Genomic DNA, 72089 nt, shown 5'->3' on the forward strand with positions numbered 1-72089 from the left:
AGCGACAACCATATGGCTCCTGCTAGTTGCCGATAACTCGGTTACAAAACATGATCATCTCATACAATAAAATATAGCATCATTCCTTGACCATATCACATCACAACATGCCCTGCAAAAACAAGTTAGACGTCCTCTACTTTGTTGTTGCAAGTTTTACGTGGCTGCTATGGGCTGGGCAAGAACCGTTCTTACCTATGCATCAAAACCACAACGATAGTTTGTCAAGTTAGTGCTGTTTTAACCTTCTTAAGGACCGGCGTAGCCACACTTGGTTCAACTAAAGTTGGAGAAACTGACACCCGCCAGCCACCTATGTGCAAAGCACGTCGGTAGAACCAGTCTCGCATAAGCGTACGCGTAATGTCGGTCCAGGCCGCTTCATCCAACAATACTGCTGAACCAAAGTATGACATGCTGGTAAGCTGTATGACTTATATTGCCCACAACTCACTTGTGTTCTACTCGTGCATATAACATCTACGCATAAAACCTGGCTCGGATGCCACTGTTGGGGAACGTACTAATTTTGAAAAAAATCCTACGCACACACAGGATCATGGTGATGCATAGCAACGAGAGGGGAGAGTGTTTTCCATGTACCCTTGTAGACCAAAAGTGGAAGCGTTTGCACAACGCGATTGATGTAGTCGTACGTCTTCACGATCCGACCGATCAAGTACCGAACGTACGACATCTCCGAGTTCAGCACACATTCAACTTGATGAAGTCCCTTGAACTCCGATGCAGCCGAGCTTTGAGGGAGAGTTCCGTCAGCATGACGGCGTGGTGATGGTGATGATGTTCTACCGACGCAGGGCTTCGCCTAAGAACCAATACGATATTATTGAGGTGGACTATGGTGGAGGGGGGCACCGCACACGGCTAAGAGATCCAAGAGATCAATTGGTGTGTCTAGAGGTGCCCCCTGCCCCCGTATATAAAGGAGCAAGGGGGGAGAGGTGGCTGGCCAGGAGGAGGCTTGCTAGGGAGGAGTCCTACTCCCACCGGGAGTAGGACTCCCTCCTTTCCTAGTTGGAGTAGGAGAAGGGGGAAGGAGGAGGGAGAGAGGAAGGAAAGGGGGCCGCCGCCCCCCTCCTTGTCCAATTTGGACTAGAGGGAGAGTGGGCGAGCGGCCTGCCCTGGCCGCCCCTCCTCTTCTCCACTAAGGCCTATCTTGGCCCATTAAACCCCGGTTGGGGGGTTCCGGTAACCCTCGGTACTCCGGTAAAATCCCGATTTCACCCGGAACACTTCCGATATCCAAATATTGGCTTCCAATATATCAATCTTTATGTCTCGACTATTTCAAGACTCCTCGTCATGCCCGTGATCACATCTGGGACTCCAAACTTCCTTCGGTACATCAAAACACATAAACTCATAATATAACTGTCATCGAACTTTAAGCGTGCGGACCCTACGGGTTCGAGAACTATGAAGACATGACCGAGACATGTCTCCGGTCAATAACCAATAGTGGAACCTGGATGCTCATATTGGCTCCTACATATTCTACGAAGATCTTTATCGGTCAAACCGCATAACAACGTACGTTGTTCCCTTTGTCATTGGTATGTTACTTGCCCGAGATTCGATCGTCGGTATCTTAATACCTAGTTCATTCTCGTTACCGGCAAGACTCTTTTCTCATTCTATAATACATCATCGCGCAACTAACGAGTGAGCCCGGAGATACCTCTCTGACAATCGGAGTAACAAATCCTAATCTCGAAATACGCCAACCCAACAAGTACCTTCGGAGACACCTGTAGAGCACCTTTGTAATCACCCAATTACGTTGTGACGTTTGGTAGCTGTGACACCCCAGTGTCATGCTATAGTAACCCTCTGTGATTAAGCTAATAATTTTTCCAAACAGTGCTTAATCACCTTTGTTCGATATCCCATTTGAAATTCCAGTCAATTCAATTTGCAAGTGAGATATGGAGTTGCACCAAAGTTGCTGCAAAATAGTTCATCACTTGGCGAAAATTCCATAACATTTAATTGTTAAGGAAAACTACACCTAAGAGCTAAGATGGACTGTAGCAATTATTACAATGCAATTTCAGCATTTTAAAGTGCTATTTTATTTGTGAAAAATGCAAATGGATTTCCTTTGGCCTCGAAACCTTTTTGTAGCACCGCCTAAAGATGCAAACTATTTGATAGACTAAGTCCCACATTTTCTCAGCTCTTTTGGTTACTCTAAATAATCATTTTCAATCTCTGTTTTTCAATAAAATAAAAATAAGGAGAAAGACAGACCCCCTCCCCCGGGCCTCTTGGTCCAGCTGGCAGCCAAGCACGGCCCACCCCGGTCCAACCGGCCACCCATCTCTCTGGCCTACTAAAGCCGCTGCAACCACCCGACAGAAACCCTAACCACTACCCCTCACTCTCCCTCGTTCCCTCCCCGCGCCATCACCCACGACACACTCACTCACACACACACACACACACACACACACACACAGACGCATAGAGGAGGGGCGCCCCCTGTCCGATCTCCTCCTCCCGGCGCCCCCATGCTCGAGGACCGTCGTGCCCTCCCCTGTCGCCGCTCGACGACATTTCCACCGTCGCCCGGAGGCCTTTTCCCCCTCGTCGGACCTTGCTGGACGCCTCCCTCGACCTCTTCATCCCGACGTCGTTCGCCTCGCCATTGCGGACTCCGGCCACCCCCGCCTCGAGCCCACTACCCCCTCCCTACCGCTTCGTGATGAGCCACCGCGCCGGTTGCGCCTCCTCTCTCCTCCCCCCTCTATGCTCTTGTACTCCGCCGCGGTCGCCGCTCGCGCCGTGCGACCCGGCCGCGCCCGATGCACGTACCCGCGCACCACCATCCTCCCGATAGCAGCGTCCGCCGCGCCCCCTTGCACGCCCACCTCCAGCCGCTGTCGCCGCCGTGACCGTTGCCGCCCCCTGCAGCGCCGCCCTCGCTTCCCTCCATCGCCGGTGAGGCCCCTGGCCTCATCTCCCTTTCTCTCCGCCCCCACGCTCGCCGGCGTCGCCCTGTGCAGCTGATACGTCTCCAACGTATCTATAATTTTTGATTGCTCCATGCTATATTATCTACTATTTTGGACTATATTGGGCTTTATTTTCCACTTTCATATTATTTTTGGGACTAACCTATTAACCGGAGGCCCATCCCAGAATTGCTGTTTTTTGCCTATTTCAGTGTTTCGGATAAACAGAATATCAAACGGAGTCCAAATGGAATAAAATCTTCGGAAACGTGATTTTCTCACCGAACGTGATCTAGGAGACTTGGACCCTACTGCAAGGGATCAAAGAGGTGGTCACGAGGGTGGGGGGTGCCCCCCCTCATGGGCCCCTTGGTGCTCCACCGACGTACTCCTTCCTCCTATATATACACATGTACCCCCAAACGATCAGAACAGGAGCCAAAAACCTAATTCCACCACCGCAACTTTCTGTATCCACGAGATCCCATCTTGGGGCCTGTTCCGGAGCTCCGCCGGAAGAGGGCCGTCATCATGGAGGGCTTCTACATCATCCTAGCCCCTCCGATGAAGTGTGAGTAGTTTACCTCAGACCTTCGGGTCCATAGTTAGTAGCTAGATGGCTTCTTCTCTCTCTTTGAATCTCAATACAAAGTTCTCCCCCTCTCTTGTGGAGATCTATTCGATGTAATCTTCTTTTTGCGGTGTGTTTGTTGAGATCGATGAATTGTGGGTTTATGATCAAGTCTATCTATGAATAATATTTGAACCTTCCCTGAATTCTTTTATGCATGATTGGTTATCTTTGCAAGTCTCTTCGAATTATCCGTTTGGTTTGGCCAACTAGATTGGTAGTTCTTGCCATGGGAGAAGTGCTTAGCTTTGGGTTCGATCTTGCGGTGTCCTTACCCAGTGACAGAAGGGGCAGCAAGGCACGTATTGTATCATTTCCATCGAGGATAACAAGATGGGGTTTATTTCATATTGCATGAATTTATCTCTCTACATCATGTCATCTTGCTTAAGGCGTTACTCTGTTTTTAACTTAATACTCTAGATGCATGCTGGATAGCGGTCGATGAGTGGAGTAATAGTAGTAGATGCAGAATCGTTTCGATCTACTTGTCACGGACATGATGCCTATATACATGATCATGCCTAGATATTCTCATAATTATGCACAATTCTATCAATTGCTCAACAGTAATTTGTTCACCCACCGTAAAATACTTATGCTCTTGAGAGAAGCCACTAGTGAAACCTATGGCCCCCGAGTCTATTCTCATCATATCAATCTCCATCACTTTTATATTGTTTTGCTATTTTCTTTGATTTTACTTTTTTACTTTGCATCTTTATATCAAAAATACCAAAAATATTTTATCTATCAGATCTCACTCTCGTAAGTGACCGTGAAGGGCTTGACAACCCCTAATCGCGTTGGTTGCGAGTAGCTATCGCTTTGTGCAGGTACGAGGGACTTGAGCGTGGGCTCCTACTATTTTGATACCTTGGTTCTCAAAAACTGAGGGAAATACTTACGCTACGCTGCTGCATCATCCCTTCCTCTTCGGGGAAAACCAACGCAAGCTCAAGAAGTAGCAAGAAGGATTTCTGGCGCCGTTGCCGGGGAGTCTACGCAAAAAGTCAATATACAATGTACCCATCACAATCCCTATCTCTCGCATTACATTATTTGCCATTTGCCTCTCGCCCCCCCCAATTCACCCTTGCCGTTTTATTCGCCCTCTCTCTCTATCCTCCCTCTTTGTTTGCCTCTTTTGTCCGCTTGCTTTTTGTTTGCTCGTGTGCTAGATTGCTTGTTTGTCGTGATGGCTCAAGATACTACCAAATTGTGTGACTTCACCAATACCAATAATAATGATTTCCTTAGCACTCTGATTGCTCCTCTTACCGATGCTGAATCTTGTGAAATTAATACTGCTTTGTTGAATCTTGTTATGAAAGATCAATTCGCCGGCCTTCCTAGTGAAGATGTCGCTACTCATCTGAATAGCTTCATTGATTTATGTGATATGCAAAAGAAAAAAAGATGTCAATAATGATGTCGTTAAATTGAAGCTATTTCCTTTTTCGCTTAGAGATCGTGCTAAAGCTTGGTTTTTGTCTTTGCCTAAGAATAGTATTGATTCATGGAACAAATGCAAAGATGCTTCTATCTCTAAGTATTTTCCTCCCGCTAAGATCATCTCTCTTAGAAACGATATAATGAACTTTAAACAACTTGATCATGAACATGTTGCACAAGCTTGGGAGAGAATGAAATTAATGATACATAATTGCCCTACTCATGGTTTGAATTTGTGGATGATTATACATTTTTTTATGCCGGATTGAATTTTGCTTCTAGAAATCTTTTAGATTCATCCGCGGGAGGCACTTTTATGGAAATCACTTTAGGAGATGCTACTAAACTCCTAGATAATATTATGGTTAATTATTCTCAATGGCATACTGAAAGAACTTCTAATAAAAAACTGCATGCGATAGAAGAAATTAATGTGTTGAGTGGAAAGATGGATGAACTTATGAAATTATTTGCTACTAAGAGTGTTTCTTCTGATCCTAATGATATGCCTTTGTCTACTTTGATTGAGAATAACAATGAATCTATGGATGTGAATTTTGTTGGTAAGAATAATTTTGGTAACAACGCTTATAGAGGGAATTTTAATCCTAGGCCATATCCTAGTAATCCTTCTAATAATTATGGGAATTCCTACAACAACTCTTATGGAAATTATAATAAGATACCCTCTGATTTTGAATCTAATATCAAAGAATTTATTTCTTTGCAAAAGAATTTTAATGCTATGATTGAAGAAAAATTGCTTAAGATTGATGATTTGGCTAGGAACGTTGATAGAATTGCTCTTGATGTTGATGCTTTGAAACTTAGATCTATTCCACCTAAGCATGATATTAATGAGTCTCTAAAAGCCATGAGAATTTCAATTTATGAGTGTAAAGAAAGAACCGCTAGGATGCGTGCTTCCAAAGATGCCTTTATTAAAGCATGTTCTTCCAATTCCTATGAAAATCAAGATGAAGATCTAAAAGTTATTGATGTGTCTCCAATTAAATCTTTATTTTTCAATATGAATCTTGATGAAACTGAATATGATCTTCCTTTACCTAGAAGGTGTTCTAAAAATTCAGAGTGTTTAGATCTTAATGATGAAATTGATGAAAGTGGGATGGAAAGAAATAAAAATCTAGATGTTGCTAAACCCACTATATTGGATTTCAAGGAATTTAATTATGAAAATTGCTCTTTGATTGATTGTATTTCCTTGTTGCAATCCATGCTAAATTCTCCATATGCTTATAGTCGAAATAAAGCCTTCACCGAACATATTGTTGATGCCTTGATGCAATCTTATGAAGAAAAACTTGAGTTGAAAGTTTCTATCCCTAGAAAACTCTATGATGAGTGGGAACCAACTATTAAAATTAAAATTAAAGATCATGAGTTTTATGCTTTGTGTGATTTGGGTGCTAGTGTCTCTACTATTCCCAAGACTTTGTGTGATTTACTAGATTTCCGTAATTTTGATGATTGCTCTCTAAACTTGCATCTTGCGGATTCCACTATTAAGAAACCTATGGGAAGAATTAATGATGTTCTTATTGTTGCAAATAGGAATTATGTGCCCGTAGATTTCATTGTTCTTGATATAGATTGCAACCCTTCTTGCCCTATCATTCTTGGTAGACCTTTCCTTAGAATGGTTGGTGCGATTATTGATATGAAAGAAGGGAATATTAGATTTCAATTTCCATTAAAAAAGGGCATGGAACACTTTCCAAGAAAGAAAATAAAATTACCATATGAAACTATCATGAGAGCCACTTATGGATTGCCTACCAAAGATGGCAATACCTAGATCTATTCTTGCTCGTTATGCCTAGGTAGGGGCGTTAAACGATAGCGCTTGTTGGGAGGCAACCCAATTTTATTTTTATTCCTTGCTTTTTGCTCCTGTTTAGTGATAAATAAATTATTTAGCCTCTGTTTTGTTGTGTTTTTGTGTTTAATTAGTGTTTGTGCCAAGTAGAACCGTTGGGAAGACTTGGGGAAAGTCTTGTTGAACTTGCTGTAAAAAACAGAAACTTTAGCGCTCACGAGAACTGCTGTCATTTTTATTTGAAGAGTGATATTTAGTTAATTATTTTTGCAGATGATTAATAGATAAATTCTCACGTCCAGCAATTTATTTTAGAATTTTTGGGGTTCCAGATCTTGCGCTAGCTACAGATTACTACAGACTGTTCTGTTTTTGACAGATTCTGTTTTCGTGTGTTGTTTGCTTATTTTGATGAATCTATGGCTAGTAAAATAGTTTATAATCCATAGAGAAGTTGGACTACAGTAGGTTTAACACCAATATAAATAAAGAATGAGTTCATTACAGTACCTTGATGTGGTATTTTGTTTTCTTTCGCTAACGGAGCTCACGAGTTTTCTATTTTGAGTTTTGTGTTGTGAAGTTTTCAAGTTTTGGGTGAATTATTTTGATGGATCATGGAACAAGGAGTGGCAAGAGCCTAAGCTTGGGGATACCCATGGCACCCCCAAGATAATCCAAGGACACAAAAAAGTCAAAGCTTGGGGATGCCACGGAAGGCATCCCCTCTTTTCGTCCAATTCCATCGGTAATTTACTTGGAGATATATTTTTATTCATCAACATGATATGTGGTTTGCTTGGAGCGTCTTGTATTATTTGTGTCTTAGTTTGTTAGTATGCCACAATCATCCTTGCTGTACACACCTTTTGAGAGAGCCATACATGAATTAAAATTTGATAGAATACTCTATGTGCTTCACTTATATCCTTTGAGCTAGATAATTTTGCTCTATGTGCTTCACTTATATCTTTTGAGCTAGATAATTTTGCTCTATGTGCTTCACTTAGATATTTTAGAGCACAGTGGTGGATTCGTTTAAAGAAACTATTGATCTCTCATGCTTCACTTAAATTATTTTGAGAGTCTCTTAATAGCATGGTAATTTGCCTAATAATAATATGCTTGGTATTCAAGATTTGTGAAACTTTCTTTTGAGTGTGTTGAATACTAAAAAAAGATTGAATCATGATAATGGTTTTGAGATATGGAGGTGATAATATTAAAGTCATGCTAGTTGAGTAGTTGTGAATTTAAAGAATACTTGTATTGAAGTTTGTGATTCCCGTAGCATGCACGTATGGTGAACCGTTATGTGATGAAGTCGGAGCATGATTTATTTATTGATTGTCTTCCTTATGAGTGGCGGTCGGGGACGAGCGATGGTCTTTTCCTACCAATCTATCCCCCTAGGAGAATGCGCGTAATACTTTTCTTTGATAACTTCTAAATTTTTGCAATAAGTATATGAGTTCTTTATGACTAATGTTGAGTCCATGGATTATACGCACTCCCACCCTTCCACCCTTGCTAGCCTCTCTAATACCGCGCAACTTTCGTCGGTATCATACACCTACCATATACCTTCCTCAAAACAGCCACCATACCTACCTATTATGGCATTTCCATAGCCATTCCGAGATATATTGCCATGCAACTTTCCACCATCTAGTTCATCATGACACATCCATCATTGTCATATTGCTTAGCATGATCATGTAGTTGACATAGTATTTGTAGCAAATCCACCGTTCATAATTCTTTCATACTTGTCACTCATGATTCATTGCATATCCCGGTACACCGCCGGAGGCATTCATATATAGTCATACTTTGTTTTAGTATCGAGTTGTAATCATTGAGTTGTAAATAAATAGAAGTGTGATGATCATCATTCAATAGAGCATTGTCCCAAAAAAAGGCCAAAAAAATAAATAAATAAAAAAGGGGCAATGCTACTATCCTTTTTTCCACACTTGTGCTTCAAAGTAGCACCATGATATAGCAAGTCTCATATATTGTGCTTCAAAGTAGCACCATGTTCTTCATATAGAGAGTCTCATATGTTGTCACTTTCATATACTAGTGGGAATTTTACGTTATAGAACTTGGCTTGTATATTCCAATGATGGGCTTCCTCAAATTACCCTAGGTCTTCGTGAGCAAGGAAGTTGGAGGCACACCCACTAGTTTCTTTTGTTGAGCTTTCATACATTTATAGCTCTAGTGCATCCGTTGCATGGCAATCCTACTCACTCACATTGCTATCTATTGATGGGCATCTCCATAGCCCGTTGATACGCCTAGTTGATGTGAGACTATCTTCTCCTTTTTGTCTTCTCCACAACCACCATTCTATTCCACCTATAGTGCTATATCCATGGCTCACGCTCATGTATTGCGTGAAGATTGAAAAAGTTTTGAAAAAGTTAGAGTATGAAACAATTGCTTGGCTTGTCATCGGGGTTGTGCATGATTTAAATACTTTGTGTGGGGAAGATGGAGCATAGCCAGACTATATGATTTTGTAGGGATAATTTTCTTTGGCCATGTTATTTTGAGAAGACATAATTGCTTTGTTAGTATGCTTGAAGTATTATTATTTTCTATGTCAATATAAACTTTTGTCTTGAATCTTTCTAATCTGAATATTCATACCATAATTAAGAAGATTTGCATTGAAATTATGCCAAGTAGCACTCCGCATCAAAAATTCTCTTTTTATCATTTACCTACTCGAGGACGAGCAGGAATTAAGCTTGGGGATGCCTGATACGTCTCCAACGTATCTATAATTTTTGATTGCTCCATGCTATATTATCTACTGTTTTGGACTATATTGGACTTTATTTTCCACTTTTATATTATTTTTGGGACTAACCTATTAACTGGAGGCCCAACCCAGAATTACTGTTTTTTTGCCTATTTCAGTGTTTCGGATAAACAGAATATCAAATGGAGTCCAAACGGAATAAAATCTTCGGAAACGTGATTTTCTCACCGAACGTGATCCAGGAGACTTGGACCCTACTGCAAGGGATCAAAGAGGTGGTCACGAGGGTGGGGGCGCCCCCCCTAGGGTGCGCCCCCCTAGGGTGCGCCCCCTGCCTCGTGGGCCCCTTGGTGCTCCACCGACGTACTCCTTCCTCCTATATATACACATGTACCCCCAAACGATCAGAACAGGAGCCAAAAACCTAATTCCACCGCCGCAACTTTCTGTATCCACGAGATCCCATCTTGGGGCCTGTTCCGGAGCTCCGCCGGAAGAGGGCCGTCATCACGGAGGGCTTCTACATCATCCTAGCCCCTCCGATGAAGTGTGAGTAGTTTACCTCAGACCTTCGGGTCCATAGTTAGTAGCTAGATGGCTTCTTCTCTCTCTTTGAATCTCAATACAAAGTTCTCCCCTCTCTTGTGGAGATCTATTCGATGTAATCTTCTTTTTGCGGTGTGTTTGTTGAGACCGATGAATTGTGGGTTTATGATCAAGTCTATCTATGAATAATATTTGAATCTTCTCTGAATTCTTTTATGCATGATTGGTTATCTTTGCAAGTCTCTTCGAATTATCCGTTTGGTTTGGCCAACTAGATTGGTAGTTCTTGCCATGGGAGAAGTGCTTAGCTTTGGGTTCGATCTTGCGGTGTCCTTACCCAGTGACAGAAGGGGCAGCAAGGCACGTATTGTATCGTTGCCATCGAGGATAACAAGATGGGGTTTATTTCATATTGCATGAATTTATCTCTCTACATCATGTCATCTTGCTTAAGGCGTTACTCTGTTTTTAACTTAATACTCTAGATGCATGCTGGATAGCGGTCGATGAGTGGAGTAATAGTATTAGATGCAGAATCGTTTCGATCTACTTGTCACGGACGTGATGCCTATATACATGATCATGCCTAGATATTCTCATAATTATGCACAATTCTATCAATTGCTCAACAGTAATTTGTTCACCCACCGTAGAATACTTATGCTCTTGAGAGAAGCCACTAGTGAAACCTATGGCCCCCGGGTCTATTCTCATCATATCAATCTCCATCACTTTTATATTGTTTTGCTATTTACTTTGCTTTTACTTTTTACTTTGCATCTTTATATCAAAAATACCAAAAATATTTTATCTATCAGATCTCACTCTCGTAAGTGACCGTGAAGGGCTTGACAACCCCTAATCGCGTTGGTTGCGAGTAGCTATCGCTTTGTGCAGGTACGAGGGACTTGAGCGTGGGCTCCAATTGGATTGATACCTTGGTTCTCAAAAACTGAGGGAAATACTTACGCTACTCTGCTGCATCATCCCTTCCTCTTCAGGGAAAACCAACGCAAGCTCAAGACGTAGCAGCAGCCGCCCTGCATCCTCCTCCCGCTCCACCGCATCTGCCTCCCCGCCTCCTCCCAGCGCCGCGCTGCCCCTGCCCTGCAACCACGCTAGCCGCCGCCTGGCCCCAACCGAGCCATGTCCGCTCGGCCGGGCCTCGCCGTGGCCTCGGTCGGCCGCCCACAAGCGCCCGCGCCGGGAAGGCCCGTCTTCGCCCACGCGCGCATGCGGAGCCGGCCGCCCCTCACCCCGCAGGCGCCACCCACTGCCGCTGTCGGGCACAGCTCCGGCTGGCCAGCCTTGCCGCGGCCCCGCCTGCTGGCCGCGCCCTGATCCGGTGCCTGCACCCGCTAGGGCCTGTGTGCCAATGCACGTGGGGTCCGCCCCCAGAATGTTTGAGAAAATTAAACGAAACGAATTTTTTTAAAAATAATAATAATTAAAATTAATTTAATTAATCGATTAACCTAATTAATCATGTTAATTAACCTGTTAACTAATTAATTAGTTAAACTAATCTTGTTAGTTAAATAGGCAGGCAATGACAGGGGGGCCCACCCCCTGTTGACCAGTCAAATGTTGACTGGTCAATTGGGACCCCCTAGCCCACCTGTCAGCCCCTAGATACACTTCTATGTACCCTGTGCTGGGTGCATCTAGCATTTTAGCTTTTAATTTCAAATTAATAATAATTTGAGAATATTGTTTAAATCTTTGAAAAATCATATAAATTAATCCATAGCTCGGATCGAAAAACTTTGTACATGAAAGTTGCTCAGAACGACGAGCCAAATCCGAATACGCAACCCGCTCATCCGCCACACATCCCTAGCATAGCGAACATGCAACTTTCCCCTTTTGGTTCATCGGTCCGAAAACACGAAACACCGGGTATCCATTCCCGGTTGATTTCCCCTTTACCTATATCGTGTAGTCTTACGTTAGGTCACACCCGACACATCATATTGCCATGTTATGCTTTGTGATGCAATGTTTGCTTTATATTTATGGTTTCTTCCCCCTCTTCTCTCCGGTTGACCCCGAGACTGCTGCTGATGCCCTTGTGATCGACTATGTCGACGACGACACTTCTTTCTTTTCAGCAGAGCTTCCAGGTAAGCAACCCCCCCTTGAGCATTCCGGAATTTCCCATTCCTTTCCCTCTCATGCTTGCATTAGAACTGCTACTGCTTTCTGTATGATCCTACTCTGATGCATAGCCTGTTTTTGTTACCTGCTTTCATACCTTACCTGCTTATCCTAAACTGCTTAGTATAGGTTGGTTAGTGATCCATCAGTGACCCCCACCTTGTCCCTGTTGCCCCTGCATCATCATCGAAGACTCGATCAACGGGATCGAAGACCAGGCCCCGACACCGCACATCACTTTCCCCTTAGTTGCTCGATACTACTGGGTTACTATCGAGTGCCGAGGGTGAGACCTCATCAGCACTTCTGATGTTACCCTGTAGTGTAGCTATTCGGTCGTGGTCATCGAGGGTGATTCTGCCTTAACCACTTCCGATATGACTATGTCGTGCAACCCCTCAAGTGTGAACTTCGAGGGTGGTTCCTCTTATGTTCACCTTGATGATAACATCGAGTGGAATTCACCAGGGTGATTCCACGAGTTTTCCCCTTGGTGTTAGACACACAGTTACTATGGTTACTATGACTTTATACGAAACCATGTTACTAAAGATGGGTCGGCCCTGAGGGGTACCCGCGCGAGCTTAATAGAGAGTGATGTGGAGTCGGGTTGACCTAGAAGGTGCCCGTGAGATACTTACGAGGGGTGGTCGGGCATTCTTAGCCCTTGCCGCAAGTACTCAAGACAGGGCGGCGGGGTCACACCGATCGTGAGTCTCTGCTCGTTATCGCGTGCTCCTAATCCACTACGATTTGCATATTTGATCTGAGGGGCCTCTGGCCTGATAGCACTAACCATCACGTGGGCATAGTATGGGTGTTCTGCGTCATATGCATCAGCCGAAGCTTAATTGACGTCAGCGACTGAGCGGCCTGCACCGGCTTGGACTAGTAAGAACCTGCCTTTTTGAAGGGGGTAGCTAGGTCTGCTCACCGGCCACCGACGCAACATGCAGGAGTTCCCGGGGCGAGGGCCCACGACCCTTGGGGGCATAGGTTTAGTTCGGCGTGCTTGACCTCTCTATTAAGCCTAGGCCGGGTTGCAGCGTATTGTTTGGCCGAGGCCGGACATGACCCAGGAAAGTGTGTCTGGCCGGAGTTAATTGAGCGTGGTGGGTAAGTTGGTGCACCCCTGCAGGGAAGAAAACATCTATCGATAGCCTGTCCTACGGTAACAGACACTTGGAGTTGTATCCCGATCGATACAACTAGAACTAGATACTTGTGGTGAGAAATGAATGGATATGAGAAATGGATAGTCCGGCTCTGGGATTGCTTTCTCGCAGAGAGTCGAGAAAGGATCTCTGGCCGAGGTTGATAACACTACTGATATTTTTACTTTATGTTACTCTACTCCCTCCTGTTGCTGCAAGATGGTGGTTTCCAGAAGATGCTAGTCTTTGATAGGCTAGGCTTTCCCCTTCTTTCTGGCATTCTGCAGTTTAGTCCACGGATACAACCCATTTCTGTTGATACAGATGCATACTTAGTTTAGATCTGATGTAAGTCTTGCGAGTACTTTGGATGAGCACTCATGGTTGCTTTGCTACCTCTTTTCCTCCATACCCGATTGTTGCAACCAGATGACGGATCCCAGGAGCCAGACGTCACCACTGATGACTACTGCTACCCCGAGGATGCCTACTACTACGTGACGGCCGTTGACGACCTGGAGTAGTTAGGAGGCTCCCAGGCAGGAGGCCTTGCCTTTTCGATTGATGTTGTTTTTGTGCTAGCCTTCTTAAGGCAAACTTGTCTAACTTATGTCTGTACTCAGATATTGTTACTTCCGCTGACTCTTGTGTATTCGAGCTTATGTATTCGAGCCCCCTGGCCTGTAATATAAAGCTTGTATTATTTTAATTTGTGTCTAGAGTTGTGTTGTGATATCTTTCCGTGAGTCCTTGATCTTGATCATACACATTTGCGTGTATGATTAGTGTACGATTGAATCGAGGGCGTCACAAGTTGGTATCAGAGCCGACTGCCTGTAGGATCCCCCCTTTTCCAACCGCTTGGCCGAAGTTGAGTCTAGAAACCGAAAACCGTTTTACTAACTTGGCTGTGTGTCTTACGGGCCCACGTCGCCAATTGAGTGGTATTAGGATCTTTTATTCCTCGTATATACTCTGGGACTCTGATCTCTCTTCTATTTGGGTTAAATGGTTTTACTAACTCAAACATTAGGATCTTGTGATCACATCCGCCTGGAGAGCCTCTTATTTCAGATGATCGCCTGCTGCATCAGAAGATTCCGAAGATACTCTACGATATTCTCTCGAGACTTTGTGCCTATTGCCTTTGCAATTCCTTACCACTGAAATATCCTTATGGATAACTACACACACTTACCAATCTTACATTCTATCCCATTGATCTTGTTATTACAAGATGCCCTGAACTGCTCTCCTTTTTCCGAGAATCCTTTGAGCTTACTGCCTTGTAGTTCCTTGTCGTCTGAGTACCCCTACAGATAACTTTGTGCACCTATCGAGTATCCGCTCATCCTCAGTTGATTCTTGTACTTCACCAAAGTCTTCGTAATACCATTCGTTCTTGAGAAAATCCTCAACAACCTATTGTTCTTGGATTTCTTGCTTGCTTGCATTATGGTTAATACCATAAGTCTAGAATCTTATTGTCAGCCTTTGTCATTATCATTTTGAGTCCGTTGATACAATATGTTGCGAATGCTTGCAATCCTCAATCAGATCCTAGAATTCATCCTTCCGGCTCAGACGTCATTCTAACATGTGCTGAATCTCGATCAATCAAATCGCCATCAATTGTACCCCTAAGGCTATTCTACCTATCCATCCCTTATCAGAGCATTGCTTCTGATCCCTTGTCTTGGAATTCATAATTCCTTTGAAATTGAGCTTTGAGTTAGTCAGTTGTTTCTATAATCCGATCTCCTTGAATTCTTTCTTCCTCTGGTTGAATATTGATGCTCACATCAGATCCCTTGTGGACCACCAGACCCCTTTTTCGGATTTTATCCGACAACGTCCTTCATATTCAATAAGCTTGTGAGCCTTTCCTCGGATACATAATGCTTTTGGTAAATTGTATCCTCCGCTTTCTCAAGCATGCTCTACTACCGAGCTTGTGTTATTTATTCTCGAAATTATGATATATGTTCCTAAGATGCCCCGATGGGTTGAACCTATGCCTTCCCTAATCTGTGTGAACTCGAAAGTTATGCGGGTTATACTGTACTGGCTTTTCGCCAGTTAAGATTCAATACAACAGCTTCATCAAGAGTGAGAAGTAAAATGAAAGGTTATGCATTGAAGAAGTGGGAGTCGACCTTGAACCTTTGTGTTCATGCCCATTTACCCGATGTAGAACTTATCATGGAAGCTGCTCGTAAAAATAATTACCCCTTATTATAAGTTCATCTTGTATCAGTGGTTTCATCATTCATAATCGTGGTTCCGACCATGATTGTTCTCCTTTGATTCCATTTTTCAGACTAGTTAAAGCACTTGTCTTCTGCAGATCAATACATCTCCGCAACCTCTATTTTGATCTTTCTTCGAGTATTATCCTCTGGTATCTCGAGGATATCAAAGAACGGTGTTGCTTCCTATGAGTATTCATCTAGTATTACTTCTCACCGATTTCAGATTCCCCCCGGGTTCTTAGTTATCAGTCACTCAAGAATATCGATAAGAGAATCGATCCCGCACTCCGATTCAACAACTCTAAGTAATTTTCGTTGCTTACAAGTTTAATAATCCTTCAAGTCATTCCTAGCCTGATCGACTATATCATTATCATGCTAAATTTTAACTGTGCTGCTTGGTCCTTCCTCCCGGAGCACAATTTTCGGCGATGAGCTAAACTTACGTCGATCTTCCTCGTCATATCATTTTGCCTTGAACAACAAGCTTGATTTCGAGTTTGTGTCATATCCGTGGTTCCAATAGCCTTTCACTTCATCCTTCCTTTTCTGCTCGGTGGCATCTTCTTAGAGTCTCTCAACAAAATTTGTCTTGATCACTGTCAACACTTTGGCTTGTTCAGAGATGTCAACTGAATTCATGGCTAGAAATACCATCCTTGCCTCTCGATGACTTGCGTCAGCTTCAACAACATTCTTGTCTTCCCCCCAACACAAACTTGTTCATATAATTTTGGAAATATCCCTTTTTGGCATGTCGATGGATTGCTGCTGAGCCCGTCGGCCACACCCTCATCTTTTCCCTGCTAAAATTGTATGACCTATTTTCTAAATTGTTTCCGATGGGTCCTTGGTGTATCCAAAGTCTGACCTTTGCTTGAAACCATGTCAATGCTATCTCGAAGCATGTCTGTGGTAATCCAATCTCCAATAAGAACATTTGAAGCACGATACTGAATCTTCTTTATCAATTATCCAAACACCGTTGTATGGGTAATATCATGATTCTTCCCTTGCCCCATTGTCTAAATGCTTTTGAACTTGTTGTCCTATCATGTATATCATGCTCTGTTTGTCCTTGGGAAGGATATACCCCTGAAATATGTGTTTAAACACATTTTCCTTTCCATTGTTCTATTTAATCTGGCAATTACATTTTCATTTCCATTGGTTTATTTAAACCTTATTGTGATCTAAATTATATAAGCAGTAATATTTTCCTGCTTATGTAAACACCTCGTTGTATCACTCTATCAGTAAGACCCTATTACTATTGTTGATAACATTCAGGTAGCCACCGATGGACGAGAACTTTTCCTAATGGCCCGCCTCGTTCAACGAGCAGGAAAATGGTTCTGTTCGTCCCTCGCCCTTGGTACCAACGTTGTTGCCGACATAACTGTCAGGCTACACTCTGACATGCCTTGCTATCATGACCGTGCAAGATGTCATCGCTCCTTCTATTTTAACCCACATGGTGGGCCCATAACCCACAGTTCCACATGATCGGAACCTGACTCTCCTGTATATCCTTTATTCAGAAGTATCATTTGCTCTTGGCTTTGTGTGTTGTCACGAGCCACCATCCGAGAGATGATCTATTACTGATGCTCTAAACCCCCTTCTCACACTTTGTTCAGGTATCGATCGTTTGTCCATTCGCTTGAAACTTCCTATTGTACCTTCATATTTTGCTCTCGATGCTTTCTTAAGTTTCAACTCGAGAGACACTTCTGCCACATTCCCTGAATTGTTCACTAGATAATCAACCCTATAAGGGTCAGTTCTTCCGAAGTTACTCTTTACTTCCGCACTTAAATCTCTGGACGAGATTTCTTGTAGTCGAGGAGATTTGTAACACCCCAATGTCATGCTATAGTAACCCTCTATGATTAAGCTAATAATTTTCCAAACAGTGCTTAATCAGCTTTGTTCAATATCCCATTTGAAATTCCAGTCAATTCAATTTGCAAGTGAGAATTGGAGTTGCACCAAAGTTGCTGCAAAATAGTTCATCATTTGGCCAAAATTCCATAACATTTAATTGTTAAGGAAAACTACATCACCTAAGAGCTAAGATGGACTGTAGCAATTATTACAATGCAATTTCAACATTTTAAAGTGCTATTTTATTTGTGAAAAATGCAAATGGATTTCCTTTGGCCTCGAAACCTTTTTGTAGCACCGCCTAAAGATGCAAACTATTTAATAGGCGAAGTTCCACATTTTCTCAGCTCTTTTGGTTACCCTAAATATTCATTTTCTATCTCTGTTTTTCAATAAAAGAAAAACTAGGAGAAAGACAGACCCCCCTCCCCCGGGCCTCTCGGTCCAGCTGACAGTCGGGCACGGCCCACCCCGGCCCAACCGGCCACCCATCTCTCTGGCCTACTAAGGCCGCTGCACCCACCCGACAGAAACCCTAACCACTACCCCTCACTGTCCCTCGTTCCCTCCCCGCGCCGTCACCCACGGCACACACTCACACACACACACACACACACACACACACACACACACAGAGACACATAGAGGAGGGGCACCCCTGTTTGATCTCCTCCTCCCGGCGCCCCTGCGCTCGAGGACCGTCGTGCCCTCCCCTATCACCGCTCGACGACATCGCCATCATCGCCTGTAGGCCTTCCCCCCTCGCCGGACCTTGCTGGACGCCGCCCTCGACCTCTTCGTCCCCGACGTCGTTTGCCTCGCCGTTGTGGACTCCGGCCACCCCCGCCTCGAGCCCACTGCCCCCTCCCTACCGCTTCGCGATGAGCCGCCGCGTCGGTTACACCTCCCCTCTCCTCCCCCTCTGTGCTCTCGTACTCCGCCGCGGTCGCCGCTCGCGCCGTGCGACCCGGCCGTGCCTGTGCACGTACCCGCGCATCACCGTCCTCCCGATAGCAGCGTCCGCCGCGCCCCCTTGCGCGCCCACCTCCAGCCGCTGTCGCCGCCATGACCGTTGCCGTCCCCTGCAGCACCACCCTTGCTTCCCTCCATCGCCGGTGAGGCCCCCGTCCTCCTCTCCCCTTTTCTCTGCCCCCATGCTCGCCGGTGTCACCCTATGCAGCCGCCCTGCATCGTCCTCCCGCTCTACCGCATCTGCCTCCCCGCCTCCTCCTAGCGCCGCGCTGCCCCCTGCCCTGCAGCCCCACTCACTGCCGCCGCCTGGCCCCAACCGAGCCAGCTTCGGCCAACCATGTCCGCTCGGCCGGGCCTCGCCGTGGCCTCGGTCGGCCGCCCATGGGCACCCGCACCAGGCAGGCCCGTCTCCGCCCACGCGCGCATGCGGCTCCGGCCGCTCCTCACCCCGTAGGAGCCACCCACTGCCGCTATCGGGCACAGCTTCGGCCGGCCGGCCTCGCCGCGGCCCCGCCTGCTGGCCGCGTCATGATCCAGCGCCTGCACCCGCTAGGGCCTGTGTGCCACTGCACGTGGGGCCCGCCCCCAGAATGTTTAAGAAAATTAAACAAAACGAAAATGTATTTTTTTTTTAAAAAAAATAATAACTAAAATTAATTTAATTAATCAATTAACCTAAGTAATCATGTGTAATTAACCTGTTAACTACTTAATTAGTTAAACTAACCCTGTTAGTTAAATAGGCAGGCAACGACAGGGGGGCCCACCCCCTGTTGACCAGTCAAACATTAACTGGTCAACTGGGACCCCCTGGCCCACCTGTCAGCCCTTGGATACACTTCTGTGTACCCTGTGCTGGGTGCATCTAGCATTTTAGCTTTTAATTTCGAATTAATAATAATTTGAGAATATTGTTTAAATCTTTGAAAAACCATATAAATTAATCCATAGCTCGGATCGAAAAACTTTGTACATGAAAGTTGCTCAGAATGACGAGACGAATCCGAATACGCAACCCGCTCGTTTGCCACACATCCCTAGCATAGCGAACGCGCAACTTTCCCCTTCTGGTTCATCGGTCCAAAAACGCGAAATACCGGGTATCCATTCCCGGTTGATTTCCCCTTTACCTATATCGTGTAGTCTTACCCGGCACATCATATTGCCACGTTATGCTTTGTGATGCTATGCTTGCTTTATATTTATTGTTTCTTCCCCCTCTTCTCTCTGGTAGACCCCGAGACCGTTGTTGATGCCCCTGTGATCGACAATGTTGATGACGACACTTCTTTATTTTCAGCAGAGCTTCCAGGCAAGCAAACCCCCCTTGAGCATTCCGATATCGCCCATTTCTTTCCTTCTCATGCTTGCATTAGAACTGCTACTGCTTTCTGTATGATCCTACTCTGATGCATAGCCTGTTGTTGTTACCTGCTGATCCTAAACTGCTTAGTATAGGTTGGTTAGTGATCCATCAGTGACCCCCACCTTGTCCCTATTGCCCCCGCTTCATCATCGAAGACCCGATCAACGGGATCGAAGACTAGGCTCCGACACCGCACATCACTTTCCCCTTAGTTGATCGAAACTACTGGGTTACTATCGAGTGCCGAGGGTGAGACCTCATTAGCACTTCTGATGTTACCCTGTAGTGTAGCTATTCAGTCGTGGTCATCGAGGGTGATTCCGCCTTAACCACTTCCGCGACTCTGTCGTGCAACCCCTCAAGTGTGAACTTCGAGGGTGGTTCCTCTTACGTTCACCTTGATGATAACATCGAGTGGAATTCACCAGGGGTGATTCCTCAGGTTTTCCCGTTGGTGTTAGACACACAATTACTATGGTTACTATGACTTTATACTAAACCATGTTACTAAAGACGGGTCGGCCCCGACGGGTACTCACGCGATCTTAATAGCGAGTGATGTGGAGTCGGGTTGACCTGGAAGGTGCCCGCGAGATACTTACGAGGCGTGGCCGGGCATTCTTATCCCTTGCCGTAAGTACTCGAGACGGGGCGACGGGGTCACATCGATCGTGAGTCTCTGCTCGTTACCGCGTGCTCCTAATCCACTATGATTTGGATATTTGATCCGAGGGGCATCTGGACTGATAGCACTAACCATCACGTGGACATAGTATGGGCATTCTGCATCGTATGCATCAACCGAATCTTAATAGACGTCAGCGACTAAGCGGCGCGCGCCGGGTTGGACTGGTAAGCACTTGCCTTTTTGAAGGGGGTAGCTAGGTCTGCTCACCGGCCGCCCACGCAACGTGCAGGAGTTCCCGGGGCGATGGACCATGATCCCTGGGGGCATAGGTTTAGTCCGGCGTGCTTGACCTCTCAATTAAGCCTAGGTCGGGTTGCGGCATATTGTTTGGCCGAGGCCAGACATGACCCAGGAAAGTGTGTATGGCCGGAGTTAATCGAGCATGGTGGGTAAGTTGGTGCACCCCTGCAGGGAAGAAAACATCTATATAGCCCGTCCTACGGTAACTGACACTTGGAGTTGTATCCCGATCGATACAACTAGAACTGGATACTTGTGGTGAGAAATGAATGGATAGTCTGGCTCTGGGATTGCTTTCTCGCAGAGAGTCGAGAAAGGATCTCTGGCCGAGGTTGATAACACTACTGATATTTTTACTTTATGTTACTGTACTCCCTCCTATTGCTGTAAGATGGTGGTTTCCAGAAGATGCTAGTCTTCGATAGTCTAGGCTTTCCCCTTCTTTCTGGCATTCTGTAGTTTAGTCCACGGATACAACCCATTTCCTTTGATACAGATGCATACTTAGTTTAGATCTGATGTAAGTCTTGCGAGTACTTTGGATGAGTACTCATGGCTGCTTTGCTACCTCTTTTCCTCCATACCCGATTGTTGCGACCAGATGACGGATCCCAGGTGCCAGACGTCACCACCAATGACTACTGCTACCCCGAGGATGCCTACTACTACGTGACAGCCGTTGACGACCTAGAGTAGTTAGGAGGCTCCCAGGTAGGAGGCCTTGCCTTTTCGATCGATGTTGTTTTTGTGCTAGCCTTCTTAAGGCAAACTTGTCTAACTTATGTATGTACTCAGATATTGTTACTTCCGCTGACTCTTGTGTATTCGAGCTTATGTATTCGAGCCCCCGAGGCCCTTGGCTTGTAATATAAAGCTTGTATTATTTTAATTTGTGTCTAGAGTTGTGTTGTGATATCTTCCCGTGAGTCCTTGATCTTGATCATACACATTTGCGTGTATGATTAGTGTACGATTGAACCGAGGGCGTCACAGTAGCACAGAAAGTGTTCCTCCGGTAATCGGGAGTTGCATAATCTCATAGTCATAGGAACATGTATAAGTCATGTAGAAAGCAATAGTAGAATACTAAACGATCGTGTGCTAAGCTAACGGAATGGGTCAAGTCAATCACATCATTCTCCTAATGATATGATCCCGTTAATCAAATGACAACTCATGTCAATGGCTAGGAAACATAACCATCTTTGATCAACGAGCTAGTGAAGTAGAGGCATACTAGTGACACTCTCTTTGTTTATGTATTCACACAAGTATTATGTTTCCGGTTAATACAATTGTTGCATGAATAATAAACATTTTTTTATCATGATATAAGGAAATAAATAATAACTTTATTATTGCCTCTAGGGCATATTTCCTTCATTTGTTCCCTTTGCACAAATGTTCCAAGATACTACAACCAGACACTTGACTGGATTATGCAATTGCCTGGAAAACAGATGCAACAAAACATATACCCCCCTACCATTTAGGAACCATGGCAACACAAATATTGCAACCCTTCCCAAAACACAAATTGAGCAAGCTCAACAACATAAATAATAACCCGAAGGCACCATTTTGAACCCAGTTTGTTTCAATTCCAAATGTGTGGCCTGTACAACAACTCCACCATGAACAATTCAACATATTTACAACCACCTATTATTGTACCAAATTCTTGTCAAAACCTTAATTCAATGCTTCAGGTGTTTGCCAAAGGCCCACTCATCTAGTAGTAGTCTGTTCACTAATTTCCCCAACCTGATCCCTTTTTATCAAATACCAATTCATAGATCTAGTAACGAGAATCTAGTGGTTGCAGTTGATTTAACCAACACAATGTGGAGGTCGCGTTGGCAGCCCACCACCCCAGTCAGAACTCATGAAGCCCTTGTTGAGCTATTCCTACAAAATACATCAAAATATACCAACTTAATAGATTACCTTGCCATATTGGAACTACATAGATAGAATGCTAAATCATAATTACTACATATCTGAAGCTGCACAATTCCAAATAAATTTGATGCATGGGAGATGACTTACCTTCTTCATGACTCTGCTAGTTGTCACTGAGCATTACAACCAGTGCAACACTTCAAATGAATTCAATGCCGGAGAGATGAGTTGCCTTCTTGGCAATAAGCGCTGCTAGTTGTCTTGGAGCATTGCAAGAGTTGCAACCTCCATGACCCCCCAATCAACACTCAACAATGAGTTCCTAAGGTCCCTGAATGAACATATGTGCAGGATATTCTATAGTTCTAGCAGGTTCTGTGGTTCCTAGATATTATTGAGTAGAATTGAAATTGCACCATCGTCATATACAAATAGAAAAATCAATTCTATTACTGAGAGCTATTTGTATATTAGCTAAGAAGGAAATGTAAAACCATCTAGGTGGATTACCTATTAGGGGCTCTAGTTAATTAATGGAGCAGCACTACCATCATTCCATTGCACTGAGATAAACATGAACATATTTGACTGACCTTGATGCCAGCAAGATATAAAGAGCATATATTAGAATTTTTCAATTGGTAGTCATCATTTATGCCTCTTTTTAGATTATACTTACAACTTCATTTCCTTATTATATGCTCAATGCAAACGTTGAGTTGTTACTTGAACCATTAAACGGCAACATTTGTTCCTGGATTCAAACATCAATGAAATTCACATCAACAATCACAACATGACAAGGAAGGAAATATATACTTATATACAGGAAAACTTTGAAGAAAGAAATAAGCATCTTGGTATATTGCACACAAATAAGCATCTTCCATTTGTTAGCCTCACAAACCAGTATTTTCCAAGGTCTTTGTTTCAAAATAACATAACTGAAATTAGCAAGATATTAGCCTCAAATGTAAAAAGAGTTTCTCTTTGCCAATAAGTATCTTCTGTTTAAAAGGTGATACAACTATATAAAGAATGCGCTAAAAGGTACACGAATAGAAAAATTAGAGAAGAGGGTAACAGAAGAAAAACACATCCTAAATTATTTTGTACCTATTGATGAAGGTTGTTAAGTTTGACATCATCATCTTAACAGTGCCTAAGACACCTAGAAGGTAAAAGCAAAAAATACGTCAGTGACAGCAAGAAGTTCAAATAACCTACCTAAAGTGAAACATACAGGTTCATAAGAGCCTAAATGCTTGCAAGGATGAAACTACAAAACAATCAAGTCTTCAGCAGCAACATTAGCACTCGACAAGCTGCTACTATATGAAATGCCACCAGCAAGCCCAATCCTCTAGGATTGAGCACCTTTGGTCCAATTATTAACATTGACTCTTAACAAAGAAAGAGGTGGATTTGCATTACCAGATCGTGGTGGCGTGGTGGTTGCTACCCCGACGGCATCGGTCCAGGATGAGGTATCTATGCAATGTCGTTTGTCAGCACGCCGGAGGCGTCGTTCAACACGTGTGCCAGCGAGGATTGGGGTGTAGGTGTCGGTCGCCGCCTCCATGTTGTATTGTCCGTCCATAATGGTGCAGCGTCGGTCCTGGCAGTCATAAACATAACTTCCACAATATTAGTATTACTATTACTATTACTATTATTTACCATAAGAAAATAATTTTCCAAAGTAAGAACAAGTCCAACAAACATATTACCTCATCAAAGACATCCATTAAATTCACTTTCTTAGTGAAGATGAGAGATACATACGAAACAACCAACAATCATGTACAACATGTCACTTTTGAAGTTTTGCTAGTAATAGAAGTCAAACAATTGTTCTGTAAACCACTAATTGGCCTGTGAGTTATTTAACCTAGACAAGCGGTACATGTCGGCGAAGGAGTCCATTTCTACCTCTTGAGCATGCATTGGTTTTCCCTTCAAGAGGAAAGGGTAATGCAGCAAAGCAGCGTAAGTATTTCCCTCAGTTTTTGAGAACCAAGGTATCAATCCAGTAGGAAACCACGCGTGAGTCACCTCGTACCTACACAAACAAATAAGAACCTCGCAACCAACGTGATAAAGGGGTTGTCAATCCCTTCACGACCACTTGCAAGAGTGAGATCTGATAGAGATGATAATAATAAGATAAATATTTTTGGTATTTTTATGATATAGATTTAAAGTAAAGATTGCAAAATAAAATAGATTGGAAACTTGTATGATGGAAAATAGACCCGGGGGCCATAGGTTTCACTAGTGGCTTCTCTCAAGATAGCATAAGTATTACGGTGGGTGAACAAATTACTGTCGAGCAATTGATAGAAAAGCGAATAATTATGAGAATATCTAGGTATGATCATGTATATAGGCATCACGTCCGTGACAAGTAGACCGACTCCTGCCTGCATCTACTACTATTACTCCACACATCGCCCGCTATCCAGCATGCATCTAGAGTATTAAGTTCATAAGAACGAATTAATTCCTTAAGCAAAATGACATGATGTAGAGGGATAAACTCATGCAATATGATATAAACCCCATCTTTTTATCCTCAATGGAAACAATACAATACGTGTCGTTTCCCTTTCTGTCACTTGGATCGAGCACCGCAAGATTGAACCCAAAGCTAAGCACTTCTCCCATTGCAAGAAAGATCAATCTAGTACGCCAAACCAAACTGATAATTCGAAGAAACTTGCAAAGATAACCAATCATACATAAAAGAATTCAGAGAAGATTCAAATATTATTCATAGATAAACTTGATCATAAACCCACAATTCATTGGATCTCGACGAACACACCGCAAAAGAAGATTACATCGAATAGATCTCCAACAGAATCGAGGAGAACTTTGTATTGAGATCCAAAGAGAGAGAAGAAGCCATCTAGCTAATAACTATGGACCCGAAGGTCTGAGGTAAACTACTCACACATCATCGGACGGTCCATGGAGTTGATGTAGAGGCCCTCCATGATCGATGCCCCCTCCGGCGGAGCTCCGGAAAAGGCCCCAAGATGGGATCTCTTGGGTACAGAAGGTTGCGGCGGTGGAAATAGGGTTTCGTGGTGCTCCTCGATGTTTTCAGGGTACATAGGTATATATAGGAGGAAGAAGTAGGTCGGTGGAGCCACGAGGGTGGAGGGCGCGCCCAGGGGGGTAGGCGTGCCCCCCTGCCTCGTGGCCGCCTCGTTGATTGCTTGAAATCCACTCCAAGTCCTCTGGATCACGTTTGTTCCGAAAATCACACTCCCGAAGGTTTCACTCCAAGTCCTCTGGAAACACTGAAATAGGAAAAAAAACAGCAATTTCGGCTGGTCCTCCAGTTAATAGGTTAGTCCCGAAAATAATGTAAAAGTGTATAAATAAGCCCATTAAACATCCAAAACATAATATATAATAGCATGGAGCAATCAAAAATTATAGATACATTGGAGACTTATCAAGCATCCCCCAAGCTTAATTCCTGCTCGTCCTCGAGTAGGTAAATGATAAAAACAGAATTTTTGATGTGGAATGCTTCCTAACATATTTCTTAATGTAATTTTATTTATTGTGGCATGAATGTTCAGATCCGAAAGATTCATGATAAAAGTTTAATATTGACATAAAAATAATAATACTTCAAGCATACTAACTAAGCAATCATGTCTTCTCAAAATAACATGGCCAAAGAAAGTTCATCCCTACAAAATCATATAGTTTGATCATGCTCCATTTTCGTCACACAAGAATGCTCTCATCATGCACAACCCTGATGACAAGCCAAGCAATTGTTTCATACTTTAGTAATCTCAAACTTTTTTCAACTTTCACGCAATACATGAGCGTGAGCCATGGATATAGCACTATGGGTGGAATAGAATATAATGAAGGGGGTTATGTGGAGAAGACAAAAAAAGAGAAAGTCTCACATTGACGCGGCTAATCAATGGTCTAGGGAGATGCCCATCAATTGATGTCAATGCAAGGAGTAGGGATTGCCATGCAACGGATGCACTAGAGCTAGAAATGTATGAAAGCTCAACAAAAGAAATTAAGTGGGTGTGCATCCTACTTGCTTGCTAACGAAGACCTACGGCACTTGAGGAGGCCCATTGTTGGAATACACAAGCCAAGTTCTATAATGAAAAATTCCCACTAGTTTATGAAAATGACAAAACAAGAGACTTTGTATCATAAAGATCATAGTGCTACTTTGAAGCACAAGTGTGGAAAAAGGATAGTAGCATTGCCCCTTTTTTGGGCGTTCTTTTTTTGTCCTTTCTCCCCCTTTTTTGGGACAATGCTCTATTGATGATGACCATCACACTTCTATTTATTTACAACTCAATGATTACAACTCGATACTAGAACAATATATGACTCTATATGAATGCCTCTGGCGGTGTACCGGGATGTGAAATGACTCATGAGTGACATGTATAAAAGAATTATGAAAGGTGGCTTTGCCACAAATACGATGTCAACTACATGATCATGCAAGGCAATATGACAATGATGATGCATGTCATAATAAACGAAACGGTGGAAAGTTGCATGGCAATATATCTCGGAATGGCTATGGAAATGCCATAATAGGTAGGTATGGTGGCTATTTTGAGGAAGATATAAGGAGGTTTATGTGTGATAGAGCGTATCATATCACGGGGTTTGGATGCACCGGCGAAGTTTGCACCAACTCTCAAGGTGAGAAATGGCAATGCACGGTAGCGAAGAGGCTAGAAATGATGGAAGGGTGAGAGTGCGTATAATCCATGGACTCAACATTAGTCATAAAGAACTCACATACTTATTGCAAAAATCTACAAGTCATCAAAAACCAAGCATTACACGCATGCTCCTAGGGGGGTAGATTGGTAGGAAAAGACCATCGCTCGTCCCCGACCGCCATTCATAAGGAAGACAATCAAATAACACCTCATGTTTCAAATTTGTTACACAACATTTACCATACGTGCATGCTACGGGACTTGAAAACTTCAACACAAGTATTTCTCAAATTCACAACTACTCAACTAGCACAACTTTAATATCACTATCTCCATATCTCAAAACAATCATCAAGTATCAAACTTCTCTTAGTATTCAAAGCACTTATATGAAAGTTTTTATTATGCCTAAAAGCAAATTGCCACGTTGTTCTAAAGGACTCTCAAAATAATATAAGTGAAGCATGAGAGATCAATTATTTCTATAAAATGAAACTACCACCGTGCTCTAAAAGATATAAGTGAAGCACTAGAGCAAAAACTATATAGCTCAAAAGATATAAGTGAAGCACACAGACTATTCTAATAAATTCCGATTCATGTGTCTCTCTCAAAAGGTGTGTACAGAAATGATGATCGTGGTAAAATAAAAACAGAAGACTCAAATCATACAAGGCGCTCCAAGCAAAACACATATTATGTGGTGAATAAAAATATAGCTCCAAGTAAAGTTACCGATGAACGAACACAAAAGAGGGGATGCCTTCCGGGGCATCCCCAAGCTTAGGATTTTTGGTGTCCTTGGATTTTACCTGGGGGTGCCTTGGGCATCCCCAAGCTTAGGATCTTGCCACTCCTTGTTCCATAATCCATCAAATCTTTACCCAAAACTTGAAAACTTCACAACACAAAACTTAACAGAAAATCTCGTGAGCTCCGTTAGCGAAAGAAAACAAAACACCACTTCAAGGTACTATAATGAACTCATTCTTTATTTATATTGGTGTTAAACCTACTATATCCCAATTTCTCCATGGTTTATAAACTCCATTACTTGCCATAGATTCATCAAAATAAGCAAACAACACACGAAAAACAGAATCTGTCAAAAAAAGAACAGTTTGTAGTAATCTGTAACTAACGCAAACTTTTGGAACCCCAAAAATTCTAAAATAAATTTATGGACGTGAGGAATTTGTCTATTAATCATATGAAAAAGAATTAACTAAATATCACTCTCCAATAGAAAAGGCAGTAATTCTCGCAAGCGCTAAAGTTTCTATTTTTTACAGCAAGATCAAAAAGACTTTCCCCAAGTCTTCCCAACGGTTCTACTTGGCACAAACACTAATTAAACACAAAACACACAACCAAAACAGAGGATAGATAAATTATTTATTACTAAATAGGAACAAAAAGCAAGGAATAAAAATAAAATTGGGTTGCCTCCCAACAAGCGCTATGTATTGCCATCTTTGGTAGGAAATCCATAAGTGGCTCTCATAATAGATTCATATGGTAATTTAATTTTCTTTCTAGGGAAGTGTTCCATGCCTTTCCTTAGCGCAAATTGGAATCTAATATTCCCTTCCTTCATATCAATAATTGCACCAATCGTTCTAAGGAAAGGTCTACCAAGAATAATAGGACATGAAGGATTGCAATATATATCAAGAACAATGAAATCTACGGGCACAAAATTCCTATTTGCAACAATAAGAACATCATTAATCTTTCCCATAGGTTTCTTAATAGTGGAATCCGCAAGGTGCAAGTTTAAAGAACAATCATCAAATTCACGGAAACCTAGCAAATCACACAAAGTTTTTGGGATCGTGGAAACACTAGCACCCAAATCACACAAAGCATAACATTCATGATCTTTAATTTTTAATTTAATAGTAGGTTCCCACTCATCATAAAGTTTTCTAGGGTTAGAAACTTCCAACTCAAGTTTTTCTTCGTAAGATTGCATCAAAGCATCAATGATATGTTTAGTAAAAGCTTTATTTTGACTATAAGCATGGGGAGAATTTAGCACAGATTGCAACAAGGAAATACAATCTATCAAAGAGCAATTATCATAATTAAATTCCTTGAAATCCAAGATAGTGGGTTCGTTTCTATCTAAAGTTTTAACCTCTTCATATTGCAAAACAAGGATTTAATAGGGGACACATCAATCACTTTTAGATCTTCATCTTTATTATCATGAAAACTAGAAGAACACACCTTCACAAAGCAACCTTTCTTAGCACGCATCCTAGCGGTTCTTTCTTTGCACTCATCAATGGAAATTCTCATGGCTTTGAGAGACTCATTGATATCATGCTTAGGTGGGATAGATCTAAGTTTCAAACAATCAACATCAAGAGAAATTCTATCCACGTTCCTAGCCAACTCATCAATGTTAAGCAATTTTTCTTCAATCAAAGCATTGAAACTCTTTTGTGAACTAATAAATTCTTTAATACTATATTCAAAATCAGAGGGCATCTTATTATAATTTCCATAAGAATTGTTGCAGGAATTACCATAAGTATTAGAGGAATTACCAGGAAATGGCCTAGAATTAAAATTACCTCTATACGCGTTGTTACCAAAATTGTTCCTACCAACAAAATTCACATCCATAGATTCATTATTATTATCAATCAAAGTAGACAAAGGCATATCATTAGGATTAGTAGGAGCACTCTTATTAGCAAACAATTCCATAACTTCATCCATCTTTCCACTCAAAACATTAATCTCTTCAATTGCATGCACCTTTTTACTAGTAGATCTTTCAGTGTGCCATTGAGAATAATTAACCATAATATTATATAGGAGTTTGGTAGCTTCTCCTAAAGTGATTTCCATAAAAGTGCCTCCCGCAGCCGAATGTAAAAGATTTCTAGAAGCAAAATTCAATCCGGCGTAAATTTTTTGTATAATCATCCATAAATTCAAACCATGTGTAGGGCAATTACGTATCAGTAATTTCATTCTCTCCCAAGATTGTGCAACATGCTCAAGATCAAGTTGCTTAAAATTCATAATATCGTTTCTAAGAGAGATGATCTTAGCGGGAGGAAAATACTTAGAGATAAAAGCATCTTTGCACTTATTCCATGAATCAGTACTATTTTTAGGCAAAGATGAAAACCAAGCTTTAGCACGATCTCTAAGCAAAAATGGAAATAGCTTAAGTTTAACAATATCATTATCCACATCTTTCTTCTTTTGCATATCACACAAATCAACAAAGTTGTTTAGATGGGTAGAGGCATTTTCACTAGGAAGGCCAGAAAACGGATCTTTCATGTAAAGATTCAGCAAAGCAGTATTGATTTCACAAGATTCAGCATCGGTAAGAGGAGCAATCGGAGTGCTAATAAAATAATTATTGTTGGTATTGGCAAAGTCACACAATTTAGTATTATCTTGAGCCATTGAGACAAGCAAGCAATCCAACACACAAGCAAACAAGCGAAGAAAAAGCGAATGGAAAGAGAGGGTGAAAGGAATAGAGGGCGAATAAAATGGCAAGGGTGAAGTGGGGGAGAGGAAAACGAGAGGCAAATGGCAAATAATGTAATGCGAAGGATAAGATTGTGATGGGTACTTGGTATGTCTTGACTTGGCGTAGATCTCCCCGGCAACGGCGCAAGAAATCCTTCTTGCTACCTCTTGAGCATGCGTTGGTTTTCCCTTGAAGAGGAAAGGGTGATGCAGCAAAGTAGCGTAAGTATTTCCCTTAGTTTTTGAGAACCAAGGTATCAATCCAGTAGGACACCACACGCGAGTCACCTCATACCTACACAAACAAATAAGAACCTCGCAACCAACGCGACAAAGGGGTTGTCAATCCCTTCAGGTCCACTTGCAAGAGTGACACCTGATAGAGATGATAATAATAAGATAAATATTTTTGGCATTTTTATGATATAGATTGAAAGTAAAGATTGCAAAATAAAATAGATAGGAAACTTGTATGATGGAAAATAGACCCGGGGGCCATAGTTTCACTAGTGGCTTCTCTCAAGATAGCATAAGTATTACAGTGGGTGAACAAATTACTATCGAGCAATTGATAGAAAAGCGAATAATTATGAGAATATCTAGGTATGATCATGTATATAGGCATCATGTCTGTGACAAGTAGACCGACTCCTGCCCGCATCTACTACTATTACTCCACACATCAACCGCTATCTAGCATGCATCTAGAGTATTAAGTTCATAAGAACGGAGTAACGCCTTAAGCAAGATGACATGATGTAGAGCGATAAACTCATGCAATATGATATAAACCCCATCTTTTAATCCTCGATGGCAACAATGCAATACGTGTCGTTTCCCTTTCTGTCACTGGGATCGAGCACCGCAAGATTGAACCCAAAGCTAAGCACTTCTCCCATTGCAAGAAAGATCAATCTAGTAGGCATAACCAAACTGATAATTTGAAGAGACTTGCAAAGATAACCAATCATACATAAAAGAATTCAGAGAAGATTAAAATATTGTTCATAGATAAACTTGATCATAAACCCACAATTCATTGGACCTCGACAAACACACCGCAAAAGAAGATTACATCGAATAGATCTCCAAGAGAATTGAGGAGAACTTTGTATTGAGATCCAAAGAGAGATAAGAAGCCATCTAGCTAATAACTATGGACATGAAGGTTTGAGGTAAACTACTCACACATCATCGGAGGGGCCATGGAGTTGATGTAGAGGCCCTCCATGATCAATGCCCCCTCCAGCGGAGCTCCGAAAAAGCCCCAAGATGGGATCTCTTGGGTACAGAAGGTTGCGGTGGTGGAAATAGGGTTTCGTGGTGCTCCTCGATGTTTTCAGGGTACGTAGGTATATATAGGAGGAAGAAGTAGGTCGGTGGAGCCACGAGGGGCCCACGAGGGTGGAGGGCGCGCCCCCTGCCTTGTGGCCGCCTCGTTGATTGCTTGATGCCCACTGCAAGTCCTCTGGATCACGTTTGTTCCAAAAATCATGCTCCCAAAGGTTTCATTCCGTTTGGACTCCGCTTGATATTCTTTTTCTGCGAAACACTGAAATAGGAAAAAAAACAATTTGGGCCGGGCCTCCGGTTAATAGGTTAGTCCCGAAAATTATATAAAAATGTATAAATAAGCCCATTAAACATCCAAAATAGAATATGTAATAGCATGGAGCAATCAAAAATTATAGATACATTGGAGATGTATCATCCATCCACCAAGGTACCCTTTGTAACCCACCAATTATATGCATATTGGACACTGACAAAATCAACTATGCCAAACAAAAAGTTAGTAGAAATCTATGGAATGGATGGCAATTATTTAAATAAGATTATCCACACTTGTTAATTTTAGTTGATAATGCGTTCCACTATGGTTTATGACCAATACTCTATTATATGCTAGTGCTACACATCACATAATTAAATTCTAGAAGGAAATGCAATTGGCCACTATTTTTACAGGAATAGTCACCGAATTTGATAGAGGAATACTGGAAGGTGAAACAGTTGCATATAAACCTCAATGCGGAAACAACATACCCCAACAGTCAATATACCTAAGAGCACCTCCATGTGACCCATAGATATAAAAGATGAAAGAAAAAGAAGAGATCTTGCTAGGAGACTTACTGAATATGGATGACTTTGGTTACACCCAATTCTTCAATTTCTTTTATTCTAGCGCCTTCATGTGCCATATTTTATGTGGTTTTTGACTTCTGACTGACAAACAGAACCGGAAGTCCAAAATTAATTTATCCTCAGAGTAACCATTTACCAGAAACATAAATTTACCAGAATAATCACGAATCCCCATGTTGAATCATCTGGAGTGATGCATAGATGTTTGTGTGAAAAATTCATCATGTGTCGACTGAAATATGTTTGCAGTGAACCAATAAAATCTAAAGTGCTAAATTAACTAGAGTGATGCATAGCAGACCTTAGGTCAGATCTGTCATAGAATTTGGACATCACGTGCTGTAAGAGCAAAAAATAGAAAGAAAACGGTTGTCTTTTTCATTGATATAGAAATTGTATTCATGTAGAGATGATGGGGGAGGGGATCCATGCACTGCCTGGTCGTGTTTATTAATGAGGGAGGGATCCATGGTCTGCCTGCTCGATGCAAATGCTGCAAGGAATCGAGTGTGAGCTTTCTGAACTACGTTTTGAAATTAAGTACGAAGACTTGGGCTGGAGAAGCACTGACCTACAGTAAGCGGGTGGCAGAGGGATGGGGGCCATCTGTAGGATGACGACGGTGACTCATGCGCCCGTGGCGACGTCAGGTGTCTCGTGCATCTCCGATGGCGATGGCTCGTGCGCCCGTGGCAGTGGCAAGTCTCTCGCGCATCTCGGGCGGTGGCTCGTGCGCCCGTGGTGGCAGGTGTGTATGTGATCTTCGGCGGCGGTGGCTCATGCGCATGGTGCCATGGAGCCACGTCGATGGTGGAGATGATGTGTCATGTTGGGGGCGACGATTGTGACAGAATAGAGAGGAAAATTCCTTCTTTTTCTTCGAGACGATGAGCACGAGTCTGAGGATAGCAGCGGCTGTTTGGGCTGGGCTTTTTCTCATGGGCTGGCTTCGTGTGCATGCGTGGAGATCAAGCAGAGCGAGAGAGGGACGAACAAATGATACGAAACCAAAGGAAACATACCATCACAACCACATGCTGCTTATTTAGGAGTAGAGATGTGTGATGCTAGTGATTATGTTGTTGGTGCTGTTCTAGGACAAAGAGTTGATAATAAACTAAATCTTATTCATTATGCTAGTAAAACTCTAGACAGTGCTCAAATAAATTATGCTACTACTGAAAAATAATTTCTAGCAGTGGTGTTTGCCTGTGATAAATTTAGATCTTACATTGTTGATTCAAAAGTAATTATTCACACCGACCATGCTGCTATTAAATATCTTATTGAAAAGAAGGATGCTAAACCTAGACTTATTCGATGGGTTCTCTTGCTACAAGAATTTGATTTGCATATCACTGATAGAAAAGGAGCAGAGAACCCCGTAGTTGATAACTTGTCTAGGCTTGAAAATGTGCTTGATGACCCACTACCTATTGATGATAGTTTTCAAGATGAGCAGTTAGCTGCAATAAATGTTTCTCTTAATACTCCTAGGTATGCTGACTATGCTAATTATATCGTTGCTAAATATTTACCACCTAGCTTTACATACCAACAAAACAAAAAAATCTTCTATAATTTAAGACATTACTTTTGGGATGACCCACATCTTTATAAAGGAGTAGATGGTATTATTAGACGTTGTGTACCTGAGCATGAACAGGGACAAATCCTACGGAAATGTCACTCCGAAGCTTATGGAGGACATCATGCGGGGGACATAACTGCTCACAAGGTATTACAATCTGGGTTTTATTGGCCTACTCTCTTCAAGGATGCACGTAAGTTCATCTTATCTTGTGATGAATTTCAAAGAATAGGTAATATTGGTAAGCATCAAGAAATTCCTATGAATTATTCACTTGCTGTTGAACCATTTGATGTTTCGGGATTTGATTACATGGGACCTTTTCCTTCCTCTAATGGGTATACACGTATTTTGGTTGCTGTTGATTATGTTACTAAGTGGGTAGAAGCTATTCCAACTAGTAGTGCTGACCACAACACCTCTATTAAAATGCTTAAGGAAGTCATTTTCCCAAGGTTTGGAGTCCCTAGATATTTAATGACTGATGGTGGTTCACATTTTATTCATGGTGCTTTCCGTAAAATGCTTGCCAAGTATGATGTTAACCATATAATTGCATCACCCTATCATCCTTAATCTAGCGGTCAAGTTGAACTTAGCAATAGAGAAATGAAATTAATTTTGTAAAAGACTGTCAATAGGTCTCGGAAGAATTGGTCTAAGAAATTAGATGATGCACTCTGGGTTTATAGAACAACATATAAAAATCCTATGGGTGTGTCTCCTTATAAAATGGTTTATGGAAAAACTTGTTATTTGCCTCTTGAGTTAGAACATAAAGCATATTGGGCAATCAAAGAACTCAACTATGATTTCAAACTTGCCGGTGAAAAGAGGTTATTTGATATTAGCTCATTAGATGAATGGAGAACCCAAGCTTATGAAAATGCCAAGTTATTTAAAGAAAAAGTTAAAAGATGCATGGCATGATAAAATAATCCAAAAGCATGAGTTCAAAGTTGGAGAATATGTTGCTTTGTACAACTCTCATTTCAGGTTCTTTGCAAGAAAACTCCTCTCCAAATGGGAAGGACCCTATGTTATCGAGGAGGTTTATCGGTCTGGAGCTATCAAAATAAATAATGCCGAAGGTACTAACCCGAAGGTTGTTAATGGGAAACGAATAAAACATTATATCTCAGGCACGCCCATTAATGTTGAAAGTAATATTATCCAAACTATGACACCGGAAGAACACATAAAAGAGACCTTCTGGAACATTTCAGAATCATTCAAAAGAGGAGGTACGTGATACGATAAGTAAACGGACTCCGAAAAATTCACAAAAATATTTTTTGTCAGCTTTGGAATATTTAAAAAATTAGGAAAATAAGAAACAACCAGGAAGGTCGCGCTGGTGGGCACAAGACACCAGGCACGCCTAGGTTGGTTGTGCCCACCTGGGGTACCTTCCGGACTCCGTTTTTCTTCCGTTTGCTTGTTTCCCAAGATAAAAAAAATCTTTATATACCCCCCAAACTATTGATCACCGTATCATGGAGAAATCCCCCATTTTCTTTTCTTGCTATTTTCTTAATAGATTTGAAAATATGCCATCCCAAGACTCTGAGGGTGAGAGCTATGTTGCTGATTTTATTGCAAACCACAAGTCTTATGGGGATGTGGAGCACTATGGCTGGACTTCGGAGAAAGAGGAAGGCTATTACCCTAGGGAGAAGCAGGAGACGAGCCCAGACGAGGATGAAGCCCCATTACCTCAACCAGGGGACATGCATGTGGAATTCAAGAAGTCAAGACTCCCTAACAAATCAAAGAGGCCTAAGGTTCAGTTTATACCCTTCCGCCTTTTGTAGGAAAATAAGCAAGATTTATGCAAAAAGGTACTGGACCTTGAGCAGGAGATCGGTGAATTGAAGGAGGAAAATTCCATCCTCAAGCGTAAGCTAAGGAAGAAGGACAAAACTTCAACTTCATCACCACCACCTCCTTCTTCACCACCAAAAGAAAATTGAGTATCTGGTATGGGCACTCCCCTTGGCTTCCGCCAAGCTTGGGGGAGGTGCCCCGATATCATATCACTTCCACTATCTTTTGCCTTAACTTATCTTAGTTCGATCCATAGTTATCTTTTGCTTTAGATGAATAAAATTTTAGTTCGATCCTCTCTTTTTGAGAGTTTGCTTAGTGATCTATCCTTGTAATCGTGTGCGAGGTATATAATATAGTTTAGCTTGAGTTTTTGCTTTGTTTACTTTCATGTTCCAATAAAAAGAAAGGAAATAAATGAAAAATATCATATGCTAATCTTATGGTAGGTGATGACACCACATAAGGAAAAGTATAAGTAGGAAATTTTATTAGAGATTGACAAACATAGCATTGGTCAATGATGCAACTCATGAAAGAATTAATAAGGAAGAGAAGATTGACATATAAATACACTATCCTGGAAATCTATTGTGATTGTGAGCCCCCATCAAAATATTATATGCCAAAATTGTTGACGTTGGACAAGGAAGACAACATAATGATTTATGTTTGTTCATATTCACATAGAAGTTATATTGTCATAGATCCTTCAACATGTGGTGCTTGCCCCCATCTTTGCTAGCCAAAAACTCTGCACTAAGTAGAGATAATACTTGTGCATCCAAAAACCCTTAAACCCAAATCTTATTTTCAAGAGTCCACCATACATTGGTACGCGTCGGTCCTAAACAAACGGTTTTTAACCCCTTTACGCGACGGCATTCGGAACCGTCGCCAAGTGAGTGTGGGCGATAGGGGGGTGTCGGTGTCAAAACTGGCAGATCTCGGGTAGGGGGTCCCGAACTGTGCGTCTAAGGATCGATGGTAACAGGAGACAGGGGACACGATGTTTACCCAGGTTCGGGCCCTCTTGATGGAGGTAATACCCTACTTCCTTCTTGATTGACTTTGATGAGTAAAGGTGTTAGAAGAGTTGATCTACCTCGAGATCGTATGTTGTGGTCTAAACCCTACAGGTATGATGAGTAATGTCATATAATCTACCGACTAGCCTGGCCTCGGCTTATATAATGTACCAGAGGCCTAGGATAACAAGAGTCCTAGTCGAATACGATGGTGGAGAGGAGTCCTTGTCTTGATCACCAAGTCTTGTGGAATCTTCCTCGTGTATACATCGGTTGTCCGAACTGGCCCATGAGCATACGTCCATGGGGGTCCTCGGCCCAATCCAACTCATTGGGAGACGACGTGGTGAGTACCCCCTAGTCCAGGACACCATCAGTAGCCCCCTGAACCGGTCTTCAAGTTGGGGATGCTCCTCGATTCTTCCGAATCGTTCTTCATCTTCGCTCGTCGGTCTTGAAAACTGGTTCAACAAATCCTCCCATCCTCGATCTTGAGGATCGCCGAAGTAAATCCGAAGAGTTTACACATCGGGTATCCGAGGAGCCCCTTTAAGTTCTCAGCCTTTATCAATGCCTTGTTATTTTTATGCCACACCTCGGGTTTGAAGTTGTTCTCGGGTGGCAGCGTCCTCCTGCGTCCGAGCTCCAACACGGGACTGCCTTCGGGGTATCTTTTGCAGCCGAGAACCAACATCGGACCGCTTCCGAGCTCCAATGCCGGAATGTATCCGAGCTCCAACGCTAGACTACGTCTAAGCTCCAACGCCGGACTGTATCCGAGCTCCAACGTCGGACTATATCAGATGTGTCATAAATCACCTTGGTTCAAAAAAGTTGAAGAAGTTTAGCCGAGCTTAATGCCGGAAATGCCCTCTATGGAGCCAGCCACTAGTGCATGAGCTTTATGCCGGACTGCTTCCGAGGTGGTGCACCACCCCGACCGCGGGCCGTTTTTTTGTCAATATTTTTGATTGGTGCAATTTATTCTCTGCCGAGATATATAGCCAGTAGCCCCGAAGGTGTGTATCGGTCTAAAACCCAAGATGCACCTGAAGGATGACATAAGACCGCTGATTCCAGTAGCCCCTGAGACTCAGGTTGATTCACAAAATCGGCCTGACGATCAACTCCTAGCTCGGCAGAATACTTCGGGACACAAAAAGTGGTGTGCAAAGTCCTCGAGACTCAGGTTGGGTGCGGCCGACCAACCTGAGGATCATAATCTCCTCGAAAACTATATTGCACTTAAATTTTCTGCATTGGATTGCCAATGCAGTAGCCCCCGAGACACTGGTCGTGTGGCAACACCAGATTAGGGGATCGATGTGCCCCTTTAAGATTAGTAAATGATAAGCCCGAAGCCCAGTAGCCCCCGAGCCTTAATGCGGGCATGGGTGGCCGAATTAAGGATCGATATCCAGAGTAAAATCACGAATTATGTGTAATGATTCTATGTATCCAAGTACTTTACATCATTAATGCTTGGATCCGCTTTGTACAAAACTTTGTTGACCGACCATCGGCTTCAACCTCCTCGGCCAAAGCCGGGGAGTGTTTGTCCTACTTTATAAAGTCATTATAAGGGCAAAGATTTATGGAAAACAAGGCAATCCGGCCATACGGTTTTATGAACGAAGGTATGCGGAGAGATATGTTATATTACTTAATGTAAGAAACATATTCCAAGGAAAATAGTCCCGCTATCGGTTCCTTTGTTTGGGTCGTCATGCTTATCATGATCATGAAACCTCACCTCCGATCAATGTGGGAGGAAAATATTGAGGATTTAGTTCATGGAAAGTTCCTGAACTCTGTGGTATTAATGAACCAAAATTTTTACTTCCATCGTTGCCGACCAATGTGATCCTTTAATACCGCTAGCTTTCGACTTCACCCAGTCTGAGGTACTAACTCGGATGACCCGGTAGTAACAATCACAGAGGTGCTCCCTTTACCACCTAGCCAAACAATTGGGAACATAGGGGTAAGCACAGGAGCCAGGCAACCCAGCTTGGCAAAAATCTTAACTCAAATTGATGCATATTTATGGCTTTATAACGATGATTACGGAAGGCGGCCCTTGTATATTAAATACAAATGACGATGATATGTTTATTTTGACTCTGTAGCGACCGTTTATTAGTTGAAAGTGGCCCATCATCGGCTTCTACCCCTTTGTAGATACTACGCAGGGTGTCTCCGCAATAACAAGACAACCGTTAGCCGATGTCTCGGTGCCCGAAGGCGGTTGTGTTAGCGGAAACGAGGCAATCAGATATGCGAGCTTTATAACTTTCACTTAGTCATAGGAGCTTTAAACTAGGGAAGCTAGCTATGAGCCCGCGGTTGGTGTTCGGCGATATCCGAGGTCAAGCCGTAAACACTTCGGCCAATGTTATGAATGGCCCATCATTTAACATAGTCATCGGATCGCTGACCAGTTTATGCTTATTGTGATAGTCAGTTTACGCTTATTGTGACAGTCAGTTTTCGGCTTTCTCCACTGAGGTGCTTAACCATGCGAGCTGGAAGCACAATCGCAGTGGTTCTCCCTTTGCACACCTAGCCGAATAAAGTGGAACATAGGAGGCAAGCACAGGAGCCGGGCAACCCAACTATTGACCGAAGACAATTAGAAACCGATGCATATTTAGCAATATCCGAGAATGTTTTTGCCGAATGTGTAAAGGTGTCCGGCATTGCACTGCGAGACTTGTGCTGAAAACACACAAATAGTTTAAAAGTGCCATAAGATTGGAAAACCAAAAAACGTCAGTAAAAACTTGACGTCCGAACAAGATCAAGTGTTCGGTGCCAATCCAAAAATTGGAAAAAAGAAAAAAAATTGTGCTTTTGCCATGCTTTAACATGACACACCCGATCTCAACACTTCAAGCGGGCCAGCCTACGGCTTCGAGCTCCTTATCCCAAAGGCGGAGTACTTCTTCGAGGTCAGTTTAGCAAACTAAACTCGAGCGGCTTTTTAGAGAGAAGACATGCTATCCGGCTATTGACCATACACTCGAGTCAAAAAAGGAGCGGTAGAAAAAGGCTTTGCAACGACCAAGAACAAAACACATTTACTATAAAACAACTCATATAAAATTTAAGAGCCCCCAAGTGACTTGGGTAAAAGAATTTTTTGTATAATGATTGTATGTACCGATGTACTTATATCATATCTGTGTTCACCCGAACTTTAAACGCGTCTTAACCGACCGTCGGCTTCTCCCTCTTCGGCCAAGGACCGAAAAGTGTCATGTACTCCACCTGTCGAAAGCATCGATGGTGTTTCCGATAACCAGGCAATCAGGCCATAAGGCTGTAACAGACAAAGCACGCTCATGGAACCTACGCTATATTACTGACGAAGTGTAAGAAGCATCTTCTAAGAAAATAGTACCTCCACTGATACCTTTCTTCGGTTGCTCATTGTTACTATGAGACTTGTGTAATAGATTTTTTGTACTCATGAGTTCCGTTGTGTGCCGACCATTATTGAAAACAATAAGAGCGCTATCTTTCCGCTTCACCCAATCCGAGGTACTAACTTGGATGACCCGGTAGTAACAATCACAGAGGTGCTCCCTTTACCGCCTAGCTGAACAATCGGGAACGTAGGGATAAGCACAGGAGCTAGGCAACCCAGCTTGCAAAACACTTAAGTCAACATGGTGCATATTGTGGCATAATACACGAACAAGGAACAAAGTCATACAAGTATAATCATATGCAAGAGGAAAGGCTTCATAAAGGAAGCCCCCAAGTAAACGGGGTATTTGAATTTGCTTGCAACAAACAAGGTTTTCACAAAGAAAGTTTTTCGCAAATGACTTTTTCTCAAAGAAGCATAATGCTTGGTCGAACCGAACGAAATTTAAAACTAAAGCTTTTTAAGCATGGAAGCGACTTAGCTGGTTAATGTGCTCGGTGTCGATGCATGGCCCGAGCTTACGGCGGGAGAAGGTCCCAGCCCCCAAGCCGGTCCCGAGGTGGCGGAGCGAAGAGCTCGACACTCCGAAGTGGCGACATAGCAGGACGGCAGTGTGATGCCGAAGTCCCCGGTGTGGCTTAATGAAGTCATGACAAAGCCCTCGGTCTAGCCGAGGTGACGTGGTATGTTGGTACGCCAAGGTGACAGCGCTGCCCGACCCGGATCCTTTACCTGTGCACACAAAATAGTGCAAGCCGGAGATAATAGGAATAATAATAATAATAATTTGTTGCATAATTAATAATTTATACAAAGTGAGTAATAAAAGAAATATGACCCGTGTGTCGAACACTCGATAAGGTAGAGCTCTCTTAGCGGTGCCGAAGTCCCCGAGGCAACCGAACATGTCGGTATGGTGATTCGACCAACAAGGTGATCAAGCGAGACGATTGGGACAACGACGCCGGCTTGCCAAAGTGACCGCGTGACGCAGTCAAAGTCGATCACCTACACACATAAAATAGTGCGGTCCAAAAAGGATAATTGCTTTTCGCAAAAATAATTTATTGAAAGAGATGTGGCCTGGCGCCGAAGTCATGTCGATGCAGGGCGTCGGCGTGTCGCGGTGAAGGCGTGGCCAAGCCTGAATTCGCATGCCGGTGTGAGTTCCGAATGCGGCATTCGCCGAACTGTATATGGAAACTGACCGAACCACCACGCGACCATTGTTAATGCGGTCACCATTTGATAGACCTATGTACAGATGATGAAACAAATCAGAGTAATAATTACTTGGGAAAAATAAAACCAAGCAAGAAAAAATACTAGGATTAATAGCACCTTGTTTATCTGTTGTAGCAATCTGAAGAAAGGTTACTCCCAAAATTGGGACTCGATCCGCACACCCATTGCCTGATGGGCGATAAAGCGATGGCATGGCGATGCTGGCAAAGGTGGGCTCGCTGAGGCAAAGCCCCCGGTCCAGCTAGCGTGACAAAGCTGGTCGGCTGGTGACGCCGAAGTCAGCGGAGTATGTTGATGAAGAAATAGCAAAGTCCCCGGTCTAGCCAAGATGACGGAGCAGGTCAGTAAGGACTCGTTGCAGCTGCCATGTCAGCCGAGGTGTTGAAGCAGTTCAGCGTGATGGACATCGGCTTGAAAAAGCAACAGTGCGGCCATGCCAATGCTGGTCATAACTTGTGACGCAGTCAATGACGGATTGATGAAGTGACCGAGCGGCGATGTCGGTGCGCCTGACCCGTGCAATCCGTGGGGCGATGGTGTTGGTGATGATTTATCCTTCGCGATGGTGAACTCTTGTTCGGCTTGCCGAGCTGATGATCCGATAAGGTTAGGCTCGGCTCGATGAAGAGATGATCTGTCTAGCACAGGTCGGCAGACATGGAGCAATGTTACCGGACTGGTGTGACACCAGCGCGATGGTGAAGAGTGCCTCAAAGAAGGCTTAAAATTTTATGGGCATGTGTTAAAAACAACGCACAATACCATAGAAGAAAATTCCTTTAAAAAGTTTGTCCAATATCACGTTCATAAAGAAACATGAATTCTGGTCGGATCCGTATTCGCGCAGAAAAAAAATCCGAAAAGTGATGCACTGCACTAATCGGAAGGTACCTGTAGTTTGGACGGTCGGGTCGAGCTGAAATTTTGAGGGGTAGTAAATATAGGTATTCCACAGCCGATCAACAGTTGGATCTTCCAAAGGACGTCCGAGCTAGGTGCTGGAGACCACGCCCTAAACTCGTCCAGATTCCCATCCAGATTTGACACGGCTCTGGTATATCATAGATTGCCGGAGATTCCTCCATCGGAAATCGACGAAATTTTGCATGGTTGTTGTAGACTCAATCCCACACAATTCCACCAAAGGGATAGTCAAAGCTGTAAGTGCATCTAGTGCCACCCCTAGTTGGTTTTGGAGTATTGACGACAAACCTAGTTGAGGGACTAATGTGTTTGTGAGAATTGCAGGATAACACAGGTAGAAGTCCCTCATTGATTCGGTTTTCCTACCAGAGATGACCCCTAAAAATGTATGAAGACATTGATGTCAAAGGTGGTATATGAAGATATTCTCATTGAAGACTATGACAAGAGAAGACATCGCATGAAGCCTATGGAGCTCGAAGACTTAGATCTTTCGTAGTTCTTTTTCTTCTCTGTTGAGTCATAGGAACCACCTTACTGTTAAGTGGGGTCCAACAGAACCAGTCAAAATGACTGAAGTGATGCTTAACCAAAACCTATGTCTTCGAGTGAAGACTATGAGAGCGAATCTTGTCCAGAGTCGGACAAGTCAGCTTTGCTTGTAGCCCAAGTAAAGTTGTCGTGTGAGTTTGAAATCTGACCGTTGGAACACGTGTCAGTTCCTTAGTGACCCAGGGTCATTTTGGACAAATCAGGTCGAGTTGCCTAGTGGCTATAAATAGCCCACCCCCTACAACCATAAACGGTTGGCTGCTCAGAGTTAGAGTACGGCTTTTGTCGTTTGAGATCAACCCACCTCGAAGTCTTTGATAGAGAATTCCTTGCGAGGATAAAGCCCTAACCACCCAGAGCCAAAGAGTGTTAGGCATCACTTAAGTCTTCTTGTCTGTGTGATCTGAAGACTTATTACACTTGAGGACTGTGAATCCTCCAGCCGGTTAGGCGTCGCGTTCTAAGCATCCAAGAGCCATCGTGGATAGCCGGTGAACAAAGTCTATGAAGGTTTGGGAGTCTACCTTGAAGACCTACCAGAGTGATTGGGCGAGGTCTGTGTGACCTTAGCTCAAGGGGAATACGGTGAGGACTGGGTGTCCTGAGCTGCGTGTTCAGGACTGGGTGTCCGGGACTGTGTGTCCTCAGGTTTAAATACCTAGCCGCCCTAACCGATCGTACAATTGTCACAGCAACTGGAACTGGTCCAACAAATCATTTTCTTCAACGAGTCACTGGTTTCATCCTTGCCTTCCCTTTACTTACTGTTGGTCCTTGTGAAGTCATTGTATTATTGCACTATCTTCTGTCTTCACTAAGTGACTGTGTGTTCTGTTTGGCTTCATAATATCTTCCTACCTGATCCTTACTACATTGCTGCTATTAGTCATTGTGCTTTCACTTCATTGAATACATGACTATGGTTTGCCTAGTGTAGTCTACCTTCCGCTGCATGGTAATAGGTTTATCTTTATCATTTGTCTTAGAAACTTCCACGTTTTGAAGACTTTCATAAAAATCGCATATTCACCCCCCTCTAGTCGATATAACGCACTTTCAATTGGTATCAGAGCAAGGTACTCCCTTGTTCTGTGTGATTCGGTTTAACCACCTGGAGTTTTAGCTATGTCGACTGCAGGGATAATTAAAGTCTCCGCTGTGTGCCCCGTCTTCGATGGAACTGAATATCCCTACTGGAAGAATAAGATGCGCATGCATCTTGAAGCCATTGACGTCGACCTATGGTATGTCGTCAAGAACGGCATTCCCAAGGCTGGAGAAGGTGTCACTGCTGCTGACGTCAAGAAGTTCGTTCAACTGGACTCTACTGCCAAGAATATCATCTGTGGTCATCTGACCAAAGGACAGTATGGCCACGTGAGTGCTTTGGAAACATCCAAACTAGTCTGGGACTAGCTCTCCAAGGTCAACGAAGGCGTCTCAACTCAGAGAGATCAGAGAATCAGTGTCCTTTGCAACCTCTTCAACCGCTTCAAGCGAAATGACAATGAGAATGTCCAGCACACGTTTGATCAACTCACTGACATCACAAATGAGCTTCAAGCCCTCGGCGCTACTGAGATCACCAAGCATGAAGTCGTCAAGACACTACTAAGATCACTTGATAGTTCGTTTGACACCCTAGCCCTAATGATTCAAGAATGTCCTGATTTCAAGACACTTGATCCGTCTAACATACTTGAGAAGCTCAACACACATGAGTTCCAGCTTTCTGAGAAAAGAGATATCTACGGTCCAAACTATGGGCGAACTCGTGCCTTGAAGCCAAAAGCTGTCTCCTCATCTGAAGAAGAATCTGACAGCAGTTCTGATGATCCTAAAGACATTGGAAGGGAACTTCCTATGCTTGTGAAGAAGTTCCAAAAATTCACTAAGAAGAAAGGTTTCAGAAAGTCTTCACGATCAAGCTCAAGGAATGATGAAGCTTCTGCTCATGACTACAAGAAGAAAACATGTCACAAGTGCAAGAAACCTGGCCACTTCATCTCTGAGTGTCCGCAGTGGGACAATGAGAACGAAAAGAAGAAGAAGAGCAAGGAATATGACTCTGACGACTAGAAGAAGAAAAATACTCAAAGTCTTCTTCCAAGTCTTCCTCAATGTCTTCATCACACCAGAAGAGCTCATCTAGCAAGGCACATGCGTTTGTTGGCAAGGAAATGGATTCAGGGGAGGAGTCCGCTTCTGAGGAGGCGGAGGTGGAGTCTGAGGAGGAGTCCGATTCTGGTGTTGCAAGTCTGGCTACAACATATGTTGCCAAGTCCATCTTCAACACTGAAGACAATGACTTCATCACCGACACCATTGCAAATGACAAGGACTACTCCGCTCCTACCTACTGCTTCATGGCACATGGTGCCAGGGTAAACACACGCACTACTCACTATCAAATATCTAGTGAAGATGACTCTGATTGTGGTTCAAGACCCAGCTACAAAACACTTGCTAAAATTGCAACTGAACAACAGAAAGCTATGGAACGTATTCAAAAAATGTTAGACAAAAGCGATGATCTGTTAGGTGCTGAAATGAATCGAACTGAGTCCTTAATTGAAGACATAAAAAAATCTTCACGTTAAGTACGAGGAACTTGAAAGTCGTCATGAAACGCTCTCAACAACTCATGAAAAGCTTTCCTAGGATTATCTTCAAAGGAAGAAAGATCTTGAGAAATTGAGAGTGGCTCATGAAGATCTTCAAATGGAAAACGAGTCACTTCGCGCCGAACAGATCAGCTCCGCTCAGGAAGGATTTGAAGCACCATGTCTTAAATGCATTGAGCGTGATAATGCTACTTCTGTTGCTGAATGTTCTACTGCTGTTACTGTTGCAATATCTTCAACTGTTGATGTGGGAACTAACCCCTCTGCTAAGGATACCACTGCTATTGCTGATGAGAATGCTAGGTTGAAGACATTGCTTGAAACAGGGATGTACGTAAGTCTTAAAGGGCATCAGACACTATGTGATGTCCTCAAAAGGCAGATCCTGAACCGAAACCCGAGGAAAGAGGGTGTTGGGTTCGTAAGGAAAATGAATGCTGATGGATCTTACTGGAAACCTGAGCAGTACCCCCAAACCACATGGGTTGCTGCAAAGGAATCTTCAACAGATCCATCCACTCTATCTGGTTTCACTTGTGCTAACCCCATTGTCATTGATGAATCCTTTGATGCAAACTATAAACTATTTAAGAATCAAAATGGTGAAGTGTTTGCCAGGTACATTGGTACTAACTGCAGGAATGGACCACCTATGAAGAAGAACTGGGTACCGAAAAAGTGTCTGGAGAATCTTCCTGTGAATGTCATCATGACACCACAGGTGAAGAAGACAAACCCCAGACCACAGGCTTCATACGGTTCAAAGGCTTCATACAGACAGAGGACTCACCTGAGTCGCACTAACGCAAATGTTTTGCAGGGAAACCATACTCAGGCCTATGAATATGAGTGCGGTTCATCAAACCGCCATGTTCATAAGACCAAGAACTATTCTGCTTATTCTTATGAGTACTATTGTCCGCCTGCAAGACTGTTTGCTAGGGCTCCAAAGCCAAAGTTCTCAGATGCTGCACTTAGACTTATTGCTTCTAAGCCACCCTTGAAGATGTGGGTGGCTAAGAAAGCTTAACTCTCTTTTGCAGGGAAAGGTCTCCAGCAGAAAACCAAAATCGTCTGACGCTATTGCTGGGGACCTTAAACATCTTGTAGGGCGCAAGGTCAAATGCCCGAATGGTCTTACTATGTACTTCGTTCCTGAATCGCTTGCTACTCTCCCTATCAGTCCTAATCTGGATCTAAGCTTTCATAACCCACTGGTTCGTCAAATGTTTTTGCTTCACAATTCTCTTCGTGAAGCCTATCCCCCTAACTGCACTGTAGGGTATGACACCAGTGTCTTCAGAATGGATTATTGATAGTGGGTGTACCAATCACATGACTGGCAAAAGAAGCCTTCTTATGGACTCAACCTTACGTCCATCCGACAAGAGTCACATCACATTTGCTGACACTGGTAAAAGTAAGGTATTGGGTCTAGGTAGAGTTGCAATCTCAAAGGATCAACACATGGATAAAGTCATGCTTGTTGAATCCCTTGGCTTCAACTTAATGTCTGTCTCAATGCTTTGCGATTTGAACATGATCGTAATGTTTGGAAAATATCGCTGCCTTGTTCTAATGGAATCTGACAAGTCTCTAGTGTTTGAAGGGTATCGGAAAGATGATTTGTACGTGGTAGATTTCTCAGCAGGACCACAGCTTGCCGTATGTCTTCTAGCAAAAGCATCAGAATGCTGGCTCTGGCATCGGAGCCTAGGGCATGCTGGCATGAGGAACCTCCACACCCTTGCAAAGAAGAAGCATGTCATAGGCATCGAGGTCGTCAAGTTCAAGAAAGATCACTCATGCGGTGCCTGTGAAGCAGGGAAGATGACGAGGGCCAAATATTCCTCGAAGACAATCATGACAACCACTCGACCCTTCGAACTGCTCCACATGGATCTTTTTGGTCCCACTCATTACTCAACTCTTACTACTACCGCCTGTCTCTATGGCTTTGTCATTGTTGATGATTATTCTAGATATACTTGGGTGCACATAATCCTTTACAAGACTGAAGTGCAGGATGTCTTCAGACGCTTCGCCAGTCGAGCAATGAACAACTATGGCGCCAAGATAAAGCACATCAGAAGTGACAATGGCACTGAATTCAAAAACACTGGCCTTGATACATATCTTGATACTTTGGGCATCACACATGAATTCTCAGCTCCGTACACGCCACAGCAGAATGGCATCGTCGAACGCAAGAACAGAACACTCATTGAGATGGCCCGAACGATGCTAGATGAATACAAGACTCCAAGAAAATTCTGGCCTGAAGCCATTGATACTGCATGCCATACAATCAATCGTGTTATCTTCACAAGCTTCTGAACAAGACATCTTATGAGCTCCTTACTGGCAAGAAGCCAAATGTCAGTTACTTCAGAGTATTTGGCGCCAGGTGCTGGATCAAGGATCCACATCACACTTCAAAATTTGCACCAAAAGCACATGAGGGTTTTATGCTTGGATATGGAAAGGATTCACACTCCTACAGAGTCTTCAATATCTTTCATTATAAAGTGGTTGAAACAGTGGATGTGCGGTTCGATGAGACTAACGGTTCACAAAGAGAGCACCTGCCAAATGTGCTAGATGAAGTTCCATCCAGTGAATCAATCAAACTAATGGGAACTGGAGAAATCATACCCTCTGAAGCTCAACCTGAAGAGGAACTTATCATCTCCACACCTGATCAACCTGAAGACAATGCTCAGCCTGAAGACAATCCCACTAACAATGAAAATGATCAGCAAGAGCAAAATCTTCGCCCTGTACATCCTCGTGTTGCCAATGAAGTGCAGATTGAGAGAATAATTGATAGCATCAATGCACCCGGTCCGCTCACTCGTTCAAGGGCAACACAGCTAGCAAATTTCTGTGGGCACTTCACATTCGTCTCAATAACAGAACCCAAGAAAGTTGAAGAAGCCTTCATGGAACCTGAATGGATTCAAGCCATGCAAGAAGAGCTTCAACAGTTTGAGCTGAATAATGTATGGGAACTGGTTAAGCGTCCTGATCCTCGGAAGCACAATATAATAGGCACCAAATGGATATACCGCAACAAGCAAGATGAGCATGGTCAAGTTGTCAGAAACAAAGCTCGTCTCGTTGCTCAAGGATATACTCAAGTGGAAGGCATTGACTTCGATGAAACATTTGCTCCTGTGGCTCGACTTGAAGCCATACGCATACTGCTGGCCTATGCAAATCATCATAACATACCTCTATATCAAATGGATGTGAAGAGCGCTTTTCTCAATGGCAAGATTGAAGAAGAAGTGTATGTTGCACAACCGCCTGGCTTTGAAGATCCAAAACATCCTGACATGGTATACAAGCTCAACAAGGCACTGTATGGCCTCAAACAAGCCCCTCGGGCTTGGTATGACACACTCAAATACTTCCTGAAGAGCAAAGGCTTCATACCTGGTTCCCTCGACCCCACTCTCTTCACGAAGACATATGATGGTGAACTGTTTGTGTGCCAAATATATGTGGATGACATCATCTTCGGCTGCACCAATCAGAAGTACAGTGAAGAGTTTGGATATATGATGCAAGAGCAATATCAGATGTCCATGATGGGAGAGCTGAAGTTCTTCCTCGGTCTTCAAATACGACAGCAACGCAACGGCATCTTCATATCTCAAGAGAAGTATCTCAAAGATTGCCTGAAGAAGTTCGGTATGCAAGACTGCAAAGGCTTCACGACGCCAATGCCAGCCAAACATCATCTGGGTCCCGACGACAATGGTAAAGAGTTCGATCAAAAGGTATACCGCTCCATGATTGGTTCTTTACTTTATCTATGTGCATCTAGGCCAGATATTATGCTTAGTGTTTGCATGTGTGCTCGATTCCAAGCGGCACCAAAGGAGTCGCATCACTTAGCTGTGAAGCGAATTCTTCGATATTTGGCTCACACCCCAACTCTAGGATTATGGTATCCAAAGGGCTCAGAGTTTGATCTGGTTGGATTCTCGGATGCTGATTATGCTGGTGACAAGGTGGATCGCAAGTCTACATCAGGCACATGTCATTTTCTGGGACGATCACTTGTATGTTGGTCTTCAAAGAAGCAGAACTGTGTATCTCTCTCCACTGCTGAATCTGAATACATTGCTGCTGGATCTTGCTGCGCTCAGCTTCTGTGGATGAAGCAAACACTCAAGGACTATGGCATTCATCTGAAGCAAGTGCCACTCTACTGCGACAACGAAAGCGCCATCAAGATTGCCAACAACCCAGTTCAGCACTCGAAGACAAAGCACATTGAAATTCGTCATCACTTTCTCAGAGATCATGTTGTGAAGGAAGACATTGATATCATACACGTCAACACTGAAGAGCAATTGGCAGATATCTTCACCAAGCCCTTGGATGAGAAGAGATTTTGCAAGTTACGGTGTGAGCTAAATATCTTGGAATCCTCAAATGTCCTGTGATCAGGCACACATCCTAACACTTATGCATATTGATGACTTAGATGTGCAACACACGAAGTAAAGTATATCTTCAATCAATGAAGACATACATTCTAAGTGTGAATACATTAATGTGGAATTTGACTTCGGAGCGCCACGATAATTGTGCGCCGTGTCTGGTCTAATACTTCCTATACGGTGGGTAACGCCACCACCAAAGGTTCTGTTTGAAGTGTTTCACTCATGGCGTTACATTTGCTATGTCTTCACATTTGGTTTGGCTTCAATCTCAACATGTCTTCATGATTATCTTCACTATATTGATTATATATATATATAGTAGTGTTCTGTCCTCTACAGCATTCACTTATAGCTATGTCTTCTTGTTGAATCTTTTGAACTAAGTGAATGTGATCGGACCCTAACCTCTCTATGCTTTCTATCTCAAACTCTATCTCTCCAAATCATATGCATTCTATTGAAACTGTCGAATGTCTTCTCTGCGTCCTTGTCAGCAGAAGATACAGAGACAAACATTAAGTCCTTTTTCAATGCTCATTCCTTCACCTGAAACCCGGAGAAGTGGGAACGAACACCCGACAATCCAGGCATGCGTGGGACATGGAACAACCTCCGACATGCTGCATGATGGCCACGTGTTCCTCAGATGTGAATCGCCAGGGGCACTGTGTAATAACACTGAGCCGCCCCTGTCCCTATAAATACACGCCTCACCGCAGTCATTATCTCTTCTTCCACTCTCGCACGAACCCTAGCGCCACCGCTAGCTCTCGACGACGCCGGCGATGAAGTGCTTCGCTGCCGCAACCTCTCCGACACCGTCTTCACGCCGACCGCGGACATCGTCTTCTCTGCCATCGCCGTAGGTGTCCTCCGTCGCCAAGTTAGGGCACGGATGATCGAATTGCTTGGCCTCCTCTTCCACTCCGTCTAGCAGTTCTTCGTGTGGTAAATAAAACTTCCTTTTTACGGCCCCTTTGATCCTATAGCTTCGTCACTTTCTACCACAAGCAGTTTCTATTCACACTAGTCAGATCTCTTTCATACTGCATCTCATAATATGCCTAGTATATTCACTTATGCTTCACAAAGTAGTTAGATTCCTCACTTGTACTGATCCATGGATTCGTACAAATCTGGAACCAACTCCTTATCTATGAGTGAATGTCTTCGCACGATGAGGTCAATGTCTTCTAAACTGATTTATCTTCAAAATCTTCTGAGAATGCATATGACCTCTTCCCCTTCCCTCGCACCTTAATGCTGTCATAGGTACATGTCCGTGGGAGAATCCCTTGGTTCTCATAGTCTGCATTCATTTGCAGAATTCTTACAGCATCATATAAATTCTCCCGAAGCCAGTTCCTGTTTGTCCAGCAAGCGAAAGCCTTTGAAGCCTTTGAACGTATTGAAGCCTTTCAGTTTAAAGTTCATGGCTTCAGAGAAATCTGCAAGGAAGGGAGGCAGACAGCGTCGTGGGGGAACATCAAGAGATTTGCCTGATGACCTCTCAGAGCTTTACAAGACAGATCCTGAAGAGGATTATAATCAGCGCAAGACCCGAATCCAGTGGATTCGAAGATATTGGGCAGAACAGTGGTACAAATACAGATTCGTGACCAAGGAATATGCTGAGAAGAGTGCTATCAAAAGTCCTTGGGGTGATATTCTCTTCCGAGGCCTTCCACCCAAGACCAAAGCTGAATCTATTGCTTAGGGTTTCTATCCCTGTATGGTCCGTGGACCTCAGCCTGAAGATGCCGACCCATCATCATTGCTATGGTATCGTGATGATAATCTCTTCAAGCGCAACTTCTAGCATGCAAAGGCATCGGCCAAGGAAAACAAGAAGTCATTGGGACTAGACTTCAACCCTGGTCCTTCTGCTCCCCGGGCTGACGGCACACGCGATGCAGAACCCAATGTCATTGGTCCTTTCTACAACCTTGAAGGTCTCATCACCCATATCATGGTTCAAGGGACTGCCGTGAATGAGCCTGCAGATGACGCTGAATCAGATGAAGCGCCTGCAGCGCCAAAGCCAAAGAAACTGAAGCAGCCAAAAGCTTCAAAGCCTGCCTCTGCACCAAAAATCTCACGGGCGAAGCCACTGGCCACTGCACCTCCTGAAGACAGTGTGCAGTCTAAAGATTTGTCACGCATCTCCAAGCCCCAGAAGGTCAAGATGCCTCTGCCACACACCGGCCAAGAACTAACAGCTGCTGCTATTCTGCGCAATGATGCCATTGATCTGTCCAGTGATGAAGATCTTGTAGATGACGCTCTTGAGCAACTGATCAAGAGCAAAGAAGAAGAAGAAATCTTCAACAATTTGCCTCTCTTTGACGTGGCAATCATCCACGACTTCATCGATGAGTGGTTTTAAACACCCAACCTCAGCTTTGAAGACCTGCAACTTCCCATTGGTCTCAGTGTCGCCTTCCATGACGCCATTGCTTCAGAGCTAGCTCTAGCTCAGCGCATCGTCGAACTGAAACAAAAGATAGACTATGAAAAAGCTCAGTTCAAGAAGCATATGGCCAAACTCAGCGTACAAGAGGTCAAGAACTTTAAGCTCATGCTGCACGAGCTTAAAGAAGCCTTTCTCAAGAAGCGTGAAGAAGCTCAAGGTTCTCGTGAGCGCATGAAGAGCCTGGCTGACAAGTGTGTGCAAGCCTATAATGAGGCTGAGAAGCGCAAGGCCCTTGGGCGTCCTGGCATCGACCCCAGGATGGCTGCAAACAAGAAGAAGAAGCCCTCTATGGCCGAACCCAACGCACCAAGGCAGGAAGCAGATCCCATTGTCTTCCCAACTAGCATGACTAGCTCGAAGCCAAAGGCCCGGTCAACCGCTTCAGAGCTGAAGAAGACAAGGACTGCTGAGGCTGAAGCCAGAAAGAGGAAACATCCTAAAGCCTCTACCACTGCTCCCTCCAAGAAGAAGCGGAAGACCAAGAAGGAACGGGCTGCTCCCACAGAGCCCTTGATTGTTGAACCCATCTCCATGGTTTGCCCTGACGCTGAACCTCAGGAGCGTCAACTGACTGTCCATGAGTCTGCTTTCACAGAGGCTCATGAAGCTGAAGACTTTCCAGCAGCTGATTCCATCGCTGCTGAAGACATTGGTCACCATGACTATGTTGAAGATGATGCAGTTCTTCCTCAGCTTGACCACCAACAGGTGTCATCGCCTGTGCTAACGCACAGCGAGCTCATCAGCATTGGTCGTCCTCTGACGCCAATTGCTCAGGATGCATCATGGGCTGATCACCCACCAGCACAAGAAGAAGAAGACTTTGAGGCCCAGCCAACTTCAACTCCACAGGCGTCGCCAGCGTTACGCAGGCTTCGCAAAGGACCAAGGCCTCCAGTCTCCGAGTCTGAAGCTAATACTGCTGAAGACATTCCGGCTGCATCAGCCGATGAAGAAGAAACCCCAAAAGCTGCTACTCCCCCGTCCCACCAAGGAGCTGTTCTTGAGGAGAACGTGACTGTGACCGACCCTCCAGCTCGTCAAGTGGAGGTTAAGAATCGTGAGGCTGCCACTACAAACACCAATGAAGCCACTAACGCTATCATGGCTGAAGCCAATGTGGAGCCTACACCAACAAAAGCACCAGAAGTCAGCGAAGCCACTGATGCTACTGCTTCTGTTCCTGCGCTTGCTGCTGGTCCTCGGTTTGACTATCATGTTGAGCATAGGCCTCAGGTACAGAAGCCAATCCCAAGATTGCCCAGGTTTCCAGGTCCTGCATCAGCACCTGGATCCTTCAATGTCAATGGCTTCATAGCAGACAACACTTTCTTCAATAGCTCCAGGAACCCCTACTCAAGGGAAAGAATATCTTTTGATCGGTTTTGGAGCTATCCGCAGCGAAGCTATTACTCCTGCATTCTATACAATCAAGGTCGCATCTTCCCACATAAGCGTCTTGACATTGAAGCAATACCTGGTCTGCCCTGTCTGGAAGAAGCTCTGGATTGCTTCAAAGAGGTTGGATTGCTGCCGTTTGTCACTGACCAAGAGCACTGGAATGAAGAGTTGTTGCTCCAATTCTATGCCACACTTCACATCCGTGGGTACAACAGAGATCCGAAGACTTGGGTCCTAGAGTGGATGACAGGAAATGTTCATCATGAAGCCAAAGCATTTGATATCATTGAGCTCACTGGTCTGCCCACTCCTGGCGATCTCTACGAACCTGGCTGTCAGCTTCACAGTGAAGCTATGGAGAGCATCTTTCAGAAGCCTGAACCAAACATGAGTCAGATGCTCAGTATGATGAAGCCATTGCCCCAAGATGCTGCATATCCTAAGGAGTTCCTTGTTGAAGACCTTGAGTATCTGCCAAGGACTATTTATCACATCATAAGGCGAACTCTCTGGCCCATCAAAGGACATTCTCCACATGCCAAGCTGGAAGGTGCAATGAAGACTTTGGTCTTCTATATTCTTCATGGCAAATGCTTCAATGCACAGGACTTCTTCATCCGCCAACTTGCTGCATCAGGCTCTGATCTTTTTGGCTTGAAGTTCTACGCTCCATGGATAATGCGGCTGATTAAACTCCACTCCGCTATCTCATATCAGCCATCTGCTCGCAATCATCGGATCTTTCTGCCTGATGTGGATATGTCTGTTGAAGCCATTTATCCTGAGCCTGCCAAGGAACCTCTAAGTCTTCAGAATGCGGAGCATCAAAGTTTTTCTCAGAACATTGAAGGAGTTGAAGCAGTCACTCGTGTGTATCCTTTGGCTGGAACTACACGTGCACCACATCCTGCCCTTACTGAAGCCACCGATAGCACAATTGCCCAACGACCCAAGAAGCGCACTCGTGTTCTCAATGACCGAGAGCTTCTGGTGGCTCTTCATCAGAAACAGGATAGGCATCATGACTGGCTGAAGCGCCAAATGCAAAGCCTCTTGGTGGATGTCAACCGCATTCGCAATCTTGCCACCAAGAATGCCTTTGTTGCCCATGAAACCTCTCGACGCACATGGAAAGGGCTGACGCTGATGTGCTCTGAAGATGATCTTCAAGAGGATGGCTTCTCTGAACGCTTCAAGTTTGACTCCACACCTCCTCGAAGGGCAGTGCTGCGACGAACTCCATCTCTTGAAGACTCTGAGTTCTCTTCCTCTGCTGCAACTGTGAATGCCAGAGTGATCGAGGATGAAGACGATGCTACTTCACCGCCACCTCCTTCAGCACGCTTCGACACTGCTCCAAGTTCTTCTGCACCGCCGAACACCACCGACGACCCTGCTGCTTCACCTACTCTTCATGGGAACGAGTAGATGCTCTATGTCTTCAAACCTTTTTGGTCCTTACTGACAAAAGGGGGAGAAGCATATGAGTTTGATAGTCTTCAAGCGGGTCCATATGGGCGGTTGCTTTATATTTTGCTTCGTGTTTACAACTCTCGTTTTGATACATTTGGTTCTTTGAGTTGTAACACTTAAACTCGATGGTCGTCTGCTACTTATTTGCCACTTTGTGATGCGATGATAAATTCCGCATGTGCGACGATAAATTCCGCACTTAGATCATTTTGCAGACGTCCATTTTCCATTATGCATGTCATTATCTTCACATACCTTCACATGCATAGTGGATTGTCATCATAAGTTGAAGAGGATCTCCACAAGCACAACCTGCCATGTGCATTTGCATTCCAAAAGCAAATTACTTATATGCACATCTTCAGGGGGAGCCCTCACAGCTTATGAAGACAATTCCCTATCCTCTTACAATTTCACATATTATATTCCCCGTTGAAAACTTCAACTAGTTTGTCATCAATCACCAAAAAGGGGGAGATTGTAAGTGCATCTAGTGCCACCCCTAGTTGGTTTTGGAGTATTGACGACAAACCTAGTTGAGGGACTAATGTGTTTGTGAGAATTGCAGGATAACACAGGTAGAAGTCCCTCATTGATTCGGTTTTCCTACCAGAGATGACCCCTAAAAATGTATGAAGACATTGATGTCAAAGGTGGTATATGAAGATATTCTCATTGAAGACTATGACAAGAGAAGACATCGCATGAAGCCTATGGAGCTCGAAGACTTAGATCTTTCGTAGTTCTTTTCTTCTTTGTTGAGTCATAGGAACCACCGTACTGTTAAGTGGGGTCCAAGAGAACCAGTCAGAATGACTGAAGTGATGCTTAACCAAAACCTATGTCTTCGAGTGAAGACTATGAGAGCGAATCTTGTCCAGAGTCGGACAAGTCAGCTTTGCTTGTAGCCCAAGTAAAGTTGCCGTGTGAGTTTGAAATCTGACCGTTGGAACACGTGTCAGTTCCTTAGTGACCCAGGGTCATTTCGGACAAATCAGGTCGGGTTGCCTAGTGGCTATAAATAGCCCACCCCCTACAACCATAAACGGTTGGCTGCTCAGAGTTAGAGTACGGCTTTTGTCGTTTGAGAGCAACCCACCTCGAAGCCTTTGAGAGAGAATTCCTTGCGAGGATAAAGCCCTAACCACCCAGAGCCAAAGAGTGTTAGGCATCACTTAAGTCTTCTTGTCTGTGTGATCTGAAGACTTATTACACTTGAGGACTGTGAATCCTCCAGCCGGTTAGGCGTCGCGTTCTGAGCATCCAAGAGACATTGTGGATCGCCGGTGAACGAAGTCTGTGAAGGTTTGGGAGTCTACCTTGAAGACTTACCAGAGTGATTGGGCGAGGTCTGTGTGACCTTAGCTCAAGGGGAATACGGTGAGGACTGGGTGTCCTGAGCTGCGTGTTCAGGACTGGGTGTCCGGGACTGTGTGTCCTCAGGTTTAAATACCTAGCCGCCCTAACCAGACGTACAGTTGTCACAGCAACTGGAACTGGTCCAACAAATCATTGTCTTCAACGAGTCACTGGTTTCATCCTTCCCTTCCCTTTACTTACTGTTGGTCCTTGTGAAGTCATTGTATGATTGCACTATCTTCTGTCTTCACTAAGTGACTGTGTGTTCTGTTTGGCTTCATAATATCTTCCTACCTGATCCTTACTACATTGCTGCTATTAGTCATTGTTCTTTCACTTCATTGAATACATGACTATGGTTTGCCTAGTGTAGTCTACCTTCCGCTGCATGGTAATAGGTTTATCTTTATCGTTTGTCTTCGAAACTTCCATGTTTTGAAGACTTTCATAAAAATCGCCTATTCACCCCCCTCTAGTCGATATAACGCACTTTCAAAAGCAATGCTCGAAGAGGTGGTGGGAGCGGATACAAGTTCGCTGTTTGAAAAAATAGCACGGTCGCCCGAGGGCAATGTTGACGTTGAGCCCCCGAGCTCCATGGATGATTCCTCCATGATCTTGATAGAGATCGGAGTTTATGTTGATGAAGGCCCTCGTCCGAACATGATGATTGGAGGTGGGGCACAGTCCTCGGTCAAGCCAAGGTGACCAGTTGAGGCGGCAACGAAGATGCCGACGTCGCAGTTGATCTGCAGACGAGCCATCGATCATTTTTCCGACCACACAGCAGAACTCTCAATGAAAGCACCATTGTCGGTGTCAAAACCGGCAGATCTCGGGTAGGGGGTCCCAAACTGTGCGTCTAAGGATCGATGGTAATAGGAGACAGGGGACACGATGTTTACCCAGGTTCGGGCCCTCTTGATGGAGGTAATGCCCTACTTCCTGCTTGATTGACTTTGATGAGTATAGGGGTTAGAAGAGTTGATCTACCTCGAGATCGTATGTTGTGGTCTAAACCCTACAGGTATGATAAGTAATGTCATAATAATCTACCGACTAGCCTAGCCTCGGCTTATATAATGTACCATAGGCCTATGATAACAAGAGTCATAGTCGAATACGTCGGTGGAGAGGAGTCCTTGTCTTGATCACCAAGTCTTGTGGAATCTTCCTCGTGTATACATCGGCTGTCCGAACTGGCCCATGAGCATACGGCCATGGGGGTCCTAGGCTCAATCCAACTGATTGGGAGATGACATGGTGAGTACCCCCTAGTCCAGGACACGGTCAGGGGGTCCTTCCCACACGACCTAGAAACCGTTGGGGATATGCCCTCCTGGCTCACACGCTCAGCAAAATGAGGTCGTTTGCGATCGACGAGCACTCAAATACAGAAATACGTATAGTAGTGCTAAAAATACAATTATACAGGCGAAATCATTTTCGGTCGTAAGTACATCCCACACAGTCAGTCACCACTAAACGTCTCCGTTCGTATATACATCCCACACAGTTACTACGAGGAAAACGTTTGTGCAAGGTGGCGTAACACAAACAATTTTGAAGAGAATGTCGTGTGTGATTGTTCATTGATCCAACACAGTTTATTCCTAGAAACTGTGTGCATTGGCTGAGGTCATCGCCCGCGGTGTTTTCTCATTAACCGTTTGCAATAGGAAAACCCAATTAGCAAGCCAATTCGCCAATTAGAGGGCTAATTGCCCTATTATTAATAATCCATTTACTAATCTAATTGACATTCATATTAAGCACATAATATATTCCATTTCCATATTAAGGAAGCAGGATTTCATAATTGGAATACATCAGAGTATAACATGATATAGCTTCAGCACTCAGCTACCCCATTACACAACTGCACCAGCAACAAGTTTCACATGCAACATCTAGAACCTTTTGAAATTAGCATCATAGACGGTACATAGAGAGACGCATCTCATCTGGAAAACTGCTGAAGCGGAAGGCGAATATTGAGCCTTCATTCATGTTGAAGGTCTTTGCAACTTTAGGCCAGTGCCTATGGATGATTGACCGTCCATCCTTCGACCTCTTCAAGAACACTTCGATATTGAACCGTGGGTGTTGTATGAAAACTTTCCTCGCCTCCTGACCACAGAGGTGGTTTTAGAGGTAATCATCAGTGAACCCTGAAAACAAGGATGTGCATAAATATCATCTCTATATTGGAAACGGGGCAAAGGAATAAAAAAGGCAAGGTATAATAGTTAGTACCATCTTGTAAACCTCAGTGCTTCCCATTGTTTCCCTGTAACACATATAAGGTAGTTAGTCATCAGGTTAAGTAAGGGTTCACATGCTATCAGTAAAATATGTTGATGAAAAATAAGCACATTGCAGATTCATCAGATTAATTCAAGCCACATGGAAAACACATTTGTCCAAACCAAGCATCACTACTACAGGATCCTGCTAACGCGACACTATGATCAGAGACCCTTCGAGAAACTGTGTGCGATGCAATAATCGCTAACGGTGGTGTATGAAAACCATCAAAAAAGGTGAAAACGTTTGCGATGGAGGATGCATCAAACATGGTTCAGATTTTAGTTGCGTGTGTGATGAAGGGCATACGGTTCAATTCAATTAACTGTTTGCGATGAGGAGGAACAAAAGAAACGGACAGCCAGATGAAGGCGTGTGCGATACACAGCATGTGGTTCACTCGGATGAACTGTTTGTGATTAGGCAACAAAAAAGAAACGGGCAGCCAGATGAAGGTGTGTGCGATATACATCATACGGTTCACTCGGATGAACTGTTTGTGATTAGGTAACACAAAAGGAACGGTCATCCAGATCAAGGTGTGTGCGATATATGGCATGTGGTTCACTCAGATGAACTGTTTGCGTTGACACAAGAGAACGGAAACGGTTCAACTTAACAAGACGTGGGTGTTGTGCGATCGGATTGCATGTGGTTCACTCGGCCCTTGTCGTCAGTGTGTGACCTCTGTGGCAACCATTCGCTCCCCAGGCGCCTCTTCATGTACCGTGGCAACCGTCCACCGACTCTTCGCCTTTCCCTCTCGATTTGGAACTGTTGTCGCACGCTAGCTCTTCCCCCTCCTCCATTTGCCTTCACCCTTCCTTCTGCCATTGTTTGCTCATCTTCTCCATGGAGGGAACAAGCCAGAAATGACCTCGTTATTCTTGCCCCGATCTGAATGATGACGTGATGGAGGAACTCATTGATCGGTGTGACATCATCATGATACGTCTCCAACGTGTCAATAATTTTTGATTGTTCCATGCTATTATATTATCTGTTTTGGTGTTTAATGGGCTTTAATATGCACTTTTATATTATTTTTGGGACTAACCTATTAACCGAAGGCCCAGTGCAAATTGTTGTTTTTTTGCCTATTTCAGTGTTTCGTAGAAAAGGAATATCAAACGGAATCCAAATGGAACGAAACCTTCGCGAGGATCTTTCTTGGAACAAACATCACCCAGGAGACTTGGAGTACAAGTCTAGAAGTCCGTGAAGCTTCCACGAGGCAGGGGGCGCGGCTAGGGGGTAGGCGCCCCCCACCCTCGTGGGCCCCACGAAGCTCCACTGACCTACTTCTTTCGCCTATATATACTCTTATACCATGAAAACATCCAGGGGAGCCACGAAACCACTTTTCCACCGCCGCGCAACCTTCTATATCTGTGAGATCCCATCTGGGGGCCTTTTCCGGCGATCTGCCAGAGGGGGATTCGATCATGGAGGGCTTCTACATCAACACCATAGCCTCTCCGATGATGTGTGAGTAGTTTACCACAGACCTTCGGGTCCATAGTTATTGGCTAGATGGCTTCTTCTCTCTCTTTGGTTCTCAATACAAAGTTCTCCTCGATGTTCTTGGAGATCTATTCAATGTAATACTTTTTGCGGTGTGTTTGCCAAGATCCGATGAATTGTGAGTTTATGATCAAGATTATCTATGAACAATATTTGATTCTTCTCTGAATTCTTATATGCATGATTTGATATCTTATCAAGGTTCTTCGAATTATCGGTTTAGTTTGGCCTACTAGATTGATCTTTCTTGCAATGGGAGAAGTGCTTAGCTTGGGTTCAATCTTGCGGTGTCCTTTCCCAGTGCCAGCAGGGGCAGCAAGGCACGTATTGTATTGTTGCCATCGAGGATAAAAAGATGGGGTTTATATCATATTGCTTGAGTTTATCCCTCTACATCATATCATCTTGCCTAATGCGCTACTCTATTCTTATGAACTTAATACTCTGGATGCATGCTGAATAGCGGTCGATGTGTGGAGTAATAGTAGTAGATGCAGAATTGTTTCGGTCTACTTGACACGGATGTGATGCCTATGTTCATGATCATGCCTAGATATTCTCATAACTATGCGCTTTTCTATCAATTGCTCAACAGTAATTTGTTCACCGACCGTAATATATGCTATCATGAGAGAAGCCACTAGTGAAACCTATGGCACCCGGGTCTAATTTACATCATATAAGTTTCCAATCTATAATTCTAGTTTACTATTCATTTTGCAATCTTTATTTTCCAATCTATACAACAAAAATACCAAAAATATTTATCTTATTATCTTTATCAGATCTCACTTTTGCAAGTGGTCGTGAAGGGATTGACAACCCGTTTATCGCATTGGTTGCAAGGTTCTTGATTGTTTGTGCAGGTACTAGGCGACTTGTGTGTAGTCTCCTACTGGATTGATACCTTGGTTCTCAAAAACTGAGGGAAATACTTACGCTACTTTGTTGCATCACCCTTTCCTCTTCAAGGGAAAACCAACGCATGCTCAAGAGGTAGCACATCACCTCGGCTAGCATGGCAGGTTCGTTCAAGACCATTCTCAACTCAACTAATAACATCATTACAAGGAACCCAAGGGTCCAGGGGCGGTTTGATCTCCCGTATCTTCTTCGCCATGACCCTGCTGACTGGCATGGGGACGAGGGCAGCCTCGCCTTGTGTAAGTTGATGTCGCTTGATAATGATACATATGATGTTAAGATGCCATCACTTGAGGGCAAGGCTTGGGCAGGCGCAAATGAAGATTGGGTTGTTTATATTGGGTACAACTGCGAGTGGGAACTTGTGAATGTGTACACTCATCACCGGGTTCCACTCCGAAAAAACTCAGATGACTCCAAGAGGTTGAGTACACCGGTATTCTACGCGAGTTCAAATACGATCATGCTGACTGTCGTCTATGGAAGATAGAAATTTGTCGAGTTCCCAACCGCTCATGGGGTTATAGGAATGCTTATGTTGTTGCTATCTTCGACAAGCTTGTTGCCGTCCTTCATGGTTCGACTTGATGGATATTGCTCAAAAATCAGTTTCTATACACAGATGAGTACTGTGATGCAATTCAATACGAGGGTCTTGTGTTTGCTGCCACCACTCGTGGCACTGTTTTTGCATGGAATCCTTACGATTTCGGTACGTTTGTCTTCCACCGTAATTATAATTGTTTCATCCACATGCATGCGGGTTAGCTAGTTTCCCTTTACTAATTAACCTTCTTGTGTTTCCAAGGTCCTGTGAACATTACACCACCTATACTTGAAAATTTTATTCATGAGCATGACGACGAGCAGGACCCATATACTCAGTGGCGCCTGGCAACTTATGCCGATGGATCACCTCTTCTTGTTTGTATATGGGGCGCTGCTGATGTTACTAAGGAAGCAGGTGTTGTCTCGTATGGTCGCACTCTCCGAACCTATTCCAACATCCATTGCAGGGATTCGGGGTGGATACTAGTGTACTAGCGCCAACACCTTCTCCCTGGTTTAGTATTGAAAATCTTGGAGGAAACTCGCTCTTCCTTGGACAAAACTATCAAATGATGGTGGAAGGCGATCCAGATCTTGTTGAGACAACATTACTACCATTTATGAGAAGCAACTGTATCTATACCTCAGACATTACTATGCTTCCCTACCGTCCCAATATGGGTCCTGGCATAGGCCGCTTCAGCCTCGATGATCAGTCCTGCGTTGGTCTAGAGACTGACAGTAGCTGGCCCTTCCCAGAGAATCACTTCTGGTTCAAAGCAAGTGTTTCCAACGCCGACGAGTGGTTGAGCTGAAGTTCATTTCATCGCTTTATTATTTGTTGTGTGAGAAAAACTTTACTAGAATGTTTTGTTGGAAATGATCTATAATCCAAGGTGTATCCTCGTTGTCGTTGTGGGTTGATGACTTGTTGTATGTAATCAATGGTACATTTGCATATGTGTCCATGAACTCACGGCTGCTAGTGGTGTCCATATGAACAATGCTAGTGATTTTAGTTGCAAAAATTAGATAGTGCTAGTGATTTGTAGCTGCATATTTTGACAAATCACAATTTTACAAGGTTCACAAATGGCAATGTTACTAGATAAACAAATGTCCATCTTTCCAGTTTGAGAAATGGAAACATACCCAAAATGACAGATATGCAAATCTTACCCAATTGTTTGTACGTGGTTGCACACGGGTCATGCAAAACAACCGTTTGCGTTGAAGGGATGCAGAAATCCTGCTCGACACATTTTCCCTTGGCTTCCTAGGGAAGCTGTGGGTTTGCATACGGGTGTTCTAACTAAAACGTTTGCGATGAGTGTTTTATATTTAAAAACCATTGACGTTTTTTCAAAAGAAAATCATTTGATAAGCCTGTACATTAAGAGAGAGAAATGCAAGTTCGTTCAAACCATATCTTCGATTCAGTCACACTGCGAATTTATATTCATATGATCGAGAATTCGAGATACAGTATTAAACCCCAAAAAAACAATTTCCGGCAGCAGCGGAGGCGGCGTGCCGCACCGTCGTTGTCATTGTCATCCTCCGGGATGATGTTGTTGAAGTCTTCAAGGCAACACAAAATGTTCTTCACTTGTATATCAAACATCATGTCGTCGCGCGATCAACGGGCGGGGTGCGGGAGGACGGCAACTGGCGCCGTTGAGAGGTACTGGTCGACGGCAGCGTCCCATGTCACTGGGGGGCACGGGCACGGACGCGGCGGGTGCAGCCAAATGCACGGGGACCGGTGTTGTGGTGGGTGGAGGGGCGCGCACGGGCACGGCGGGTGCAGCCAAACGCATGGGGGGCCGGCGCCATGGTGGGTGGAGGGGTGGGCACGGGCATGGGCGCTGGCGCTAGCATGTACACGAGCTCGCGCGGGTCCGCAGAGACCTCGCTGATGCCCACGGCTTCCAGCTCTGCGATAGTGCTCGGTGGCCAGCCCGTCAATGCTACAGGGATGGTCGCTGGCGAGTGTGCGAGGATGGGAGCTGGGACGGGAGCAGAGGCAGAAACCGCCGCACCAGATCGTTCTAGGCCATGTCCATGAGGCCCCATTCCTCCTCATTTTCTATCTCGTCCGGCTCGGAGTCGACTTCACCAAACTTGAAGACTAGCGGTAGATGATCATTCTGCGCCATGGCGGTGGAGGTCTGCGGGGGGAGGGGAATGAGAGGCGAATAGTAAGGCCGCCTGTATTAAATAACAGCTCGGGCGCCATTAATGGAGAGGAAGGCCTGCGGCCATTGAAGTCAAAGGGCTTGCTTCCTAGTGAGTCTACGCAGCGTACAGCTCACATGCTTCCTGGTGAGCCTGCGCATTGGAGGACAGCTTGCACGCCTCTCGGTCAGCCTGCGCACCGGACTATGCTCGCACGCCTCCTGTTCAGTCAAGGTCAAGCAGCTATCCGCACGGCACGTCCTACAACCATTAAAACCAAGACACATGGCATCACGTGACTGGTTAACAGAATGCACACAGTTTGAATTATACAAACGTTTGAGATATTAAAGTGGCAGCTATTTTTTCAATATGCCTTTGTTGGCTGTCATTATTCGAGTGCGCCTTCTCTCAAAATGGACACAAAATATACCACATCATGTCTGGTGCCATTCCATGATAGCATGCCAAGTTTCATGAATTTCAGACGAGTTTTGGATTTACTAGAGTTTAAAAACTAGGCATCTCAATGTTTTGTCGGCAATCAACGGTGCCCTGGTGTTTGAAATTCATTCCCATTTCTTGCATGTGACCTAAGCATGCACCCAAGGACACACATTTGATTTTTCAACCAATTTATATGCACTGGAGCATGTGCATGTAGTTCAAATTTGAATTATGCACATAAATGCATTGAAAACTCAGTTAATGCATAAAAATGTCCAAAAGAACCCCAAAAATCACAAAAATTGACACACCACTCTTGTTGTTCAATTTTGACACGAGAAATTTTTTGGAAGCAATAAGAGGCAGTGGATATTGTTTCGTCCCCAAAGGTGGGACGTTCCCTACCGAAACCATGATGCTTGTTGTGAGAAGCTCTGGTTTGTGAGAAGCATATACCAAACCTGCCCCAAATGGGAAAAAAAATTCACCACGGCATGTTGATGCCGCTCCATGAAAGCATGCAAAGTTTCATGAAGTTCAGACGAGTTTTGGATTTACTAGAATTTAAAAACGAGGCATCTCAATGTTTTGCCGGCAATCAACGATGCCCTGTGTTTGAAATTCATTCCCATTTCTTGCATGGGACCTAAGCATGCACCCAAGGACACACATTTGATTTCTCAACCAATTTATATGCACTGGAGCATGTGCATGTAGTTCAAATTTGAATTATGCACATAAATGAATTGAAAACTCACTTGATGCATAAAAATGTCCAAACGAACCCCGAAAAATCCCAAAAATTGACACAACACTCCTGTTGTCCTATGTTGAAATGAGAATTTTTTGAAAGCAGTACGAGGCAATGGATATTGTTCCGTCCCCAAAGGTGGGACGTTCCCTACCGAAACCATCATGCTTGTTGTGAGAAGCTCTGGTTTATGAGAAGCATATACCTGAACCTACCCCAAATGGGACAAATTTTTTAACACGGCATGTTGATGCCGCTCCATGATAGCACGCCAAGTTTCATGAATTTCAGACGAGTTTTGGATTTACTAGAATTTAAAAACCAGACATCTCAACATTTTGCCAGCAATCAACAGTGCCCTGGTGTTTGAATTTCATTCCCATCTCTTGCATGGGACCTAGAAATTCACCCAAGGACACGGATTAGATTTTTCAACCAACCTTAGTGCATTGGAGCATGTGCTTGTAGTTCAAATTTGAATCACGCACATAAAATGCCTAGAAAACCCAGTTAATGCATAAAAATGTCCAAACCAACCCCGAAAAATTACAAAAATTGACACAACACTCTTGTTATTCTATGTTGACACTAGAAAAGTTTTGAAATCAATAAGAGGCAATGGATATCGTTTCGTCCCCAAAGGTGGGACGTTCCCTATCGAAACCATCATGCTTGTTGTGAGAAGCTTATACCCGAACCTGCCCCTAATGGGACAAATTATTTACCATGGCATGTTGATACCACTCCATGATAGCATGCCAAGTTTCATGAATTTCATACGAGTTTTGGATTTACTAGAATTTAAAAACCAGGCATCTCAACATTTTGCCGACAATCAACAGTGCCCTGGTGTTTGAATTTCACTCCCATCTCTTGCATGGGACCTAGAAATTCATCCAAGGACTCACATGTGATTTTTCAACCAACTTTAGTGCATTGGAGCATGTGCTTGTAGTTCAAATTTGAATTATGCACATAAAATGCCTAGAAAACCCAGTTAATGTATAAAAAAGGCCAAACGAACCCCGAAAAATTCCAAGATTGAACACAACACTTCTGTTGTTCTATGTTGACACTAGAAATTTTTTGAAAGCAATAAGAGGCAATGCATATCAGCCCGTCACCAAAGATGGTACGTTCCCTATGGAAACCATCATGCTTGTTGTGAGAAGCTCTGGCTTGTGAGAAGCTTATATCCGAACCTGCCCCAAATGGGACAAAATTTTCACCACGGCATGTTGATGCCGCTCCATGAATTTCAGACGAGTTTTGGATTTAATAGAATTTAAAAACTAGGCCTCTCAACGTTTTGTCGGCAATCAACAGTGCCATGGTGTTTGAATTTCATTCCCATCTCTTGCATGGGACCTAGAAATTCACCCAAGGACACACATGTGATTTTCAACCAACTTTGGTGCATTGGAGCATTTGCTTCTAGTTCAAATTTGAATTATGCACATAAAATGCCTAGAAAACCCAGTTAATGTATAAAAAAAGGCCAAACGAACCCCGAAAAATTCCAAGATTGAACACAACATGTGTTGTTTTATGTTGACACTAGAATTTTTTTTGAAAGCAATAAGAGGCAACGGATATCGTCCCGTCCCCAAAGGTGTTATTTTCCCTATCAAAACCATCATGCTAGTTGTGAGAAGCTTATACCCAAACCTGCCCCAAATGGGACAAAATTTTCACCACGACATGTTGATGCCGCTCCATGATAGCATGCCAAGTTTCATGAATTTTAGACGAGTTTTGGATTTACTAGAATTTAAAAACCAGGTATCTCAATGTTTTGCCGGCAATCAACAATGCCTTGGTATTTGAACTTCATTCCCATCTCTTGCATGGGACCTAGAAATTCACCCAAGGACACACATGTGATTTTTCAACCATCTTTAGTGCATTGAAGCATGTGCTTGTGGTTCAAATTTGAATTATGCACATAAATGCCTAGAAAACCCAGTTAATGTATAAAAAAGGCCAAACGAACCCCGAAAAATTCATTCCCATTTCTTCCATGGAACCTAAGCATGCACTGAAGGACACATATTTGATTTTTCAACCAATTTGTATGCACCGGAGCTGTGACCCCATTCTGTAATTCAAATCAATTAGATTCCACACAGTTTATTCTCACCAACTGGGTGATATGTAGTACAAAATATCTTGGAGCACCGTCCGTGTATAGTACGCCTATGGCTTATGTGAGAAGGTGTGTCGGCTACAGTCCACAGCCGGCGTATCAAGCACACTAGCTCGCTCCCCAAAACTCCCGCCTCTGCATCCTCGCAATCTTGAAAATATCTACCGCCCGGAAGGTTTTAATGTTTGATAGCACACGATTAGTATCTGCAGACCGTGTGCGATGTCTGTTACCCCCGCTCTGCTTCAGTCCCTTGATTCAAATTTTCAGTAGCCCCGGCATTTTACTCCCACCTCTGCATCCCTCGCAATCTCAAAAATATCTGCTCGCCCTTGATCCAAAATTTCAGTAGCCCCGCCTTGTTACTCTCGCTTAATAAAATTTTCAGTTGCCGCAGTATTTCCTCAAACACAACCTCCGCTCATACAGACACACACAACCCTTGAAACCATCGGTAAGTCACCGCCATCGCCGGCACCTCCATCCTCTACCTCTGCCTGTGTGCCGGGGAGCTCGAGTAGCCAATGGCCAAAAAGAGGTTTATTGTGGCCTTTTCGCCCAACGCCGGCAAGGTGTCTGCCGAGGTGTCCCCATCGTCCTCCGCGGGCCCGATAAGCCATCGCCGGTCCCCTGATCCGCCGCCGTTGCGCCCCTACATTGGTTCGAGGACTTCCCCATCCTCCCCCGGACCCGGCAGCTGACGAAGTCCTACCTCGGGGTCCGACAGCGGTAGTGGGGGACGTGGGTCGCCGAGATTACAGATCGAGAGACCCACACCCACCGGTGGCTTGGTAGATTCCACACGGCCGAGCTTGCGGCCATGGAGTACGACCGCTGGCAGGTCCGCTACCACAGGGTGGCGGCTAATCTCAATTTCCCCTTCGACACACGTCCGGTACACCTTGTTCCGACGGAGCCAGGGGTGATGAGCTCGGCTATGGCATGGGAGGACCAGGAGGCGTGGGAGCATCTCGAGGCCAAGGCCGCCGACGAGGCCTACATGCAAGAGCTCTGTCGGCAGCACCCAGAGCTCATGGAGGCGGAGCGGGCAATCTTTGCCGGCATGGAAGGCAGCGAGGTTATCTCTCTCTCCTCCAATGACGAGGTCGAAGGCGGCGAGGATGGCTGCGCGGAGGGCGGTGAGGTTATCGCGCTCTCCTCTGATGACGAGGTCGAAGGCGGCGGCAACGGTGGCGCGGAGGGCGTCGAGGTGGGCCCCGAGGACAAGGAGATCAACGTCGATGAGTGGAGGAGTGCCTTCCCCAATGACCCCGACGGCGGTACTGGCCCGGACCCGGCCCGCGGCACACCGTACATGATGAGGAAGGATTGGCTCGACCTCTACTTCGACCGAAAGTAGTTTAGCTTAGTTTAAATGTATGTTTTATGTTCGGTTATGCAAAACTATCTATGTTTATGTTTGAATGCATGCTACTTTCGGTTGAACCTGCTTTGAACTTGATCAAAATAAAGTTTACAACCTTAAGTTTAGGGGATCGACTAGAAAAGGCCAAAAATTGCTGGAGTATATATATATATATCCACTAAGGGTTTTAGTCCTTTAACTTTTTAAGGATCGCCTAGAGATGTCCTTATGACTTGTTTATTTTAGTTCTTCATAATGTGATGCTCTATATGTGCAACTATTTGCTGTGCAGTTCAATTTCATCAATAACAGTTTCAACAATACCACTATGAATTACGATATTTGGTTGTTGTTAAGGATATTCCAGTTAACATGGCTTTTCTTTTTTCAATTGTTGTTTAGCAACATGCATTGTACTGAATGACTAAATATGCAGTCCCAAGCTCCATAGCAACAAGGAAGAGTGTTACCTTAATGTTCTGATGATGTCTAGATATACATGTAATAAAATCTTATATAATGTGATGGATGGAGTGTTGTACTACATCATTTTTCAATTGTTGTTTAGCTTCTAATATTAACTTGGTGCTTTTAGGTACATATATCATTGCCAAATATCCACACTTCGACCCTTTCTGCGTATGGGGCAATGAGATATTCATGAACCAGCATCAAGTGAGGAAACTGATAAAGATTGTTACTAAAATGCGTCAAAAGATGTCAATCAAACTATTTGTTTACACTTTATGCAAGACAACAGTGAACTGCAGGATGGTAAGTAAGAACCCTGTAGCCTTTTTTTACTGCCTGTAATGAGTTGTGTTAGATGACAATATCTGAATCTTTTTTCTTTTGCAGTGGATGCTGAAGCAGTTTACTCAAGATTACCTCTCAAACTACATGATTGGCGGCCGACCATCACAAGGGGTTGGACTAGAGTCCTGCATGCCTTCTGCATCCAGGAGAGCACAATATGGCGATTGTGCTTCACCTTGTTCAACAACTGGAATGTCTGTCGCCTCTTTCTTTACCATCTATAATAGTACAAGTTGTAAGTGCATCTAGTGCCACCCCTAGTTGGTTTTGGAGTATTGACGACAAACCTAGTTGAGGGACTAATGTGTTTGTGAGAATTGCAGGATAACACAGGTAAAAGTCCCTCATTGATTCGGTTTTCCTACCAGAGATGACCCCTAAAAATGTATGAAGACATTGAAGTCAAAGGTGGTATATGAAGATATTCACATTGAAGACTATGACAAGAGAAGACACCACATGAAGCCTATGGAGCTCGAAGACTTAGATCTTTTATAGTTCTCCTTCTTTTGTGTTGAGTCATAGGAACCACCGTACTGTTAAGTGGGGTCCAAGAGAACCAGTCAGAATGACTGAAGTGATGCCTAACCAAAACCTATGTCTTTGAGTGAAGACTATGAGAGCGAATCTTGTCCAGAGTCGGACAAGTCAACTTTGCTTGCAGCCCAAGTAAAGTTGCCGTGTGAGTTTAAAATCTGACCGTTGGTACATGTGTCAGTTCCTTAGTGACCCAGGGTCATTTCGGACAAATCAGGTCCGGTTGCCAAGTGGCTATAAATAGCCCACCCCCTACAACCATAAACGGTTGGCTGCTCAGATTGAGAGTACGGCTTTTGTCGTTTGAGAGCAACCCACCTCAAAGCCTTTGAGAGAGAATTCCTTGCGAGGATAAAGCCCTAACCACCTAGAGCCAAAGAGAATTGGGCATCACTTAAGTCTTCTTGTCTGTGTGATCTGAAGACTTATTACACTTGAGGACTGTGCATCCTCCAGCCGGTTAGGCGTCGCGTTCTGAGCATCCAAGAGACATTGTGGATTGCCGGTGAATCAAGTCTGTGAAGCTTTGGGAGTCTACTTTGAAGACTTACCGGAGTGATTGGGCGAGGTCTGTGTGACCTTAGCTCAAGGGGAATACGGTGAGGACTGGGTGTCCTGAGCTGCGTGTTCAGGATTGGGTGTCCGGGACTGTGTGTCCTAAGGCTTAAATACCTAGCCGCCCCAACCAGACATACAGTTGTCACAGCAACTGGAACTGGTCCAACAAATCATTGTCTTCAACGAGTCACTGGTTTCATCTTCCCTTCCCTTTACTTACTGTTACTCTTTGTGAAGTCATTGTATGTTTGCACTATCTTTTGTCTTCACTGAGTGACTGCGTGTTCTGTCTGGCTTCACAATATCTTCCTACCTGATCCTTACTACATTGCTGCTATTAGTCATTGTGCTTTCACTCTATTGAATACTTGAC

The sequence above is a fragment of the Triticum aestivum genome, chromosome 1A (genome assembly GCF_018294505.1).
Source record: "Triticum aestivum cultivar Chinese Spring chromosome 1A, IWGSC CS RefSeq v2.1, whole genome shotgun sequence".
NCBI lineage: Eukaryota > Viridiplantae > Streptophyta > Magnoliopsida > Poales > Poaceae > Triticum > Triticum aestivum.